This window comes from Gorilla gorilla, chromosome 23 (genome assembly GCF_029281585.2).
Source record: "Gorilla gorilla gorilla isolate KB3781 chromosome 23, NHGRI_mGorGor1-v2.1_pri, whole genome shotgun sequence".
Classification (NCBI taxonomy): Eukaryota; Metazoa; Chordata; class Mammalia; order Primates; family Hominidae; genus Gorilla; species Gorilla gorilla.
In genome coordinates this window covers 45,901,828-45,973,916 of record NC_086018.1, presented here as the reverse complement: position 1 = coordinate 45,973,916, position 72,089 = coordinate 45,901,828, and positions in this window count along the sequence as shown.

Here is a 72,089-nt window from a genome sequence, read left to right as displayed (position 1 = left end):
AAAATATGATATATTTTTAAAATTTCAAATATTATTGCTAAAATAAGTGGGAATAAACTGTTACTACGATAAATGTAAATGTACTAAAATTTCTGTAATAAAACAGACTATCAGAATGCAGTGAATAAACATTATCTAATAATATGTTGTCTACCAGAAATACACTTAAAACCAAATAATACAGACATTTTTGAACTTAGAAACAGCCCGTGTAATAAGAGGTAAAGTACATTTAAGATCAAGGAAAGAAATACTATATATTGGTAATGATAACAATTAAGGTTTCAAAATAAATATGAACATATATGATTTTAATAATATAGTTTAAAAATATATGAAAACAAAAACAATGAAGAAATTCAGAGAAGAAAATTGATCAATAATTGTACTTGAATGTTTTAACACCACTCTTTTAGAAACTGACATAAAGAATCAAAAAATAAAAAATAAAACAGGATATTTTCACAAGTAGATTAATGAAGCTTAATAATATATTTTAGACACACGTATATATAATATATTAGTTAGCCAACTCTAAAAGTATATCAAAATTAACACAACATAATGAATATAGTTTATCCTTGTCAGAGAAAAATGTACTAAGGTGATACGCCACACTAATTAACTAATAGAGGAACAAAAAGCACGTTGTTCTATCAATAAGTACGTGAAAACAATTTGACAAAGTTCAACCCTGATTTATGTTATAAACTCATACCAAAAACATAAATTATTAAATGATATGATTATGTACTGTAAACACCACAGAATAAAAATGAACATGCGTGAGCATGTGTATGACTTCAAATTATGAAGAGAATTCAACAAGTCTACAGATCAATTTACTCATGTGAATAACATTCTTCTACATCAGAAGTAATTACCTAATAATATAATAGAAAAAATTGATTTCTTTCATAGTGCCAATTATTATTATGAAGAACTGAAATTATTCTAAAAGAAATGCACAAAAGTTTTATAAGAAGAAAATTAAATTCAAATAATGTAAAATAAGAGTTCAAAAAATAGAACAAACCTTCTTCACGGACAGAGTAATTTAACTTACCACCATAAAGCTTAATTTTTTTCGATCTTACACTAAAAATTCAAAGCAATCCCAATAACAATTATAATTTTGTTTATAAAGTCAATATACTTATTTTCTCAATTTGTATGAGAGAATGAAAGTCTACAAATAGCTAAGTAGCATTTGAAAGGAAACAAAGGCAGGATTATTTCTTACTAGGTATAATGACAGTTTTCAAAGCCAATGTAAAAACACCAGCAGCAGGGTGATCATGGTGCAGACATGCAAACAGGCAAGGAGGACAATGGAACTCAGAAAGTTACCTGTCAGTGTCTGCAGCAGGGCAAAATATGATACAAACATACATTTTGTGACTTTGTATGCCTGGAAGATCCTTTCACATGGACTATGCAGTCTTCACACATGTATTCATGTATCCATGTGTGCAACCCAATGACGAAGGATGGGTTGTTTTACAGATTGTGTTTTAAAAGACAATGACTCATAAAATGGAGAAAAACACAGTTGTACTTCTACCTTATATTTACAAATGAATTCCAGGTAGATTTTAAAAACACGACATATAAAATATAGAACTAATAAAATGATATAATAGAGCTATATTTGTAATTTTTTGATGTGGACAGATTCTTAACGAAGACTTGAGAAGCATAAGTCTCAAGGGGAAAAGTGATAGATTGAGGTTACATCAAAATTAGATTTTCTTTCAGGGAAAACGCTCTTGACAAATAATGTAGACAAATGAAAAACTGAAGGAAGTTATTCATGATGTCTAAAACTGTAAATGAAATATCATCCTGAACTTACCAGATACTTCTGCAAATCCACAAGAAAAAAAGCCAAGAAAACTAACGGCAATTTTGGCAAAGAATATGGTAGAAAATTCCTGGAAAAGGAAAACTGAATGGCTAAGTGAGAGGTAAAGAGATACTGACATTACCTCCAATTAAGACCTTATAATGGAAAAATATAGAAAGGAAGATAATTTTATCCAAGAGCTAGAATGAAGGGAGGTGGGATTTTCTGCAGGGATGCAGACATGGTGGCGACCATTAGCCAGCAACCTCATTCCTCAAAGTTTATCCAACAGGAATTCTCTCATAAATGAGGACAAGTGTGAAAATATTCACTGGTTATGGATGCAGTGTGGCAGTGGAGGCACAGACAAATAGAATCCAGTGGAGACATTCTATGAAATACTCTGCAGAAGTTAGAAGCAATAAACTGGAGATCTACAGAGTAATGGGCAGACACTGCTCTATGTGCTTTATACCTGTTGATTACATATACTCAAACTACCCTAAGAGATTGATAATCATATCTCTCCTTCACAGACGAAGGAACTGAAGGTCTGGGAATTTAAGTAGGGGCCCACATCACACAGTGGCTGGACCAGAAGGAGACCAGGGCTTTCTCCAGAGTTGTGCTCTTTTTGCTTTTATTCTACTATAGAAAATTTCAAATATAAAATAAAAAGGACAGCATCATGACCCCCTGTGGTCATCCCTCAGCTTTTATAATAATTGACTCACAGTCAACTGTGTTTCCTCTAGGTCTCCACCCGCTCACCATCATCCTGCTTCATTTTACTTTTGAAGCAAATTCCAGAGAGAATATTTTATCCTTAAATATATAATTCACAAATTATTTTCCCATTGTGAAAATAATCACAATCTTATAAGCCCACTCCACAATTTTCAGCATTCGATTTTTACTTTCATCAGATATACTGCTAGTGTTCACATTTCCCTGAATGTTCTTAAATGACTTTCAGCAATGTATGTGTTTGTATATGATATTTGTTTGTATGTATGTGTGTGTGTGTATATATATATACGTGTCTGTGTGTGTGTGGTGGATATAGGCAACGATTATAAGTAGCTGTTGACATAAAATGAGAAACAACCAGGCATCATGTAGCTTAGAGATAAAAATATCATCTCTGAAATACTTTTGCCTAAATGAAATTAAACAAAGTAAAGTATACACATATACACACACACACACGCACACAGCCATACATTGTGTATCTCTATTAGTCTATCTGTATATTAAGTCTCTAAACCTTTCCATGGGTTCTCCCTCTCATCTTTCTTTTTAATCTGTGAATTTCATTTGTTGAAGAAACCAGGATGTTTGTCCCATAGGGTTTCTCGCAGCCACGTCTGCATGAAATAATTTAGGATATTCCTGTCTCCTGAATTTCCTGGAAATTGAAAGGTCTAGAAGCTTGAACAGATTAGGTTCTTTCGCTTTGTTTTATTTTATTTAGGCCAAAGTATTTCAGAGATGATATTTTTATCTCTAAACTACGCGATGTCTGTTTCTCATTTTATATGAACAGCTACCTATGATCATTGTCTATATCCACTAATTCATTAAAGTCTAAAAATTATAATGAAGTAGGAGGCAGACTAGATTCCAGAGGCGAGGCTTGGACACTGGACCAAACTGAGGACTAGCTAAAACAGGTCGGGGCAGAAGCACCTCCCCATAAAACGCCATGCCAGTTTACCATTGCCATGGCAACACCCGGAAGTTACCACCCCCTTTCATCATAAAGCCCCAACAACCCAGAAGTTACCACCTTTTTCCTAGAAATTTCTGCATAAACTGCCTCTTAATTTGCATATAATTAAAAGTGAATATAAATATGAGTGCGGCGCTGCCTCTGAGCTGCTGCTCTGAGCGCACTGCCCATGGGGGAGCCCTGCTCTGCAAGGAGCAGAACCTCTGCTGCTGCCTCAATAAAAGCTGCTGTTTAATACCACTGGCTCACCCTTGAATTCTTTCCTGGGTAAAGCCAAGAACCCTCCCAGCCTATGCCCCAATTTGAGGGGCTTCAAAAAACAGTCAAACTTTATCATTTCTTTTTCATTCATTAGCTGAAATCATTTTGTAGACAGAAACTTTCCCTCATCTATGGTTTGGTTATGTTCAGATAAACTCAAGCAGGTAAAGCAGAACAAAGCTTGGTGTTTTCCTAATGTTTCCACTCTCCAAATTAAATGCGTCTATTCCCTACTATCCTCCAGTGCTGATCAATGAGTTATTTTTTTCCAGGGTTAGTATGTACTTAAGATTTAAATCTATGGGATGTTTTCTGGTGCATGGCAGTTTATATCTTTATTGATCTCGAATTTGTTTTCTGAGGATATTTCGTGTGTCCCTGCTGGCCTCTGATAGCTTTCCTGCTGGGAAGTATGAAGAGATATTCCAAGCTCTTTTTAGACTTTTTTTTTTTTTGCCCTATCGTGGAATCACCAATTTCTCCAGTGGGCTCTGGTCCCCTTTCATGGGAAACGGTATTTCCGCGCTGCACTGTACCTTCTGTCTGGATCCCAAATGGTAGAGTTGAGTGAGAAAGTAAGAAACTCTAGCACAATATCTCTGTGTAGGTGAAAAGAATGCACACAGAAGAATACTCTATATGTCCTAAGTATAATTAGCTAACGTAGTTAACATCACAGTTAACCCGAAACTCCAAAGCAGGTGCCAATGAAGGGGAGAGAGGAAGTGGGGATCAGAGAGGAATTAGGTCATTTAAAAAAAAATAGGCTCATGCTTTATGGTCTGAGATGTATAATTAATTTAACTTTCTACATCAGAGAGTCAATAAGTTAATAAACAACATTTTTTTAAAAGGAAAGAAATATAGACAAATCCACACAGAAAGTAGGGCAGCAGTTGCCCGTGGTTGGTGGAGGGTTGGGAAGTGACTGCTAATGGGAACAGGAATTTTTTTTAATGTGGTAATAAAAATCTTCTGGAATTAGATTGCGGTAATGTGAATATATTTGTGAAAATACTAAAATCCACTGAATTGTAGACTTTATAAAGGTAAATTTTATGGCATGTACATTATATCTTAATTTAATAACAAGCAAGAAATACCGTGTTGTATTACTCTCCTAGAGGCACTCCCTAGAGAAATCCACAAACAGATTTAGCACATGGCAGTACTGCCTGGATGACTATTACTGGGACTAGGCTAAGTAACACTGGAGAAAATTGTCCTAACTGCACTCCTGATATTCTATGCAGGAGCCAGAAGCCGTGATTATGAGCTATAGAGCAACAGAAGAAAATCTTGAATATATGGTGCTTTGGTGTAAAATGTAAGAAACCAAATGAGATTTATAGCACACTATTTTACATAAATTTTAATCTATTTATTTATGTACATGCATACACAACACTGCCTATTTCTCTAAGTTACACATCTATCTAATTGCATATATCAAACACACCAGTACGGATATCAGGGCGAGAGGCAAAGGCGGCTGGGATGCTTGGTTGTGGAAAACAACTGCCGAAAGAGGAGTGGGAGTCCCGTCTTAGCTGCTGACAGTAATGAGCTTGCTAGGAAACAAGGATGTGAGGAGCCCCTTTTGCACCTGAGGTCCAAAAGGGGAAAAAAAAAAGAGCAACTGCTTCTGGCTCCTACCTAGAATGTCAGTAGTGTAGTTAGGATAATTTCCTCCAGGTTATTTAGCCTAGTCCCAGCAATAGACATCCAGGCAGCCTGAAAACCCCTGAAACTGCCGTATGCCCGAATCTTAATGCAGTTCAAATCCCTGCTGTTATTTCTCTCAAAAAGCATCAGAGAGATGGAAGTATATTCTTAATTCCCTGCCAAATGCCTTCCAAATGCTTTCTTCACTTCTGCTGTTCTCAATATTCTTTTCACAAGGGGCTGTAACCCTCTTTCTCTCTCATCCTTGTCTTCCAACTCCTAAATTGCCCTGATTCTCTGAGCTCTTGTCTTTCTGCTCTTTGGAGGATACATTTCACCTCCATGGCAAATCAACCCACTCTGGTTGCTACCAGTTCTAAACACACACCTAACATCTTCATGTTTTTCTGCCTGCTTTATCCTGGCCACACTGGCAGCTGTTTAGATGGTGCCTACCCAGATTAAGAGTGGGTGTGCCTTTCCCAGCCTTTCTCCTCTTCTTGCTAGTGCTCAAACAAGATCTAAGAATACAAACATTCCAGGAGCCAGGTTGGTAAATGCTGCTTTCTAGTCTTGGGTGGGGGAGAAGGGGCAGGCAGAGGGAGCAGAGGTGGTGCCCTCTCAGGGGTAGTAGTAACAGCTGGAACGTACTTCACTCTCAGAACTTTCATCCACAGCTCCATGCAGCTCCTCTTCAGTGTCCATAGGATCTGGTAACCCCATGTGATGGTTAACACTGAGTGTCAATGGGATTGGATTGAAGGATGCAAAGTATTGACCCTGGGTGTGTCTGTGAGGGTGTTGCCAAAGGAGATTAACATTTGATTCAGTGGGCTGGGAAAGGCAGACCCACCCTTAATCTGGGTGGGCACCATCTAATCAGCTGCCACTGTGGCCAGGATAAAGCAGGCAGAAAAACATGAAGAGGTTAGATTGGCCTAGGCTCCCAGCCTGCATCTTTCTCCCGTGCTGGACCCTCCCCGCCGTTGGACATCAGACTCCAGGTTCTTCAGTTTGGGGACTCAGGCTGGCTTCCTTGCTCCTCAGCCTGCAGATGGCTTATTGTGGGACCTTGTGATCATGTGAGTTAATACTTAATAAACTCCCGTTTATATATATATATATATATATATATATATATATATATATATATGTAAAGGGGAGAATAGGATATATATATCCTATTATATATATTACAGGATATATATATCCTATTCTCCCCTATAGGATATATATATATCATATATCATATATATGTGTGTGTGTGTGTATATATATATATATATATCCTATTCTCCCCTATAGGATATATATATATCATATATCATGTGTGTGTGTGTGTGTGTATATATATATATATCCTATTAGTTTTGTCCCTCTAGAGAACCCTGACTAATACACCCTAGCTTCTTGTCTGCTGTTTTCCCAGCTCTAGGGGTGGTATTTTGTTTCCTTCAGTTATTACTTATGGCTTGCTATGATTTTCCTTTCTTGGTCTTCACCCTTCCAATACTTGTGTAAAAAAAAAATACCCTATATTAAATTCCATCTGTTGAATGCCTGTGTAGGTTTTGTTTCCGTGATTGACTCCTGGCCATTATGTCATTCAGTACCAGAGGTAGTTCCAGCCCAGGAAATACACCCTCAAAGATGAGATTCTGCAAGCAGTTTGGTCGTATCCTAGGTCTTAAATGCAAGGCTGAACTCAGAAGCATTAGGCAATCAGACACCATTAAATTCACGGCGTGTCATGGCATCACAATTGAAGCATTCACCTGCTGTTCATCATGATGCAGTGTCTGTGGGATCCCATGCTGGAGGGTGGCTGCTTCACTTGACCGTTATGATACTTTTACCATATGACTACAAGTGTTGTGGGGATTGTGAGGTGAGAGTCATGTGGTACTTTTACCATATAACTACAGGGATTGCGGAGATTGTGGAGTGAGAGTCATATGATACTTTTACCATATGACTACAGGGATTGTGGGGGTATAGTTTTTATTATACTGGAGAGCTTATAGAGAAAATGACAAACCTGGGGCTAGAAAGTCTCAGCTTAAGTCATGGTGAGAGAACCAAAGTGATTTCAGAGCAGTCCTAAAATATTATCTCTGTTTTTGTAGCTGCAGTGAGAAACGTGTTGGAAATCAGAAACACAATGTATGTGCACATGTTGCAGAATTATAACATAAGTTGAATTCACACACCTGCTGACTCTGTTACGTGAAAGTTAGAGAGATGATCGACTGAGAAAAATGGAATTTTGAGACTTCCAATGGATACATCTGGATGGACTTAGATAAAGTTGGGAATCTTGAACACCTGAAACTCTCTGAGGGTCCCTCGCCAGCATGCCTGGTCTCGATCTCTGAGGAGTCTAGATAACTCAGCCTTGTGCAGAGATCTTGTAATATGCTCATCTGAAGAAGGTGACTTGCAAGGTGATGGCTATTCTCCCCAAACCCACCCTCTTCACCCCTTGTACCTATAACTGGAGTTGGAGCTTCCTATACATCACTGGGGGGGCAACTGTAACATCTGCCCTGGGAGGAGGTAGTTTATAGTATAAAAGAATCACGAGATATTGCTAATTTTCACCAGCAGAAATGTGAGGAATATGTGTGGAAATGAATTTAAAGGGTGTCAGACCAAAGAAGATGGAAGATAAATTGAGATCGGACCAAATTTACTGGTAGCAGTGTACTCACCAGAGAGCCTGGATTTAATGTGTTAGCTCAAGAAGCTGAAAGAGTTTCTAACAGTTTTCTTGATTGATTTACTGAAACTTGGACTCACTGATGACCTACATCCATTTGAGATGCCAAATCTTCCCCGGAATAATGCGGAAAATGGAATACCAAGGCTGAGAAACCCAGGAACGTCAGAGTAGACTTCTGGTGTATGTCTTGTGTATCCCTTTCCCCCTGACCCTCCCTGGGAGAGCCCAGAAGACACTACCAAGAAATGCATTTGCCAGAGGAGCAGTAGTGTTCTTGGAAAGCTCTTTGGTAAGCTTGGGATAATAGGGTCCTAAAGAAGGAAAGACCAGAAGGCAACATCTGAGTGAGAGATAGAGCCATGTCAGGCATCTCCAGCACTGACAACTGGTCATGGTATTGATGCGAATGCAATACAGGGAAAGTTCACTAATGCTATTTGTCATAGGAAATACAGGACATCTCTAGGTTCTGGTGGGTAGAAACCCAACTGTCGAGGACATGCTGGTGAGTCATGCACTCTCAGCTTCCACATCGAACCCTCTCTGTAGACCCAGAGCTGGTTGGTTGAAGGGGAATTTGAGTCTCTATGCAGAAGGATTCCGAAATACATTTACAGGGGGATACTGTTGATATTCCTCTCACCTTTTCCCAAAGAGTCCTTCAGCTATTGACTGGAGTGAGATGCGGCTCTGGCAAAGAGAACTGACCTGCGTCTTCTCTCCTCACTCTACCCTGCCTCCGAATTGATGCCAATTTCTTGGATCTCAAATGCCACTGAAATCCCCCAGGAATGGTGGTCAATAATGAATGGGCCCAGGCAATCCAGATAATGGCTTGACAGGTTTTTTTTCCCAGTTTCTCAGTGTGTAATAGAATAGACAGCCTTGACAACTGGCAGAAAGTCACATGGCTCCCTGGACTATAGTGTGCAAGATTTTGTGGTGGGAAAAACTAAATGGTAGGCCCTGGGACTCTGTACTATGAGAGTGAACAAAAGGAATTCCTCAGTCCCAGGGAACTGCAGAGAAGGGTCACTCTCAAAAGTCTGCCAATGTACGTGTGCGGGTGGTACCATGTCCCCATATAACTTGACAGCTTGTCCTGTGCAGAAGATAAATGAATCTTGGAGAAAAATGGCCCAATTTTCTTAAAATTGAACAGAAGGTAAACACAATCACAGCTGCTCTTCCAATTCTGATATTGTCATTGATGCAAATCAACATAGTCTCTACACCTGTGACCATTCCCCTGAATGAATCGTCCTCTGCTTGAAACACCTGGAATGGATTTTGCTTTGGACTGGAGCCTGATTAATGCCTCTTTTTCCCAGGTGCAGTGGCCCAACCATCAGCTGCCTGAGGGGGTGGTAGGGAAGGTGCAGAAGAGTGGAAATGTTGCCTTTGAATAAAGTGCAAATAATAGGTAGACTAGCCATTTTAATTTCTAAAGTGAGAGTGTGCTTTGCAACCTACAGGAGTGTAGGATTGTCTCTATTGAGCAGAAAAGTTCTGGGACCTGCTGAGTTTTACTGGGGAAGGGAGAGATGAAAGCATCTCCCCCCAACACTGGTAAATTTGAAGGCGCAGGGCCGGGTGCGGTGGCTCACGCCTGTAATCCCAGCACTTTGGGAGGCTGAGACGGGCGGATCACGAGGTCAGGAGATCGAGACCATCCTGGCTAACATGGTGAAACCCTGTCTCTACTAAAAATACAAAAAAATTAGCTGGGCATGGTGGCGGGCACCTGCAGTCCCAGCTACTCAGGAGGCTGAGGCAGGAGAATGGCGTGAACCTGGGAGGCGGAGCTGGCAGTGAGCCGAGATCGCGCCACTGCACTCCAGCCTGGGCGACAGGGCAAGACTCTGTCTCAAAAAAAACTAATAAATAATAATAATAATAATAATTGAAGGCACAGCGATACAGAATGTAAGTTGTGTTCTGATCCCTGCCGAGAGTCATTTCTTCAATGAACTGGTTACCCTGGCAGTGGCCACCATTAAAATTAGTTGTGTGAGTTGCTTCAGACTTGTTTTGATGGCTACTTTTGAATCCCACAAAGCCAGCAAAGCCATCTGTAATGTTCTCTTCTGCATTCCCAGGAGCTTGCTAAATCCATGGTGCAGACAGAGTTGGTGCTCTATGATTATCTGTTGAAATGAATGAAGAAGTGAATGCATTCCATAGAAAAGGAAATAAATGTCCAAGCAGTGAAAGGACGACTGAGTTATACAGACGGATCGCACCGAATCAGAACTCAGACCCACATCTACAGATTCATACCCCAACAAGTCAAATTGAATTTCTGTCAATCATGTTTCCAAACTCAAAGATAAGAAGAAGTCTTACTGAGAACCTTCCACATGCTGAGTACTAAATCCCTACAGCACCGTGAAGGGACGTCATAGACAAGCCAGCTTCTGTGTTCATTGCCAGCTAAGACTCACAGGGCCAGAAAAGGAAGGCACGGTTCTGTAGAGACTATCATCTCCCAGAACGGGAAGGACTTTCGTGTATTCACCGATGCAGTGATTCTCAAAGTGCGTCAGAACCAGCGGCCTCAGCACCACCAGAGGACTCACTAGAAATGCACATTCTCAAGCTATATCCTGAGCTACCGAGTCAGAAACTCTGGGGGTGGGAGCACCAAGGCCTGTGTTTTGATAGACCCCCGGGTGACTGTGGTGCACACTCACACTGGAGACCCACTGGACTCAGGAGTGACCCGAGACTGGAAAGGTGGCTGGCACCGACTGTGCTCAATCAATGTGTCATGAGGGGATAGCAGAGGACTCTAGAAGCCATGCCTTCTTTACTATTCCAGACCCTTCCCTGGAATGGGAAATCCTTTTCGACTCCGGATACTGTCAAGTCCCCGCTTCACTGATGTTCCAAACACACAGTCGCAGAACCGGCAACCCCGCTTTCAAAAAAACAAATATTATAAAAAAAAAAAGTGAACATTTTCAAAAGGCTTTATAAGCAAAGTTAACTAACAGCTCTTATTCATAGCACGGTTTGCTTCCATTTATAAAGTAAGGCAAACAAGCTTCCCATAAGCAGCACTTCTCTTTACTGGCTTTACAATACAATTTGATTTATAAAAATTCAATTTGCACAGAACTTTCAAGAGAGACAATTATTTCGGAAAGTGGGGTATTTGACATTTGGTTCTGAGATCAATAAGTCTGGGGACTGTTCTGAGTTAAGGACAAATGCCTCCATTCTCTCAGCTCGGCTGTGGTACAGGTGGGTCCTTTGTTCTGAGCCAGCCAAAGGCCGACGCAGTTTCCCATTATACACGATCAGGTCAGGGGTGAGCGACAAATCCACAGAGGGCCAGCACCCAGCCAGGCAGTTTCAGGAAGTCTATAAAGTGTGTATTTACTGAATTGTGCCAAAGTGTTATGGGGATTTAAAAGAGAAATCAATCCTCCCATCTATCTATCCTTGCAGAGACGCTCTCATATAGGAAATGATCAATGAATGCCGTTCAAAATAATGACAGAGATGATGACAATGATAACAGTGTACACAGCTGTCTTCCCAACTGGAATATGCAAATACAGATGGGATTAATAACAAAGTACTTGGTTCCACCCGTGCTTGGTGGTGGTAATTCTGAGCCTGGTTCTTTAGGTATTCAATTTCAGAGACTAATAACAGAGGGTTTATCTCACTGTTAGCAGACTACACACCATATGGATTCTCTATGGTTCTGGGAAAATGCATGAAGATATACATTTGATTCTTTCCTCCTGTGTCCAACTGTAAAAAGAAAAGTGACCCAGAACATATATAAGTGTGCAAAAACCTGTGTAATCTAAATGGCTGAATATTTGAGGAATTATTTTTTGCAAAATTTTGTAAAAAAATGACCAGCAAATCATGCCTTTAAGCATTAATATGTAGAAGAGAGCCTGTGCCCCAGACACTGTAGGCCTGGAGAGAAGTGAAGCTTTGGAGGGAGGGCCATGGGACTCAGAGGACAGCTTTTCTTGGGGTTAAATCGGGGGTTAGGAAGATGACAGCCTTTGGGGTTCAGACAAGGAGCCTCAGGCAGCAGCACCTTTGCACAGAAAGCAGCAGGCATCTTCCTTCTCATAGCCCAAGGCTTCTGCCCAGGGTTTACATGAGCTCCACAGACAGACGCAGCAGCCACAGCAGCTGCAGAGATGTTTGGGGCCTCGGCAGGGGCCATGTGTAAAGTGGCTGCTGACCAGAGAGAAAGGGCTATCCCTGAGCTGGAAGGAGACTCACCCCAGTGGGGCTGACCCAGGCAAAGCAGGTGCTGTTAACAGAAAGGGATATGTGGGAGCTGGGAATCCCCAATCCCAGGGTCCTGACCATTGCTTTGCGTGACCAGGTCACTGTGTTAGTTTTCTAGGGCTGCACAGCAGTGTTGCAGAGACTTGTCCTCTTCCAACAGCACACGTTGTGTTCCTGTGGGTTGAGAGTCAGGCAAGGCCCAGCAAGGTCCTCTGTGAAGCTAGAATCCAGCGTCAGCCAGGGCTGGGGTCTCATCTGAGGCTCTGCTGGGAGAGTCCAAGCTCATGTGCTTTTTGGCAGCTTTCTGCCCCTTGTAGGCCGTCAGCCCAGGCCTTAGGTCCTTACTATCCTGCCCCACCCTCCCCTGAGGGCCGTTCACCACAACAGGGCAGCTTGCTTCTTCTGAGCAAGTGAAGAGGGACTGTCTCAGCAAGGACAGAGTCTCAATCTTAGGGGACCTGATCATGAGAGTGACATCTCATCACCTTTGCATAATCTATGGCAAAGTCAGAGGCCCACCCACACTCAAGGGGGTATGTCACTCTGGGGGGTGAGGATCACAGGGCCTCTAGAGGGTCTGTCCACTTCAATCACTGAACCTGCAACAAGCTGAGGGTACTTGAAGGCCGGCCTGAATCACAGCAGTAAGCGAAGAGTCAAAGAAGATGCTAATTCTAATTAGTAATTGATAACCATTCATTCATTCATGTAGTCATTCATTCATTATTAGAGGCTGCCTGGAGGGGACACTGTGGCTGCTGGGGGACAGAGCTTGCATGTGGTGGGTATAGAAGTCACAGGGCCTTGGGGCCACATCTTGTAGGACTCAATGAGAGCTACTTGCCGCCCATGCACTCATTCACTTGTCCATTCATGTCTTCATTCACAAACATTCTCCGCGCGCTTGCTGGGCGCATGCTCCATGGGAGCTCTGGCAGTGGACAAAGGCCCTCAGGGAGCTGACGTTTCACAGGTGGTGGGCGGGGCAGCAGGGAAAGGATGCACAATGGGATAAAGCATAATTAACGACAGGTGAGAGTTAGTGCTTTGCTAGCAGGGCACGCAGAAAAGCAGCAAGGATTGTTTAAATCAGAGCAACCTGAAGGCCAGCCAAACACTGATGTACCCCCAAAATAATGTTTCCTGCAAGAGGTGGGAGGAGACCTTATTTTTCAAAGGACTGAGTACAAGAATCAAGCAGAGGCCAGGGAGCTGCTGCTGGCTGGAGGGCTCTTACTCATGAGAACACAGAGAAGGAGCAGGTGGAAAGGCGAGAAGAAAACCCAGGGAGCTGAGAAGAGGAAGTGGTATTTTCAACAAACCCAGCAGCATCAGAGTTATAAGATGGCAGCAATGAGCAGATTCAAACCTTTGGGAGAGCCCAGCAGTAACACGGGTGCTCGTTTCAGAAGAATCTAGAATTGTGCCAGGTACATGGGAGGGTTTGTGAGACCATAGACACCCAGCATGTGGGGAAGTGGTGGTTCTGCTGTGGGGTTGGGTCAGGCAGCCCCACCCAAAGGTATCCTACCCAAGGGTGCCTGCTGCATACCAGTCTGTGTTTGAGGCACTGTGGCGAGAGCAGAGAGCAAGGGGACAGAGCCCCTGCCCCCAGGTGGAGGGTGCTAAAAATATGAGAAAAATAAGATCATCTCAGTGACTGACTAATGCCATAAGAAGAGTGAGACCCCGTGGCCGGGCTTGTGATGGGCAAGTGCCCCTTCAGCTAGGATGTTCTGGAAATGTCTTGGCATTTGAGTGAGAGGCAGCCTTGCAGAGGACTGAGGGGAGAATGTCCATGGCAGAGAGGACGGCAGGGGCCACAGCCTCTCCGGAGCCAGTCTTCAGGAGCAGGGAGGAGGCCGACCTAGTCAGGCAGGGGATATCAGGGCCGTGGAGGCAGGGAGGGCTGGGATGGCATCCTGGCCAGGCCTGCAGAGGGGGAAATGACCGTGCTGGAAAATACTGATTTCACTTTGGTTGCAAATGGGAAGGAACTCTTGGTTTTCATAGGAAATAAGCAATCTTCAAAGACATAAATAGAACACGTTCTGGAGCTCAAAAAATATCCAAATCTGCATATCAAAAGCACTCATTATGAGGCAAATTTGATGAAAGAACAGCACCTAGGTACACATGACACAGTGAGGTGGCTGGAGCAACAACCTTCCAAATCTGAAGACAGAAGAAGCAGCCTGCCAAACACAGACAAAAAGTCAAACTGACTTCCAACTTCTGGATGCTAGAGGAGCTCTACAACTTTGAAGGAAACAGTTCTATTTGAACATTTCAGATCTAGCCCAGCCATGACACTACTCTTTTGTCAAAGCTTCAAGAGAAAGATAGAAGAGGAGAGAATATATTATCTCGGTGGTGTGGTTTGCTTGGCTGTGTCCCCACCCAAATCTCAACTTGAATTGTATCTCCCATAAGTCCCTCATGTTGTGGGAGGGACCCGGGGGGGGTGGTGATTAAATCATGGGGACCAGTCATTCCCATGCTAGTCTCATGATACTGAATACGTTTCATGAGATCTGATGGTTTTACTAGGGGTTTCCACTTTTGTTTCTTCCTCATTTTCTCTTGCTGCTGCCATGTAAGAAGTGCCTTTTGCCTCCTGCCATGATTCTGAGGCCTCCCCAGCCATGTGGAACTGTAAGTCCAGTTAAACCTCCTTTTCTTCCCAGTCTCAGATACGTCTTTCTCAGCAACATGAAAATGGATTAATATGCCTGGTATTATCCTTCTAAAACACCACCAACCAAAAGTGAACCAAAGCAATATATTCATGCTCTGGAAGGCTCCACACAGCACCATGAGCTAGAAACAATACTGATAGGGTTTGGCTGTGTCCCCACCTAAATCTCATCTTGAATTGTAGCTCCCATAATTCCCACATGTTGTGGGAGGGACCCAGTGGGAGATAATTGAATCATGGGATTGGTTTCCCCCATACTGTTCTCGTGGTAGTGAATAAGTCTCACTAAATCTGATGGTTTTATGAGGGGTTTCTCCTTTCACTTGTCTCTCATTCTCTCTTGCCTGCTGCCATGTAAGACATACCTCTCACCTTCTGCCAGGATTGTGAGGCCTCCCTAGGCAGGTGGAACTGTGAGTCAATCAAACCTCTTTCCTTTATAAATTACCCAGTCTCGAGTATGTCTTTATCGGCAGCATGAGAACAGACTAAATCAAATACCCAGCTGGAGGCAGAATTATGCCCAGGTGATGGTAGATGCACACCTACAAAAATAGTATGTTTGTTACAGTCTGTACAAAGCATCACAATGAGTTACAAATAGCAATTTGATGATAGACAAAGACAGTGGTCACGCCAACAGTAATGGGTATTGGACTCACACAAGGCAGAGGTAGTCTCACTCTGACTTGGTTGGAGACCACAGAGGGAAGGAATTTCCTCCCCCAAGTCCCCTTAAACCAGCCATCCTTTCTGGAGAAATGAGAAATGGAGAGAGACAGATTTTCCACCCTGTTCTGCAAGCTCCTAAGCCCAGTGTGACTACTGGGTCTTTTAGTAGCTAAACTACCAGATTCCTTTCTTTCTTTTTTACGCTGGGGTGAGTCTGGGTTGGATTACCACCAACTCAAGATAAGAGTCCCAGGAAACAGGCAGGTGAGCTCATGTCTGGTACAGGTGTGTCCTGAAGAGCCATGTGGTGGTTTGGAGTCTGTGGAAGAGAAGAACCACTCTGGGCACATGGGAACTCGACGCAGACCTGTAAGAAGAGCCTCGTTTCCATCTCAGGGAGTCCTGAGGTCTTACCTCTCACTCCTGAAAGAATCAACAATCAATTCTCCCGGGAAGGGGAGACCTTTCCCAAATTCAGCAGAGACTAGGTCAAATGGTGATAGGTGCGGAAGGCACTGGTAAGGGATGTGCGTGTAGGGCAGGGTTCAGGTGTGACCCAGCACATGGCTGCAAGGGATCCATGCACCCCTGGCCTTGTGTCCCAGCCCCCACCCCAGTGCAAGACAGCTGGATGTGACATTTGTACCCACAAGCTCTGCCTAGTCCTTTATCCTTTACAGTGGAGAAAAAATGACCCTTGGCATTTTAAAATTGGCCTCAAAAGTAATAAACAAACTTGATTTTGCCTTCCCCCTTCCTCATGGATGGGTAGAAGGGCTGGGGGTCCCTCCTCACTTTTCTACCCAGGTGAAGCCCCCTCAGGAGCTGCTCACCAGCAGGAGGGGCGCTGCCATCCCTGCAGTTTCCAGCCGGGCTGGCGGACAAGAAAGGCTCAGAGCAGGAGGCCAGGCCTTCCCATGCACCCAAATGCGACTGTCTCTAAAGAGCCCTGAATACAAATGATATTTTTCATTCCCATTGGGACTACAGTTTCTTTTTCTTTAATTTGACAGAATGAAGGAATAGGGTTGATTGGTTCTTCTAACTTTCACCAATGAGTCACAAAAGATAAATACGAAAGCCTTCAAATTAATTCTAAGGAGCTTAATTATTTTTTTTCCTGGGATGCATTCTTTCTGGAAGCAGTTTTCCCATCTTCCTTGTGTTATAGTACACCACCCCCCACCCCACAACAAAAGTTTATTTTGAGCTTGGAGAATGAATTTGCAGTTTAAAAACCTGCTGTCATCATCATATGCATTTGCATAATGTGGGCTCTTCATTAGAGCATAAAGAATAAAATCAGCCTGATAATCAAATCCATTCTTCTGCTATTGATTTAAAGTGGACCGAAAGCTCAGGAAGGAGCCGTGGGGACGGTGCACTGTACTCTGCTGAGCCAGGGGAGGTGCTCAGAGGCGGCCTCGAGTCTTCTTGACTGTTGGGAGGGAAAGATCCACGTAGCTCTCTGCATGCCCACAGGTAGAAACGCTGCCTCTGACACCTTTCGCGTTTTCATGTGGGGGCATGGGTTCTGGAATATAAAATGCTTTCCTGAAGTTCAAATTTCCCAAGAAAAAATTTCCGAGCAACCTGCACCAGGACTGCCAGGAGCAAAATCATGCCAAGTTGCAACCATCACCACCTCCCTACACACATATGTGCACATACAACATATACGCACACATGCACATCACACCACACACACATGCACGCTGTGCCACACACAACATACATAAACATACACACATGTGCATGAGCACACAACACACATACATGTGAACACCACACATTCACATGTATACGTGCACATACATGCATATAAAAACACAGGTACACACACAACATATACACATTCACACACCTATCCCACAAGCCCCTCACTCACACACATTTACTTCCTTAGGTTGCCTTGCTCTTGACTTGTTCCAACGGATGCCAAGATTCAGGCCCAATGTAGGCAAAATTTGGAGCAAAGTGCAAAACACAAAAACAATAAATTGATTTCCAAATAGGAGCCTGCAATTAGAAACAATGAGAAATAGAAGTAGGTGCTCCAAATCCAACTTCTTATAAGAAATAAGTTTGTAATCTACTAAGGTAGAAAGTCTTTCTAGAGGGAAACTACTGTCCATCTGCACCAGTGCTGGGAATTCGGACAGAGCATAATCTTTTGCAGAGCAAAAGTTTTTAATTGTGATGAAAACCGATGTATCATTTTTCTTTGAATCATGTGTGTTTGGTGTCATTTATAAGAACACTTAGCCATGCCCTATGTCCCAAAGATTTCCTCCCATGTAATATTCTAAAAGTTTCATGACTCTACATTTAACATTTAAATCTATAATCCATTTTGAGTTAATTTTTATGTAAGCTGTGAGGTTCAGGTTGAGGTTATTTTTTTTCTTTTGTGTATGGATTTCCAATTGTTCCAGCACAATTTCACCTTTATAAAATATTAATTGGCCATATTTGTATGAAGCTACTTCTAGGCACTCTATTCTGTTCCATTAATCTGTTTTTATCCTTCTGCCAATACCACAGTCTTAATTACAGTAGCTATATCATGAGTATTGAAACCAGGTAAAGTGATTCATATACTTTATTCTTCTTTTCCAGAAGTGTTTTATTTATTTTTATTTATTTATTTATTTTTGAGACGGAGTCTTGCTCTGTTGCCCAGGCTGGAGTGGAGTGCAGTGTGCGATCTCGGCTCAGTGCAAGCTCTGCCTCCCAGGTTCAAGAAGCGATTCTCCTGCCTCAGCCTCCTGAGTAGCTGGGACTACAGGTGCCCGCCACCACGCCTGGCTAATTTTCGTATTTTTAGTACAGAGAGGGTTTCACAGTGTTAGCCAGGATGGTCTTGATCTCCTGACCTCGTGATCCGCCCCCCTCGGCCTCCCAAACTGCTGGGATTGCAGGCATGAGCCACCGCGCCCAGCCAAATGTTCTATTTTCTAGTTCCTTTCCCTTTCTATATAAATTTCAGAGTAATCTTGTATATATCTACAAAAATATCTTGCTGGGATTTTGATAGGAATTGGATTGAACTAGTAGATCAATTAGAGATGGAATTAATGTCTTTACAATGTTGAATCTTCACTCAACAAAAATGGTACGTCTTTCTATTAATTTGGATCTTCTTTGATTTTCATTAGTATTTTGTAGATTTCAGTGTACAAGTCATGTACATGTTTTATTACATCTATACCTAAATATTTTACTTTTTGAATAATCATAATTTTTTTTTGAGGCAAAGTCTCACTCTGTCACCCAGACGAGTGCAGTAGCAAGATCTCAGCTCACTGCAACCTCCACCTCCTGGGTTCAAGCGATTCTCATGCCTCAGGCTCCCAAGTGGCTGGAATTACAGGCATGTGCCACCATGCTTGGCTAAATTTTTTGTATTTTTAGTAGAGATGAGGTTTCATCATGTTGGTCAGGCTGGTCTCAAACTCCTGGCCTCAAGTGATCTGCCCGCCTCAACCTCCCAAAGTGCTGGGATTACAGGCATGAGCCACCACGCCTGACCAACATTGTACTTTCTAAAATTTCACTTTCCACATTGGCATTGCTAGTATATAGAAATACAATTGCTTTTTTTCATGTTGACCTTGTATTCTGTGATACTGAGAAACACAATTATTAGATGAAGGACATGTTTTAGGGTTTTGTGTTTTTTTTTTTTGCAGATTTCCTATGGTATTTCTAGGTAAACAATGGTGACATCTGCAGATGGCAACCATTTTTATCTTTCTTCCCACCTGTGTAGCCTTTTTTTTTTTCCTATTGTCTTATTCTGCACTGGCTAGCAGTTTCAGCACTCTGTTGAATAGGACTGGTGAGAGCAAATATCTTGGCCTTGTTCCCACCCTTAGGAGAAAAGCATTTTGACTTTCACCATTAAGTATATCATCATTTGTAGAATTTTTGTTTGTTCGTTTTTTTATAGATGCTTTTTATCAAGTTGAGGAAGCTCCCTTCCATTCCTAGTTTCCTGAGAGTTTTTATCATAAGTGGGTGTTGGATTTTGTCAGATGCTTTTTTCCCTGCATCAATTGACATGATTGTGGTTTTTTCCCTTAGTTTCTTAATATGGTGTATTGCATTCATTGATGTTAAAATATTGAATCAATCCTGATCCCTGGAATAAATTCCACTTGGTCATGGTGTATATTTTGTTTTACATATCATTAAATTTTGTTAAGAACTCTAAAGAGTTTTTAGTTAAAATATTGTATTTTGTTAAAAATTTCGGCATCTATATTCATATTAGAATATTTGCCTTTAGTTTTTTTTCTACTTTCTTTCGCTTTGATGTCAATATCACTGGCTTCAGAAAATGAGTTGATTTACGTCTTATCCTCTACAATTTTCTGGAAGAGATTGTCTAAAATTAGTATTAATTATTTTTTAAATGCTTGGTGAAATTCTCCAGTGAAATTGTTGAGGCCTAGAAATACCTCTTTTGGAGCTTTTAAAAATTACAAATTCAGTTTTTTGTTTTGTTTTGTTTTGGGTTTTTTTTTGGAGACGGAGTTTCACTCCTGTTGCCCAGGCGGCAGTGCAGTGGTGTCATCTCAGCTCACTGCAACCTCTGCCTTCCGGTTTCAAGTGATTCTCCTGCCTCAGCCTCCTAAGTAGCTGAGATTACAGGCGCCTGCCACCACGCTCGGCTAATTTTTGTATATTTAGTAGAGACGGGGTTTCACCATGTTGGCCAGGATGGTCTCGAACTCCTGACCTTGTGACCCACCCACCTCAGCCTCCCAAAGTGCTGGGATTATAGGCGTGAGCCACTGCGCCCAGCCAAATTCAGTTTTCTTAATAGTTATGGGCTATTCAATGAACTATTTCATATTGGGCCAGTTAAAACAGTTTGTACTTTTTGAGGAATTGGTCCATGTCATCCATTTTGTCAAGTTTTAATGTACAGAGTTGTTCGTGGTATCCCTTTGTTATCACCCTGATGTCTGCAAGGCCTGTGGTGATACCACCTGTTTCCTTCCTGATATTCCTAAGTTTCGTGTTTTCTGTTCATGTTTGTCAGACTTGCTAAAGGCTTGTCTATTTTATTAGTATTATCAAAAATGAGCTTTCTGTTTCATTGATATTCGGTATTGTTTCTGTTGTCAATTTCATTGATAGCTGCTTTTATTTTTATTATTTTCTGCTTTGTGCCTTTGGATTTGTTTTGCTCCACTGTGCTGGTTCATATTGGGTGTCAACTGGATTGGACTGAAGGATGCAAATTATTGATCCTGGGTGTGTCTGTGAGGGTGTTGCCAAAGGAGATTCATATTTGAGTCAGCGGACTGGAAAAGGCAGACCTACCCTCAACGTGAGTGGGCACCATCTAATCAGCTGCTAGCATGGCCAGGACAAAAAGCAGGCAGCCGGGTGCAGTGGCTCACACCTGTAATCCCAGCACTTTGGGACGCCGAGGCAGGTGGATCAAACTGAACAAACTTTAAAATTCCATCTTCATTTACCCATAATGTTTTTGAATATATCTTTCATATATTCAAAACACTCATATATTCTCACTCTATTGCCCGGACTGGAAAGCAATGCTATGATCACGGCTCACTGCAGCCTGAATCTTCCGGGTTCAGGTGGTTCTCCCATCTCAGCCTCCCAGGCAACTGGGACTAGAGATGCATACTATCAAGCCCGGCTAATTTTTTTTTTTTTTTTTTTTTTTTTTTTTTTGTAGAGAGGGCTTTCGTCATATTGCTCAGGTTGGTCTCAAACCCCTGGGCTCAAATGATCCCTTGCCTCAGCCTCCCAAAGTTCTGGGATTACAGGCATAAGCCACTGCATCCGGCCATAACTGTCCTTAAATAGTTGCCCTTAAGTATTCATGATATATACATAACTTATCATAGCGTATAGGAGTTAACATTTAACCAAAGTGTTGTGTAGAAAACTTAACTCCTTTTATGTTCCTTTACCCTTTCCCATTTTTAATATAATTGTCTTAAATATTTCCCGTGCATACATTGAGAACGGCATTATACAGCGTTATAATTTTTGCTTCCACCATCATGCATAATTTAGAAAACTCACACAGGTAAGGAAAGCCTGTGGTATTTTTCTCATATGTTTACTCTCTCTTTTGTTCTTCCTTTCTTCCTGCTGTTACATGATTCCTTCCTTTATCATCCTCTTTCTGTTTAGAGATATCCCCATAGCCATTCTCTCAGGATAGGTCTACTAGTGACAAATACTCTTTTTTTTTTTGAGATGGACTCTCACTCTTTCGCCCAGGCTGGAGTGCAGTGGCTCAATCTCGGTTCACTGCAACCTCCGCCTCCCAGGTTCAAGCAATTATCCTGCCTCGGCTTCCCGAGTAGCTGGGATTACAGGTGCACACCACCACGCCCAGCTAATTTTTTGTATCTTTAGTAGAGATAGGGTTTCACCTTGTTGGTCAGGCTGGTCTTGAACTCCTGACCTCGTGATCTGCCCACCTCAGCCTCCCAAAGTGCCGGGATTACAGGTGTGAGCCACCACGCCCAGCCAACAAATACTCTTAAGCTTCCTTGATCCGAGAGTATCTTGATTCTGCCTTTAGTCCCGAGGGCTATTTTTGCTGAATATACAATTCTATGTTGACAGTCATTCCCTTTCTGCACTGTCATGCCAATGCCTTCTGGGTTGGTTTTGGATGAGAAATTCACTGTCATTAAAATTACCCTTACAGGCAATTTTTTTCTTTGTCTGATTTCAAGGGTTTTTCTTTGTCTTTAGTTTTCAGAAGTTTGATTCTGATGTGTATTGGTGTAGATTTCTTTAGATCTACCTTGCTGTGATTTCCTCAGCTTACTAAATTTGGATATTTGTTTATGTGTTTTACCAAATCTGGGGAATTTCCAGCCATTATTTCTTTAAATACTTTTAAGTTTCAATTTCTTTCCTCTTTTTTTTTTTTAAGACAGGGTCTTAAAAAAAAAAGACCCAGACTGGACTGCAGCAGCATAATCACAGCTCACTTCAGCTGACCTCCTGGACTCAAGTGATCCTTACACCTCAGCCTCTCGAGCAGCTGGGACTATAGGTACACACCACCATGCTCAGCTAATTTTTGTATGTGTGTGTGTGTGTGTGTGTGTGTGTGTGTGTGTGTGTGTGTGGAGATGGGGTCTCAGTATGTTGCCTAGGCTGATCTTGAATTTCTGGGCTCAAGCAATCCTCCTGTTTTGGCCTTCCAATGTCCTGGGACTACAGGCATGAGCCACTGCACCTGGCCTCAGCTCCAGTTTCTTTCTTCTCTCCTTCTAGAACACTGATGACACAAATGTTAAATCCTTTGTTACAGTCCCCAGTGCCCCTAAGACTCTGTTCTTTTCTTGTAAGTCTATTTCCTCTGCTTTCCATGAGGTAATTTCTGTTGTTCTATGTCAAAAATAATCAATTCCTCTGTCCTCTTAATTTGCTGTTGAAACTATTGAGGATTTGTTTTTCAGTGCTTTTTTTTTGTTTTAAAATTTCCATTTTCTCTTCTAAAATTTTCAATTCTAAACTTTTCTATTTCTTTGCAGAGACTTTTTTGATTCATGTCTTAGATGTTCCAAATTGCTCTTTGAAGCATTTTTATGATGACTTCTTTAAAATCCTTTTCAGTCGAGTCTAACATCTGTGATATCTTAAAGTTGGCAGCTGTCAATGGTTTTGTCTTATTCAAGTTGAGATCTTAATGGTTCTTGGTATAATGAGTGATTTTCTATTGAAAACTGGACCTTTTGGATATTATGTTATGCAATTCTGAATCTTATTTAAATCTTATGTTTCAGTAAGCCTCCTCTGAAGCTCCTCTGGTGGGGGAAGGTGGGCACCACCCCATTACTGCTGGAAGTCCAGGATCTCTACTTGCCTCCATTGAAACCCAGTTGGAGGGACATCTCATTATTGGTGGATGGGGTGGGAGTTTGAGCTCTCCCTTAGGCCTACGCTGATACCAGCCTGGCTGGTACGGGGAGGAATGCCTCCTCTGCTCACTGCTCACCACACAGTCTCCACTGACAGGGTCCGGATGGGAGGAGGCCTCAGTTCCACTGAGTGGTGGTGAAAGTCCTGGTTGAACCAATCCTTCTCTGACACTACCCCATTCAGGGGTGGGGTTCTCATTACCACTGGGTGGGTGTGGGTTCTCCCTTGACACTAGGACACTAGGAAGTGGGAAGACAGGGGTTTTCCTACTCAGCCTTCTCCGACATCCTCTGGCATTGGGGTGGAGGGAAGTACTGGGACACCATGTTATAATCTGGAGTATTAGTCAGCATTCTCCAGAGAGACAAAACCAATAGGATGGATGGATGGATAGTTAGATAGATAGATAAATAGATAGATAGATAGATAGATAGATAGATAGATAGATAGATAGATAGATAGATAGATAGATGAAGCTATATGAGAGGGGATTTATTAGGGGAAGTGGTTTATGTGATTATGGAGGCTGGGAAGGCATGTAAGAGGAGAGCTGCTGAGATGCTGGGATGCCAATAGTGTGCCACATTCCAAGTCTGAAAGCCTCACATCCAGGAAAACCAATGGTGTAACTCTCAGTCAGAGGCTGAAGGTCTGAGAACCTGGGGGGCCACTGGGACTAGTCCCAGAGCCCAAATGACAGAGCGCCTGGACTTCTGATTCCCCAGAACAGGAGAACCTAGGTTTCCAGAAGAGAAAGGAAGCAAGCGAATTCACCCTTCCTCTGCCGTTTTGTTCTGTTCAGGCCCTCAGCCAACTGCATGGCCCTTGGCACACTGGGTGAGAGTGGATCTTCCTTACTCAGTCCACAGATTCACAGGCCAGTCTCTTCCTGAAACACCTTCACTGACACACCCAGAGCTGATGCTTCACCATGATCTGGGCACCCCTTAATCCAGTCAAGTTGATGCCTAACAACACCCATCACTTCTGGCCAGAGTGGAGTCTAGGATCTCCACTCTCCTCCCTTTGATGCATGAGTGTGGTGGGGCCACGGCTTTTCCTCTGGTGTCTGCTGAAGCAGTGCAGTTATTGTCTAAAAGTTTGCTGTCTTGTTAGGTCCCCCTCTGCTGTTTATTTGATTAAAGAGAGCTGGGCTTCATTCAGAATTTTTCAACCATGCCTTTTGGTTATCCAGATAACTGGCTTCTCTGGTGCCAAGTCTGGGAAACATGAGGCAAAAAGAAAACCCAGGGACCTGACCGCTCTGTTATTTTGTTGGCCTTGAGGTCCCTGCAAAAAGAAAACACAGGGACCTGACCGCTCTGTTGTTTCGTTGGCCTTGAGGTCCCTAGCCATTTTTTTTTTTTTTCTTGAGATGGAGACTTGCACTGTTGCCCGGGTAAGAGTGTAACAGTGCGATCTTGGCTCACTGCAACCTCCACCTCCCAGGTTCAAGCGATTCTCCTGCCTCAGCATCCTGAGTAGCTGGGATTACAGGCACTTGCCACCATGCCTGGCTAATTTTTTGTATTTTTAGTAGAGATGGGGTTTCACTATATTGGCCAGGCTGGTATCGAACTCCTGACCTCGTGATGCACCCACCTCGGCCTCCTAAAGTGCTGGGATTACAGGTGTGAGCCACCGCGCCTAGACCCTAGCCAGTCTTTCTTCTCTCCACCTATTAGAACTGTTTCATGCTTGCTCTACATATAATGGCCAGGATTTCTAGGTGAACTTAGCAGAAGTAGGGAAAATTATGTCTATTCCATGTTTCCTGAGCAAAGTCTCTTTTTATGTCTACTCTTAAGATTTATCTTAATCTCTGCTTTGTAGCAATTTGACTTTGATACTGCTTGATCTAATTGTCTTCATGTTTCTTATACTTAAGGGCTTTTGAGCTTCTTGGACCTGTGGGTTTATGGTTTTCATCAAATTTAATTTTTTTTCTACTGTTATTTCTTCAAATATTTTTTCTATCCTTCCTCTTTCTTCTCTCTACTGGGGACTCAAATTCCACATACATCAAGCTTCTGGAAATTATCTTATAACTTGCTGATGATGTTCTGCTTTATTTTAGCTTGTTTCTATAGGTATGTTTCTAAATTTACTGATTACTGATTATTTCTTCTTCTACATTGTCTATTCTGCTGTTAATCTTCTATGAGATTTTTTTTTTTTTTTTTTTTGAGATGGAGTCTCGCTCTGTTGCCAGGCTGGAATGCAGTGGCACAATCTCGGCTCACTGCAACTTCCGCCTCCCAGGTTCAAGCGATTCTCCTGCCTCAGCCTCCCGAGTAGCTGGGACTACAAGCACCCATCACCATGCCCAGCTAATTTTTGTATTTTTAGTAGAGATGGGGTTTCACCCTGTTGACCAGGATGGTCCCAATCTCTTGACCTCATGATCAGCCCGCCTCAGCCTCCCAATATGGGATATTTTTATGCCAGACATTACCGTATTTGTCTCTAAAACTTTGATTTTGCATATTTCAATATCTTCCGTGTCTTCAGGTAGCATGCTCGATTTTTCCTCTAGCTCCTTGGACTATAGTTATAATTACTGCCTCAATATAATTGCTCATGAATTCTACCATCTTTGTCAACTCCAGGTGTGTTTATACTGACTGATATTTCTTCTCACTAAGAAGTTACATTCTTCTGTGTTCTGTACTGAGTGTTCCATAGGTTATGTAGTTTCCTACTCTGACTGGTGAGGACAGGAACTACGCCCAGGCTGTGCGAATTTCTGCAATTCCTTTCACTGATTATTTGATTCCCCCTGGCTTTGGGTAGTTTCCTCCTAGCACGAGCTGGTCAGTACCCAGTCCTAGTCTATGAGAGGAGCTTCTTTGCTTCTCCCGAGCTTTCTGTCTTTGCAATTTTTGTCTCTCTAATACTGTGCTCTGCAAACTCTAGCCTTGACCTTCTGAAAGATCCATCCTATCTCTTCTACTCAGGGAGCTGGCTGAGCTATGCTCTCTGTGACGCAGCCTGAAAACTCCAGTTAATCAGCTTCAGCGTTCATAGGCTCACCCTGTTTGCTTCCTATCTGCCAGGAACCACTGTCCTGTATCTTATATGGGAAGGCTAGTCTGGGTTCCTGCTCCTCCAGCATTTCCATAACTAGAAGTTCCTTACCATTGTTGCATTTATAATGATGCTCTGAGCCCTCCCCTGACCACCCCAAGCCCAAGTAACCTAAGGAAGCAACCCTGGGGTCTTTGGGGCCTTGTGATTTAATAATTATTCACTCAGAAGCCCAGAGAAGTCCACCTTTGCAACTCATTTTTTGAAAGATGCAGAAATGGGGGTAGGTATGTGGTGGTGACAAAATGTCATCAAAACCAGACCCGAAAGGCAGAGCAAGGGTTTGGCTTTTGCCTAATCCAGCTTTCAGTTTCCTCCCTAATGACAGTGGCAATAAGGACATCTTGGAATCTCCCAGAAAGCTTCAGGATAGACATTTCCGGGGTAAATCCTGTTACCATGGGGGTTTATTAAGCCCTGATGTTCCTTTGTCTTTTGCAGCCTTGATCCCTCCGAGCCCTCTTCTGTATTGCTGTTAAAGGAGGATCTCTCTGATCATTCTCTGCTGTAAAATATTTGGTGGCTCCCATTGCCCCTAAACATGATTCTGATCTTAGTATTGGTCTTTCATGTCCTTCTCAATCTATCTTTCCTTCGTCATCTTCAAATGCTTTCTCCAAATGCCTTGGGACATTTTTATTCTTGGCCTTGGGGAAAGCATGGGTAATTTTCTCACTCGTCTTCCTGTGAAGTCCTCTGAACCCCCTAGTTAGGATGGCCTCTCTCCCTGCTGCCCCCATAGAATGCTGTGCTGTTATGAAGCACAGATTTTCAGTACCCACCTCCAGCTTTGCATGTACGCGAGAACTCACAGCAAACACAGATAGCGGGGAAGGATGCACAGACTCACATCTAGTCATGAGTAATGAACATATTGGTTTGGGCAGTGAGCTGGGTGCAGGTGTCTTCTTCTAGGAGCTCAGGGGCTGTCCCATCATGCCTCACTCACTGCCCACTGCTGGCCAGCAGCCTTCCAGGTGAAAGACAGCTTTCCTCTGAGAGGAAACCTCAGGCCACACTAGGGGTCCCTGATCAACCCTGGCTCATGCTAGCAGGAGAGAAGGAGAAAGCAGACTATTCTCTGAGGGGTACATTAATGGGGCTGGGGCTCCCCCAAGGTAGGAAAGCCTGGATGAGTGCTGGGGATGCTCAGATAGGACTGCTCCCCTGACTTCTGGCCCCGAGGGCTGGCTTAGCTAGGAGTCCCAGTCTGCTTGGAATCTGAGCAGGGAAACTTCAGTGAGAAGGTTTTCTTTTGAACAGACGCCAGCATAGCCTGCACTCCGCTGAAGCTGAGCTTTTAATAACAGTAATGGTTATTTGGACAACTGTGATAATAATTTCAGTTAGAATGTCACTTTGCCATTTAGGAAGCAGTTTCTTAGACATTATTTCATTTTGTTTCATCCACTAACAGTTGCCCAGCCCTCATTTTCATTTTATTTCAAATTTGACTTATTCTATACACACTTATACTCATATATATACTTTACAAAATGCATAAAAGCATGTTGTTTATTTTTCCAAATATGTAATTTTTATTTCTTGTCACTGTACCCTCTTCCCTTTCCCCACAACCTCTCCACCTCCTGCCAACTTCATCGTGAGGAAATCTGTACTATTATTCTCATTTGTTTTGTTTCGTTTGTTTTTAGACAGGGCCTCACTCTGTTGCCTGGCTGGAGTGCAGTGGCGTGATCTCGGCTCACTACAACCTCCATCCCCTAGGCTCAAGTGATCCTCCCACCTCAGTCACCCAAGCAGCTGGGACCACAGTTGCATGGCCCCACGCCAGGCTAATTTTTTGCATATCTTTGTTAGAGACAGGGTTTTGCCACATTGGTCTCAAACTCCTGAGCTCAAGCTATCCACCTGCCTCAGCCTCCCAAAGTTATGGGATTACAGGCATGAGCCACCACGCCCAGCCTCTTCCCAGTTCTTACTTCTACACATGTGTTTCTATCCCCACAGTTACACAGGCATGAACACACTCCACACGTCTGTCTGGATGCACTTACTCATGCAGAGATGCACAGGACATGGATCTATAAATACACATACGCATATAGAAACCTACACACAAAAATGCAGGCTTTATCCTGTGTAATTGTTCTGCAAAAATAAATTTCATCAAACACACCTTTTAGCAAGTTGCTTTTTGAGCTCAATACTGCATTGTTAACACCCCTGCCATCACCGGGCAGAGCTGGAGTTTATTCTTCTGAATGACTGCACAGTGCTCCTCAATGTGAATCTCCACAAAGCTATTTACTTTCAAGTTCATGTTTCAACCCTTCAGTGGTTGTGGAATGTGAACTATGTCACAGCTACACACGCTTTTCTATCAAAAAAAAAGAAAGTGTCACTTTGGTTTTGTTTTTGCTCTTTAAAGGTACAACTTCAAAGGGCCCTGGTGTAAAAATACAAAATTTATAGAATTCATGATGAGCTCAGGAATCAAGTGGAGTTTGCAAAGTAGCAACACAATGAATTGGGAAGGAGTTCCAAGTCCCTTTGAAAGGCAAGTTTTTAAAATTCAGCCCATAGAGAGCCTGGTAAAATCAGTGCCGCCGCTACTGCTTCTATTTTTTCCCTATTCTCACTCTTTCCGAACTTCAAACTATTGTAAGAAGCTGTAAATTATATTTTTCCCTTAAAATATCTCTGTAGCCCCTACTAGGTCTGTAGCACCGTGCTTCAGGCTGGGGTGCGTGTGGACATTGGTGAGCCCGCCCACAGCTGCATCTCTGTGCATCTGAGTCAAGGCTAAAGGTGGGGCTGGGGATGGGACCCAGTGGGGACACAGGGCATGCGTCTTTCCTGAGAAAGTGCTGAAGCATTTTCATGGGTGGGGGTCAAGCCACGGACGGAGAGCATCACAGGCCCCACAGACAAGGCAAACACAGAAGAGGAGCCGGGGGCTCAGCGGATCCCTTGGTTAAGGAGAGGTCGCAGCTCTGGGTGCTGGGAGCGCCCTGCGAGAGAGCAGACAGAGCAGCTCTGAAGGAGCACACGCTCCTGAGAAGCCATGCTGTCTCCTGGGGAAACAGGTGTGGGGCAAGAAGTGCTAGTGGCTTGTTACTGTTTGTCAGGATGGATGAAGCCATTGCAGGGATGTTCGGCTGGGGTGGAGATGACATTCACAGGCCCTGCATCGGTGGAGGCCACCGTGGTGAGGAGAATGACGACGATGCAAATGTGGCAGTACAAGCCGGCCGGAGTCTCACCCCTGCGCTTCACACTCCAGCAGTTTCACAGTATACTGAGGAGAGAGCCCAGAATAACCCTGACTGTGGCTCAGGAAGCCCCCAGTGCCGTGTCCACCTCCCACCCATTCCTTGTGATCTTTGCTCCACCGGCTCCCGGGTCTCCCTGTTGCTCGAAACCGTCAACTCCTTCCCATCTCACTGCTTCTCGTGTTTTCCTCTCCTTTTGCCTGTTGTGTCCATATGACAGAAACACAAGGATAAGACGCCCCCTTCCCCTAGACCCCCCCAAATCCTATGTACAATTTTAGTGTCATGGTGTCTTGAAAAGCAAAATAAAATTTCAAACTGCCTTTGCGAAGGTTATAACGGTGAGAAAATGATGATAGCGACAGAGCTGGCCTAACCAACCCCATCTCACCTCTAACCTCCAAGCTGCCCTTGCTCATTCCTGCATGTGGGCTGAACTAACTTTGGAAGCAATTGAGTTTAGAGTTTAACTTTGAAACACAGATGATAACATAACAGACCCTCCCCAAAATGAACTCCCTCCTTGCTTGGGGACCAGAATGCCTTTTTGTATAACCAACAAATTAGCCACAGATTGGAAATTATGACTTAGGAGTTATGAAGCCAGAGGCCACAAGATCCCAAATCTCCTCCATTGTTCCTATGGATGACATGGCTATTGTAAAACCTAAGATCGGTGTTTAAGGTATTTTTCAGACCATGCATTCAGGTAGATCAGCTGGTACCACCCAGACCGGTAAGCCGGCTCCCCTCGTCTTGTGGCCCCCACCCAGGAACTGACTCAGCATAGGAGGACAGCTTCAACACCCTCTAATTTTATCTCCAACCAAACCAATCAATATTCCCCCTTTCTTAGTCTTCTGCCCACCAAACTATCTTAAAAAAAAAAAAACCCTATCTTCCAAATTTTCAGGGAGGCTGATTTGAGTAATAATACAACCCTGGTGTCCCGGTTAGCTGGCTCTATGTGTATCACACTCTTTCTTTACCAGGCATGGTGGCTCACTCCTGTTATCCCAGCACTTTGGGAGGCTGAGGTGGGAGGATTGCTTGAGCTCAGGAAATTGAGACCAGCCTGGGCAACATAGTGAGGCCCCATCAGTACAAAAAGTTTTAAAAATTAGCCAGGCATGATGGCAGGCACCCATGGTCTCAGCTACTTGGGAGGCTGAGGTAGAAGGATCACTTGAGCCCAGGAGGTTGCAGCTGCAGTGAGCTGTGATTGAATCACTGTGCTCCAGCCTGGATGACAAAAATAGACCCTGTCTCAAAATAATAATAATAAATAAACTCTTTTTCGATTGTGATATGGTTTGGCCGTATCCACCCAAATCTCATCTTGAACTGTAGCTCCTATAATTACCATGTGTCATGGGAGGGACCCCGTGGGAGGTAATTCAATCATGGGGGCAGGTCTTTCCCATGCTGTTCTCATGACAGTGAATAAGTCTCACGAGATCTGATACTCTTATAAAGAGGAGTTCCCCTGCACAAGTTTTCTTGCCTGCCTCCATTTAAGACCTGCCTTTGTTCCTCCTTTGCCTTCTGCCATAGTTATGAGGCCTCCCCAGCCATAGGGAACTGTAAGTCAATTAAACCTCTTTCCTTTATAAATTACCCAGTCTCGGAAATGTGGGTATGTCTTTATTAGCAGTGAGGACAGACTAATACAGATTGCAATTCCCTTCTCCTGATAAATCAGCTCTACCTGGGCAGTGGGTGAGATGAATGCATTTGGGTGGCTACTAACAGACCCTTTGACTTCAAATCACGTGGTCAGGAACATCAGGAACAGACTTGGCGGCACAGCCTCTGACAGATGCTGTCCTGCTCTTCACAGACACTCATCTGAGTGCTGCCCAGCTAAGTGGCCACCAGATCCTGTCCATCCTAACCTCCTTCATGTCCTGTCAGTCATTACCAAATCCCCATCCCCCCTGAGGCCTCATCCTCTCGTTTGGTCTCCTGTTTCTAACTAGACCAGTGAAGGTGCTTCCTATGCACCATCCTCTCCAAGGCTGGTCTTCCCAGGCCTTGCAGCAGGACTTGGTTGTGTCATCCCCAGGAAAAATCATAGAGCACTTAGGACTCTGGGCCTGGATCAAACCTGGACTCTATCACTTCTTGGCCCTGTGACTTTGAATGCATCATCAAACCCCTTTGTGCTCTAGTTTCCTCACTTATGGAGTGAGGATAATAATTGCATTTACCTCCTAGGGCTGTGGTGGGAATCAAATTGATTAAAAATGCCAAATGCTGAACAGAGCCTGGCCTGTGGTGAGCACCGAGGAACTGTTCACTCCTGTTGCTGACACACACATATCAGCTTGGCCCTGGCTGCAGGCTAGAGAGGATCAGCTGCCAAAGTTCCATATACTCCCAGGATGAATGGAGAGCTCCTTCAGTGCCCCAGATGACCTGGGTCAGGTCTTCATGCTCCAGCCACACAGAACTACTTGCTCTTCCCAGAAGGACCAGTCTCCTCCCCCATCCTGGATGGCAGCATGCTGACCTTAGGTGTGATCTCTTCTCAGCCTGCGTCCAGGCCAGCAAGTGTCCTCTGAATACCGCCCTGTGCAGGCACTGTGGGAGTTGTTGGCCCCTGGGGGTATATGACCAGCCTCCTCTGTAAGGACCTCAGTTGGTAGCAGGAGGAAGATGATCCATGGGACACAGTGAGGTGGTGTGGAAGGTCATGTGGTCCTGGGAAGAGCCAGGAGTTGTAGAATCAAGATTCTCCTATCTGAACAGGGACCAGTGAAGGCCACCAGAGCTGGGGACCTGGGCTGAGCTGGGGGCCAGTGAAGTCTGGCCAGGTTACAGGAAAAGGCACACAGTCCAGCATGCATGCAGGTGAGAGGACAGAGCAGCCTTGCATCTCCGAGGTGTGGATGCCGAGGGCCAGAGAGCACATGCTCAGGTCAGATGATGACTCAGTGGCCAAACTGGCAAACCACAGACATTTTGCCCCTACTTTAAAAAATGAGTTTGTTTCAAGGACCTTAAACTGGCAGGTGAATAATAGTCAAATGTTAATTGGTCTTAGTAATTAAGAAAAGTTAGTTGCCATTTATTGGGTTCTTACAGTGTGTCCAGAAGCCATGTGTATATGTGCGGCTCTGTGTATGTGTGTGTCTCTTGAAATACATGCAGTTGGCATGAGTAGGTGGCTCTCAGATTACTCCAGGGATAACCCACTCCTGGAACTCAGCCCTTGTGTAAGCTCCTCCCCTGAGTACAGACTGCACCTGTTGACTTCTTTCTAATAAACAGAATGTGGCCAAAAGTACTGGAATGTCACTTCTGAAATGAAGCTACCAAAGGACAGTGACTTCTGTCTCACTCTCTCCCTCCCTTGTTCACTCAGAGGGGAGCGAGCTGCCAGGCTGTGAGCCTGTGAAGGGACTCATGGGGCCAGGAACAGGCAGAGACATCTGGCTGCAGCGACAGAGGAGTGACACCCTCAGACTGCCAGCCCATAGAGGACTGAATCCTGCTCACAGCCATGTCAATCCTTCCACAGCCCAACCTTCAGATGAGACCCAGCCCAGCCCAACATCTTGAAAGTGAATGAACTTAAGGCAGCAGTACACAGCAAAGCCACACTCAGATTCCTGAACCACAGACCCTGTGAGGTGACAAATGCTTGTTTTTGCAGCCAATGCGTCTAGTGATAATTTACTATACAGAAATCCTTAATATATAGCTCTTCTGAGGATGGATGTATCTGGAACTTGCCCAAGGTCTTTTGATAGAAAGCTGTGGCAAACAAAACCCATATTAGTCTGATGCCACCCTTTGGTGAGAAGGCACAAAAGAAGTCACTTCCTATATATTTGGGCAAAGAGCTGTGGATGGCTGTTTTTGTAGGATCCCCCCGTGAAGATGCTGATGGGAACCCCATAGACTCAGGCCCTATTCCTGGCCCAGCCTGATAATCTAGGTGCTGAGTATGTTGTGCAGTGTGTGTGCTTGGGGGTGGGGGGCAAGAGCATCAGGCTGTGGCAGGAGTGAGATTTTGTGTAGTCCAGGACGGCCGAGCAGAGGAGAGAGGAGCTCATGTGGAACAGAGAGACAGCGGTATCAGCAGCAGGAAAGGAATCAAAGCTTCAGGGGCAGGACAGTTTCCAAGGAGAATTTTCCTTCGGGGCCCTCCTATAGCTTTGCAGAGGTATCACTTTCAAGGGTCTTCACAGTGGGTGGGAGTCCCAGTCTGAATCCGCCAATGCCCCATCCTGTAAACAGCTGACAATTGACTATTTCTGCCCACAATCGCACAACTATCTTTTTTTCCTTTTTCTAAGAATGAGGTATAAATTTCCTTTGTGTTCCAGCAAAAGGAAACAGACAAGAATATCAAACAGGACAGCGATGACAAGGCATTGAAAAAGAGTGACAGGGGACTTAGGCCCCCAGTGGAGGTGCCGATCCCAGCGTTTTCAGTTCCAAGTCTGAAGCAAGAGGGTAATCCCTGGCCTAGGCAGAGGCAGCCCCACCCTTGACGTCCGCTGCTGTGGAAGAGTCACTTCATGAAGATGTTACTCAGTGACACCAGTGCTCCCCTGACCCGCGACCCTTGACTCCAGACCTTGTCTCAGGACTTGTACCTCCGGCACTTGGCCCTCGGCCCTCTCATCCCTGCTGTGTGCTTTCCCTTGAGAGGGCAAGAGCCCCTGCATGTGGCCAAATAAACCACGGGAGCTTCTCAGGAGCAGCCCTCCCCACCAGGGCATCATTTCCCGGAGCACACTCCCAAAAGTTTGTAGGACAGCAAAGGACATGTGACCAGAGCCCAGAGAGCTGTGCCAGTCCCGGCTCTTGTTAACCACCCCTGAAAATAGGGGAAGGTGACTGATCAGAGTCCATAGGATGGAGATGATGGCCCTGGCCCCAGTCGATCTGCGTGGAGCACCCCAGGGGTTGGGGACAGTACCTGTAATCAAACACAACTGATATAGCAGTTCTACATGAAACATATGAATATTCTTGGGAATCTGATCCATCAAAGACTAAAGAACTGCAGGTAGCTCAGGTCAGATTTGGTTACCAAAGAGGCTAGGTCAGGTCAGGTGGGGTCTTATCATTGAATGAGTTCGAAAAATACTTCTAGTTTTCACAGCTTTTTGGAGGTGGTTATTGCAATGAGGAACTTGAACCTGGACCACTTGCCCACTGCCTATGGGCAAACGGAGGCTGGGAGAGTTCAAGTGACTCGCCCCAGTCCTGCAGCTTATAGATGGCGGAGTTGGCATTATGGCCAGGGTCTGCTTTACCCCCAAGTCTTGTCCCAGCTCTGCCACTCAGCCACATTGACCCTGGAAGTCTCCCGTAAATAGTAGCATCTTGCACAGTGACCTGGCATGACACTGAAGCCATAATGGGCAAGTCACTGCCTTCTCTGCTTTCCTAAAAAAGGTGGGCCATATCACATTTCCTGAATCCTAAGACGTGTGCTTCTGAAGTCAGATGTCTCAGAATGCATGTGTCCATTTACCAAGAGAGACTTGTATTTCTATGCCCTACTTCCCCACCCCCAGGAAGCTCTTATTAAAATGCTGGCATCTTATTTCATGGCACAGTAGAGCAGCAGCTGGTGTCTTAGAATGTGGAAATCACCTCCTCAGCCAGGTGCTGGGAGATTGGATGGGTAGACTCCCTATAAAGCACCTGAGACCACTGGGGTGAGGCAGGTGGAGGCCTGCGGCACTGACCGTCCTGGGGAACCAGGCTCCAGGAGGAGGAAAGTCATGGGTATAAACAGCTCTACAGGGAGGCAGAGGGCCTGAGCCAGGATGGTGGGATGGTTAAGGTGATGGGGGGATTGTGGGGTGGAAGGGAGGTGGGGTTGATTAGGAAAGGCTAGCATTTCCAGGTCCCCTGGGTCTGAGTGCCTCTGTGAGTGGATGCCAGACCCCTGGTTGGAGTGAGATGGGGCACGCTTGTCAGTCCTGGATCCCACACTTTCTGAGATGCTGCGTGGGCATTCTGTGCACACTCGGTGCTGAGCTGAGCCCATCATGGGACTGTGCTGGAAACCAGTCTGAGCCACGATGGACCAGCTGGGAGCTCAAGGCTTTACACCCACTGGAAGCCTGGTTTTTCTTAGGAAACTGCAGTTTTCTACACGTGACCTCGAGACTGGATGTGCACAGAGAACTACGCTACAAGGTTTGCTGCCTTGCCCAGGAGAACAGGCCCTGGGCTGGAGGGCAGAGGCCCCAGGTGCAACCTGTCTCAGCTCTGGGCTCACCTCTGTGCAGCGTTCTACAGCCCAGCACCCTTCTTTCAGGTGCAACCATGTCTCCTTTACCCAGGGATGCTCCCTGCTCTCAGAACCTCTCAGGGTCCCAGTGAGAAACCCACGAGTGAAGGAGCCTCCGTGTGCCCTGCTTCGGGAAACCCCCTCGTCTGGTCCTTCAGGGACTCCTGCACAGTTACTTGTCCTGCCCCTGGCTGGGTACCAGGTTACCTCTGGGAAACTCCCGCACAGGGCCCACCAGGCCTGGGTTTGTCCCTGGATGGACAGGCTCGATTTCCTCTAGGCCCGAAATTCGCTTCTGCTGCGGTAGGAAGAGTGCCCAGGTGGGGCCGGGCAGCTTGGCGTCAGGTTCCTGGCGTGCCCTCAGCTACATGCACTGTGGGGGTGACTGTTCCACACTTCAGATCATCACATCCTAAATGTACACAGTGGCATCTGAAAGAAAGGCCCCTTGGCTGTGGGTGATGGTCCCTACCTGACTTAGTGACTCCAATTCCAGCCTCTGCCTGGAGACATCACCCCTTCTGATTTATGGGCATTTGGCCATATCTGCTCACAATCATTGTCTTCCTTTTATAGCAGATTTTTAGTTTTATTGGCAGGTTTAAATTCAGGTGGACATTTATAGACCCACACAATATAACACTTAATTAAATGATGTCACATGAAAGGACTCATGCTAAGGACGGCCTCTGAGCTGGGCATGCTGAGGCTCAGCTGTTGCAAATCCCCACAAAGTCCAGCCAGAGAACAGCAATCCAGGCTCAGGCAGACATGGTCAAGGCTGGCCCTACATCAGGATCTGGAGCTCGGAGCCTCCGGCAGAGGCTGGGAAAGGAAGGGGTGAGCAGGAGCCATGCAGGAAGGGGTGAGAAGGAGTCCAGGTCACCACGGGAAAGGCAGAAGTGATGAGGATGATGGCCATAACCGCAATGAAGGCAGTGACTTCACCACACAGTAGGCACGCTTAGAGTGGGGGGCCCTGGAGTGTCGATGGGTGGTTAGTGTGCACTGCATGCTGGGCCCTGAGTCCTGCTTTCCAGGACTGACGTGTAATCCTCTTGCCAACCCTACACAGCACAGACGATGATGAGTATTTTGAATTTATAGATGAGGAAACTGAGGTTCAAACAGATTAAGTAATCAGAGTCCAGGTCTGTCTGATCCGCAGGCCTGTGCCTTCCACACGGTGCTATCCTGCCTCACGGTGGGAGGGCGTATTCGGTAGGGGCTCAGTATATTCAGGATAAGGGACTCACAGACAAGGATATCAAAGAATGACTGACAGGTGAAATCCGGGCTGGGTCAATTCAGAGAAGGCTCTGGAGGAAGGCTAAGGGGGTGCGACTTAATTCACACTGGTGATGGGGAGCCACTAAAGGATTCTCAGCCAAATGGAGCAGGTTGGAAACTTCTTAGGGTGATTGGCAGAGGGATTGGAGCCCTTTAGGTGCATGGTCACGTAGGAGAGCCCCACGTTCGGGCAGGTTTGCAACCTCAGCAAGCTTTATTGTGTGGGCACATTGTGTGCCCAGGTGGGAATAAGCACACTTCGAACAGAATTCTTGAGCGGGGGTGGGTGATGCTTATCTGGTTGTGCCATTTGGAGCTCCATCTTCTTGTTCCAGGGGTCACAGAACAACCATTCAGGTGGATGATGCACGGAAGAATATTTAACTTAGAACATGATGGTGAGTTCAAAACCACTGTTGACAACAGCCTGAATCTGCTCCACCTCTGAGCATGCCACATCCATCAGTGCAGGTCTAGGTACAGACGGCCAAATGTGGACAATGAGCCACAGGTTGATGTCCGGTGCTTTGAGCAAAAGGCAAGGTGAAGACTCTGTGATTGCAGAAACAGGAAGATAGGGCCTTGGGGCTGCTGGGACCTCGATTTCCTCTCTGTTCATTTTCCTGGGAGGTCTGTGCTGCTCTGGGCACATGCTGCCAGTTCATACACCACATTCTCAATCCTTACACATGTGCTGGTTCAAGGTTCTTTCAATAAGCAGTCTCTATCGATCCATTTTTGCAAGGTTTGCTCCCTCCTATCTGCTGTAAAATGCTGCTGCCTGTGGTGCTGAGTAACGTGGGGATGGCCACACTGGCTTGCCAGGCTCCTCAGCCCCCACCCCAGGGAACTGGGAGCTGCATCATGAAAGGGTCAAATGCAGAGAGACTGCCCAGCGCCCACGGTGGCCCAGCAGGCTGGGCATGCGTGATCTCCGGGCATACAACTCGGGCCCCTTGTTGAATAAACTCTACCTGTAGGAGCCAACAGCCAGCCGTTAGTGCTGCCGTGGAGCCTAATCTAGAATTACCAGGTGGCTGAGGCCCAGACAGGGCTTTGTGCTGGGGTACTCAAGCAGAAATGTTGCTCAGCCCATGGTGATCCTATTAGGAAGCGGAGAAGTTAATGAATAGTGTGTTCTTTCTTGCTTTCCCTGTCTGCCTTCAGCACGTTGTGTTTATCTACTTATGTATGGAAATCCAGGCCTTCTTAGTAGGCAGAGCAGAGAAGCAGCTTCTTGTCTCACCGAGGAACTGCACAAATCATTCCATTCAGGCAGAAGGCTCGATTGGGCTCTTTGAGTCTAAATAAGATGTCCTTAACCCTTCCTCCACCCAGACGCTTGTTGTTTGAGATGGGCTCTTTTAGGCTGCAAGAAACAAAGAAATGCTCAAAGAACAAAGAAATTCCCAGAGAGAGATTTTTATTATAAGCTACAAGAGACACAAGAGGAGGAAGAACAGCTGCAGAGCCGGCTCCGGAAGCAGGAGCTCGCGAAGGGCACCCAAGGTCGCCAAGGCTCTGGCTGAGCTACTGTGCCGTGTCCTGCGGAGGTGCAGAGGCTACGGTTTCCCGTGTGAGTTTCACGTGTGTGACTTTCTCTCATGGCCTCCTCTCTAGCACTCAAGTGCAATCAGTCAGACAGGGGGTCTGATGGCTCCCGCCAGTCACCATCTGTGGGGCCAGGCTTCCTCAGGGGGCACTGTGGGTGTGGAGGGAGCCTGGAGTCATGCGACTTCCTGGAATAATCTAGGACATCTGTCAGAACATGGAACTGCCGTTATTTGACAGAAGCAGCAGCCACCACTGTCTGAGCATTGATGGTGCACCAACCACTGGGCTCAGTGTCTGTTGCAGTTATCGAATGTTGCATGATGGATCACCCCAGCACTTAGGGGCCTTTATCATGTACACAGATTCTATGAGCCATACATTTGGGAAGAGTTTGCTGGGTAGTCCTCGCTTGGGGTCTCTCCTGTCTGCAGTCAGATGTTGGCCAGGCTGTAGTCATCAAAGTTTGATTGAGATGAAGGGTCTACTTCCAAGGCCTCATCCACATGAGTGGCATTTGTTGCCAGCTGTTGGCTGGGGGCCTGGATCCCTCTCTGCACAGAACTCTCCATGGGGCTGCCTGAGGGTCTTCCTGGTGCGCTGGTTCCTTTCTCTCAGAACTAGCAATCCAAGACATACTGGGTGCAAGCTAAAATGACTTGCATGAATTAGGCATTTTCTTTGTATCCCCTGTCCTGATACCAGTGCCTGGCATGTAATGGCACTTCCTTCCTAACTGAAGGAAGAAGAGAAGGAAGGGAGAAAGGAGAGGGAGGGAGGAAAGAGAGGGAGGAGGGAGAGGGAGGTAGGGAGGAAGGAGAAGGAGGAAGAAGAGGGAGGAGAGACAGGGAGGAAGGAGAGGGAGGAGGGAGAGGCAGTAAAGAGAGGGAGGAGGGGAGGAAGGAGAGGGAGGAAGGACAGGGAGGAAGGAGAGAGAAGAGGGAGAGGGACTTAGGGAGGAAGGAGAGGGAGGGAGGCAGCAGAGGGAGGAAGGAGAGGGAGGGAAGAAGGAAAAATTTTCAAAGTTTGATTAATTTTTCTAAATTAAAGAGTCTCAATACTAAACTTTTAACCATGCATCAGGACAGATTGACAGAGGGCCCTGGGATTGGACCCATTGCTTTTGGGAAGAAGTGCCTGTTCATGGTTCTGTGCAGGGTGAGTGCCACTGAGTTACACTAATAATCTAAGCCTACCCAGTGGGTTTCTGCTAATGATAAACATCTGAGAACTCACTCATTTTTTTCTCCTTCCTTGTTTGCTGACCCTTACGTCAAGGTGTGTGTGAGTGGCCCTGCACCTGAGGATTTCTTTCTTCTGTTATTTTCAATACCAGCTAATTGCATCCTCTCTAAGGCTGCCCCTTCGGCCCAATCCTGCCCCCAGACTGTGACCTCAGCAGGAGCCTTTATACCCTCCCTCCTAACTGCTGAACACTTGGGATTTCCAAGGGCTTGACATAGAATTGGAAGATGTCTAATTAAACTGATTCTTCAGTGTTTGTGAATAAAACAAATGTCCAAGAAGCCACAGAGCATCAGACGCCAAGGACATAGGGAAGGGTCCCAAACTCTGGGACACCAGCTGCTCCCCATTTATGCTGTGGGTGCTCAGGCTGTGGGGGGAGGAGAGAGGACCAGGAGGAGGAGGGGACTTTGGAAGTTGTTTTTACTAGTGAATCTATAAAATCTGTATGTAAGGAAGCTTCTTTGTTTATGAGCTCATTTTTGTCCCAGGCAATAACTTGTCTTGTGTCATAGTGTGATGGTTAATTCTGAGTGTCGACTTCATTGGATGGAAGGATACAAAGTATTGATCCTGGGTGTGTCTGTGAGGGTGTTGCCAAAGGAGATTAACATTTGAGTCACTGGGCTGGGAAAGGCAGATCCACCCTTAATCTGGGTAGGCATCATCTAATCAGCTGCCAACATGGCTAGAATATAAGCAGGCAGAAATATGTGAAAAGAGAGACTGGCCTAGCCTCCCAGCCTACATCTTTCTCCTGTGCTGGATGCTTCCTGCCCTTGAACATCGGACTCCAAGTTCTTCAGTTTTGGGACTGGGACTGGCTCTCCTTGCTCCTCAGCCTGCAGACAGCCTATTATAGGACCTTGTGATCATGTGAGTTAATACTTAATAAACTCCCCTTTATACATATATATATATATTTCTGTATATATACAGAATATATGGAATATGTATATTTCCTTATTTCAGTGAATATATATATATAGAATATATGGAATATATATATCCCATCATATATATATGTATATATACATATATATATGTGTATATATATATGTATATATACATATATGTGTATATATATATGTATATATACATATATGTGTGTATATATATATAGTTCTGTCCCTCTAGAGAATCCTGACTAATACACGTGGTTTACCCCATGTGTTCTGAACATTCCAGAGATCCTGTTCGCTGAATTACCTTTTTCTCATATATCCCTTGTCCTTATACAAATGCCTGTCATATAATGCCACTCAGAAAGTACCTATGCAAAGGAAGAAAGAGAAGAAGGAAGGAAGGAAGGAAAGAAGGAGGGAAGAAAGGAAGGAAGGAAGGAAGATATATACGTATACACACACACATACATATATTCCTGTGATACGGTTATATCGGAATATATGTATCATTCCTATACTATATACATGCACATATCATAGAACCCTCAGAACCCCAAGCATACCACCTACAGGAGGTGGGGAAGGAATTATAACAATTTCAAAATGGGAAATTATGAGAGAAAGCAACATTTACACGACTGTTGTGGCTGGCACATGGGGGCACTGTTGAGAAAACAGCCCAGTTACCAGCATTCTGTTTATAAAGGCCTCAGGAAGGGTTTCTCCTGAGCCACAGCATGGGAAAACTCACACTTGTTCCTGGAGATTTTAAAAAGTTATTATTCTGATGGACACTGAATCACACACTTTTCTTTCTGCTTTGGCTGCCAGGCAGCTCCCAGCCACAGCTGCACCCTGCATGAGCCACCATCTGAGAGTTTGGATGCATGTATCTGCGACGCAGTTCTAGTATGACCCTGTCCTTACTTCCTCCATCCCTCAATAGCACCGGGTCTTCACAATATTCTCTGGTATTTTGTGCAAAGGGGGCAGAGTTCAGGGGACAGGCTTCAGTTGCTATATCCAAAGCCCAAGTGACTTTGGAGCCTTGGTTAACCTCTCCGAGCCTGTGTTTTCTAATCTGAGAATTAGGGAAGATGAGATCACCCACCTCACCTGGTTGTTAGAGGATGAGATCAGTTACTACATGTAAAGTGCTTAGTGCAGGGTCGTCACGTATGGTCTGCTTGATCAACATGGGCCATTGGCATTGTGCATAAGCTCATCGCACGTCAGCTGAGAGACCACTTTCCCTCATCGCCCTGACACCCGTTCACCTACGCTGGGCCCTCACCCTGGCCTTGACTCTGAGCATCTCTCTCTCTCTCACATGGTGTCCCCACCCCAGAAGCATGATGGCTTTGCCCTACGTGAGCATAGCCTGCCCCGCGTGCTGCTGCTCAGTCTCTCTCCTGTACCCATCGGAACACAGCCTGACCTACGAGGCTCTGCTCAAGTACAGTCTCCTGCATGCAGTTTTTCCCCTTCCTTTCTCCTCTCTCTCTGCACTGTGACCCCTCATTCTTGGGGATCCCCTAGTTATGCACGTTTGTCCATGACTCTCCTTCTAATAAAAATGCTGATAGATGTGGAAAGTTAACTTTCCACACCTAAATAACAAAAGAACCAGAGGCTACTCCCTTTGTAACTCCCCCACCCCCCTCCCCCAACACACACACACTTTTTCTGTCTGGCTGATGGAAAATTGAAAGTATCTCTGACTGGTTGTTTTCTGCAACCAATCAGACGTTTGCATAGGGGTGTAACTTTGTAAGTTCACTTTAGTCTCTGATTGGTTGCTTTCCACAACCAATCAGACTGATTGTGGGGCCACTATTTCTTTTTCATAGGGTGTACACCAAGTAACCAATGGGAAACCTCTAGAGGGTATTTCAACCCCAGAAAATTCTGTAAAGGGACCCTTGAGCTTTTTTACTCTGGTCGCTCCCGCCCTGTGAAGTGTACTTTCGTTTTCAATAGAGTGTAGCCTCATTTTCAATAAATCTCTGCCTTTATTGCTTAAAAAAATACCGATAGAAACTGATATGGATATTCCATGTTATGATTACGGTTCTCATATTATCTCACTAACTCATTCATTCATTCATTCATCCAGTGAAATGCCTGCCTTGCACCAAGCACAAGTCCCTGCTGAAAACGGGACAGCTTGTTCCTTTACTAAGGCGCTTATGTTCTAGAGAGGGAAGACAGGAGTAAACAAAAGCCAGAGAGGAACTACGGCAAGTCAAATGGAACTACCAGCTAATGCTGACTGCCGCGTGGAGAATTAAACTAGAACACTGCCTAGGGTGACGAGGGTGCTGAGGTCAGGGAGCCTCCCTGAGATGGTGAGGTTTGAGTTGAGACTTGGAAGAAGGGAGGCCTGCTTGTTTGAACATCTGGGGGTAAATAATCTGAAGTGGCAGGAACAGCCAAGGCAGGGGCCCCAGGGCAAGAGGAACAGGGACGGGCAGGGAGGCTTTGCCTAGCCAGGTGGGCAAGCAGGACAGTGTTAGGTGGCACAAAAAAGGGCAGAAGACACCAAAAAAAAAAAAAAAAAAAAAAGAGGGAATTAGGCTGTCCATTCCTCAGCCAAAACAATAAAACCTCCCACGTGCAGGTGAACATTCCATGAACCTGTTCCTATTCCTTCACCACCGCCTCTTTCGAGATACCACCATCCTGAATTTGATGCTCATTTGATTCCATGTGCTTCCTCTTGCCTTTATCATGTCTGCATGCATTCCTGTGCACTGTGCTTTATTTCTCTATTTATAAAGCTGTCTATGTGAAATTAAAATGTGTGACTCTTCCTGCAACCAGCTTACTTTCCCAGCATTCGGTTAGTGAGAATTATATATGTTGTTACCAAAAATCCTAGGTCATTTGTTTTCTCTGTACAGCATTTTATTGCATGAATATACTACAATTTATTTATCCATTTTCCTCTTGATGGTTTTCTGCTGTTTCTGATGCTCTCTTATATCAACCTAATTTGAACTGCAATGGCCAATCCTGTATAGGTTCCTTATCACTTGTCTAAAGGTTAAATAGATAGCTATGAGTGAAATTGCTGGGTTGTGGGACATATTTATGTTGAATTGACCAGTTATTGATAAATGTAGCTCCAAAGTAGTTGTACAAATTTATACTCCTACCATACACACCTGTTCCTCTTCACATCTTTCCCAGCCCTTCAGAGTGTGTACCCTTAAATTTTCCTGACAGGTGTACAGTGTCATGCACTGAGATAATAACATCTATTTCTCTAGTAATGAGTTTGGATATTTTTCACATGTTTATTCAAAGTTATGGTTTATTTTTCTCCGAACTCCTTTTCCATATCCTCTGACCATTTTTTCTTCTACTGTATTTTCTTTCTCGTTGATCTGTAGTCTGGATTCTAAACCTTTGTCAGTTATGCTCATTGCAAATGTCTTCTCCAGGGTATAGTCTGTGTTTCTACTTTGGTTATAGTGTCTTTTTTTTAATTATTTTTTGAGATGGAGTCTTGTTCTGTTGCTCAGGCTGGAGTGCAGTGGTGTGATCTCGGCTCACTGCAACCAGGTTCAAGTCATTCTCCTGCCTCAGCCTCCTGAGTAGCTGGGATAACAGGCGCGGGCCACCATGCCCAGCTAATTGTTTTGTATTTTTAGTAGAGTCAGGGTTTCACCGTGTTGGCCAGGATGGCCTCGATCTCTTGACCTCATGATCCACCCGCCTCAGTCTCCCAAAGTGCTGAAATTACAGGCGTGAGCCACCGCGCCCGGTCCTATAGTGTCTTTTTAAATACAAATATTTTTATTTTAATGTCACTGAGTTTGTTTATATTGTCCTTCATAATTTGTGCAGTTTAAGACTAAGGTGGCTGGGCGCAATGGCTCACGCCTGTAATCCCAGCACTTTGGGAGGCCGAGGCGGGCGGATCACAAGGTCAGGAGATCGAGACCATCCTGGCTAACACAGTGAAACCCTGTCTCTACTAAAAATACAAAAAATTAGCTGGGCTTGGTGGCGGGCGCCTGTAGTCCCAGCACTCAGGAGGCTGAGGCAGGAGAATGGTGTGAACCCAGGAGGCGGAGCTTGCAGTGAGCTGAGATCGCGCCACTGCACTCCAGCCTGGGCGACAGAGCGAGACTCCGTCTCAAAAAACAAAACAAAAAAAAGACTAAGGTAAAAATGCGTTATTCACCATAATGTCATACATATTTTCTTTAAATGTGTGAAGCTCTGTCTCTGTCACTTACCAAGTTTCTAATTAAGTGAGATGTACTTCTGGGGGTTGGAGAGAGGGAGGCTGCCTCTTTCTCTGTCCCAATAGTCGATGAGTTAATCCATGTGGCCAGGACCACGTGGTCTTGCTCAGGTCACCTTTATAATAAATCATTATATCTGATGCAGCAAAACTTTCTTGGATGTTCTCAACCCTTTGCTCTTCTATATAAAGTTAAAATTGATTAAGTAATTTCTTGATTTTTAACTTTATGTCGAACAGCAAAGAGTTCAGAACATTCAGAAATTACTTAATGGGTACAATGTACATTATTTGAGTGATAAGGAATACACTAAAAGCTCATACTCTAATGCTAGGCAATAGATCCATGTAACAAAATTGCACTTGCACTTCTTACATTTACACAAATAAATTAAATTAAAACTAAAGTTAAAATCAACTTGACATATTCTATGCAGAGCCTTGACATAATTTTGGTCAAGCTTCCTTTGACTTTGTAGGTTAGTCTGGGAAAAGAGACATATTTATAATATTGCAACTGTCTATCTACACACAGGTTTATCACTTCACTTTCTTAGCTCTTTTTAATGGCCTCAATAAATTTTAATGTATTTTTCAGTAAAGTCTTACATTTCTTTTGCCAAATTTACTCCTACAAACTCCTAGGTTTTGTTGTTTTGGTGTATTTGTTGCTGTTTTCAGTATACAGAAATGCAGTTGATATTTTGTCTTTGCTTTTACATCTTACAATTTCTTATTAATTTCAATATTTTATCTTTAAATTACTTTGGTTATGTATGTAACTCATAATATTTTCTGTGATTGAGAGTTTTGTTCCTTTTTTAATTCTCATAATATTTATTTCCTCGACCTTACTATTTTTCCCACTGGCGTTTCTTTTATGACATGCCTCATGGAGTCTTCATTTCCATTTTACCTGAAAACTGATATTTAGCCCATGTCTCACAGGAACTTCTGTGCAGATTTCTGGAGCTTTTTCTCCGACTAACTTCCTCCTATCCTGTACTCTGCCCTGAAAATTCCAGACACCTTGGCCCCAGCTGACTGTATCCTGTCTATTCAACTCAAGATTTCTGGGTTTGCCTCCAAGCAGAAGTCCAAGGTGATCATTGGGTTCACCTAATTTGTTTCTCTTTGATCATTGTTTGCAGTTCTGTGCTACCTATTGTCTATCTTAAAACAGTTGTTTTGTAAATTATTTCAGTTTTCTTGTTTGTTTTTATGGTGAATGGCAAGTACTATTAGCAATTACTCCTTTGGAAGGTGGAAGGAGAAATTCTAAACCATTTATATTTAATGTAATTATCAGTATGGTTGGGATTAAGTCCACCGTGTTGCAATTTGGTTTATATTTATCCTATGTTTTTTACTCCTGCTTTCTTTTTTATTTATAAAGTGGTTTTCTATTCCATCTTATCTCTTTTAATTGGTTTTTAGGTATATCTCTTTCTTTTTAGTGATTTCTGTAGGTATTACAACAGGTATTCTTAATTTATACAAATCTACCATGAAGTAACATTTTAGCATCACTATGATGTAAAACCATAATAGTGTGTCTCCTGTTTATCCCTGATCATTCTTTGTGTTTCATTTTCATATATTTTACTGTATGTTATAAATCCCACCATATGCATTACCTATTACTTTTCCTCCAATGACTCAATTGTCTTTTATATATTTAAGACAAGTGAACAAAACATACAGTCTTTCAAATTCAATCCTATATTTATCATTTTTGGCATATTTTATGCCTTCTTGTTGAACTGAGATTCCATCTGGCAAAATGTCTCTTCAGCATGATATTTGTTTTTACATTTTTTTGTAGTGTGGACTATGACGTCTGTCAGTTTGCATTTATCTGATTTTTCTAACTTTGGAAGATAATTTCACTGGATATGACATTCTAGGTTGAAAGTATTTTTCTTTCTTTCAGAATTTTAAAGATGTTATTGTTACTCCTTCCCCTGGCTTATATTGTTTTGGAAGCCAGCTATCATTCTTATAATTGTTCTGCTTTATGTGATGTGGCAACCTCCCACTGTACTGATGACTTTTAAGATTTTCTCTTTTTCTTAGGTTTTCAGTATTTTGACTCTGATGACCCTTGGTGCGTTGAATTCACTCTCTTGAACTCCACTGAACTTCCTAGATTTGTGGATTGATTTTCCATTTTATCAAATTGAGAAAAAAAAGCTTAGTAAATATTCATTCAAATACTTTATTGCCTCATTCTTATTTCCTCTCCTTCCATACTCTAATTTTATGCATATTAGACAGATTTCTTTAAACTACACATTACTGATGCTTTGTTCCATTTTTAATTCAATATTTTTTCTCTCTGCTTCATTTTGGAAAATTAGTACTGACTTGTCTTCAATTTCACTCTTATTGTCTCCTTCCATTTCTAATGTACTTTCAGCCTATTTAATTTTTTTGTTTTAATATCAGATATTGTGCTTTTTACTCTAAAATTTCATTCATTTCTCTTTTAGAATTTCCCTTTTGCTCTGAAATATTCCATCTCTTCAGCCATTATATACATATTTCAGTTTACAGCATTAAACATTGACAAGAGCTGTTTTAAAGTCCTTGCCTGCTTATTACAATGAATCAGACATCTTTCACCCTGCCTCTAGGTGCTGCTGTCTGGTGGCTGTTTGAAAATATCATACTATTTTATTTCAGGCATTGTATATTAAAGAGCACTAGAGAATGACATATTTTTTTCTGTGTTGATGTTTTGGGTCTTTCTGGTTTGCATCCCAGAGAGACCCTTCTCTCTGTCTGTGGTTAGGGTGAGGCCAACCCCTAAGGAGTCTCACAGGTCAGTTGGAGTTGATCTGGGCTGCAACTCCAGTCAGACTGATGTAACTTGTGATTCACCCAGCCCCTAACCTCCAAAGCTGGAGCATTTCTTTATCTTATCAACATTGCATCTGGAGGAGTTTGGGTGCATGCCCACTGTTTGGGCACGGTAAGGCAGTGGGGTAGTAACACAGTCTCCTGCTCACCAGCCTGTTCTCCTCCATCGTTTTCCTATCAAAACTCTGTGAAGGGGCCTATTATCCCAGCACTTTGGGAGGCTGAGGTGTGTGGATCACCTGAGGTCAGGAGTTTGAGACCAGCCTGACTAACATGGTGAAATGCCATCTCTACTAAAAATACAAGGCCGGGCGCGGTGGCTCACGCCTGTAATCCCACCACTTTGGGAGGCTGAGGCGGGTGGATCACGAGGTCAGGCGATCGAGACCATCCTGGCTAACACGGTGAAACCCCGTCTCTACTAAAACTACAAAAAATTAGCCGGGTGTGGTGGCGGACGCCTGTAATCCCAGCACTTTGGGAGGCTGAGGGGGGTGGATCACGAGATCAGGAGATCCAGACCATCCTGGCTAACACAGTGAAACCCCATCTCTACTAAAAATACAAAAAATTAGCCTGGTGTGGTGGTGGGCACCTGTAATCCCAGCTACTCGGGAGGCTGAGGCAGGAGAATCGCTTGAACCTGGGAGGTGGAGGTTGTGGTGAGCTGAGATTGCACCACTGCAGTCCAGCCTGGGCGACAGAGCAAGACTCCTTCCCCATGTCCCCCCACCCCCAAAAAAAAAGAGTAAAAAGAAAACCCTCTGAAGGAAGAGGCATGGGGGACACATGAAGGTAACTGGTGGGTCAGAAGACCTCTACTTGAACTCAGGGTTCTTCCAAACTCCACTCCATCTTGCCAGCCCACACTGACGTCCAGAACGGAGCTAATATTTCCTTATTCTTTCAGGGTCTCTCAGTTTATGGGACCCCATCCTTGCTCAGGCCAGGCACGTGCCTCTGGTACATGAAAGCCCATATCTGTCCATCTATACTTCTATGAAGGACTTATCTCTCTCTGGAAATCACTTAATAAAGATTTCATCCACCGCTTTTCACTCTTCTCATAAAGAAGCACCAAATTTGTTTGTTCAGGCTCTTCATGGTGTTATCCTGGGAGTTAAGGTTTTCACAGCTTCCTATATCATAACCACAAGTGGAGACCCCTGGCACACTGGGTTTTTAATGACTGATTTGGTTCTTTTCATGGTGATCAGCATATTCACTGTTTTCTTTTTTCATTCTGAATTGGTCTGATGTGTATGTTTTTGGGAACATTATTCGTGTTTGTCTACACTTAGACATTTATTGACAGAAAGTTGATCTTTAAAAGGAGTCCATTATTACTGCTTTTTCTTCTACTAAATTTTTACTTTAGTCACTTTTAAAATTTTTCTTTTCTTCTTTTCTAAAATATGTACTCAAGTCTTAAATTTCCCTCCAAGCACTACTTTAGCTCCATTCCACCAAGTTTGATGTGCTATATCCTAATAACCAAAGTATTGGTTTAATTTCTTTTTGGTATTTTTCACTCAAAGATTATTTGGAAATGTATGATTCAAGTTCTAAGGAGTTGGGGTTTTCTAGTTCTCTTTTAATTGATTCCTAGATGAATTACACTGCATTCAGATAAGTTACACTTATTTCAGTCTTTGGAAATTAGAGTGTTGGGAGGGTTTGCCATGGCCCAGCTTTAGGAAAAAATGTGGACCATGTTGTTGATGAATGCAGTATTATACTTGCTTTCCATTTTGGTCTGATATACCTTATTTTATTTTATTTTATTTTTTTACTTTTTGAGCTTTCAGTATTTATGTGTGTTTAAATGTGTCTCTGACAAATATTCCACTAGACATTTTTTCTAGAATTTCAGCTTCTCTATCTTGAACTTGTGAGTTTCATCTATTTGCATTTATTCTGATTATTCATACAGTTGGGTTTATTTTTTCTATATTTTGGACTTTCTTTTTGTCTTGCCTCTGCTACTTCAATATTTTTGTTTAATACAAGTTTTTGAAATCTACTACACTCCTACTGTTTTTGAAATTAGAGGCTTTACTTAACCTACACGTTACCAAGTTTAAAATTTTTCAGTATTTTTATCCTCATGCTTAACAGTACAAAGACTTTACAATGGCTTAATCCTATTTCCCTTTACAAATATTTTGTTAATTTCCCTGTGTTTCAGTCCCTCACATTTTTTTACCTCAGAAATTAGTTATTAAAAATATTTTACACAGCCAATAATTGTTTAGAGTTATTCACACTAACATTAATTTATGTCATTAATTATCTTTGCACCAATTTCTTAAAGGTTATTACTCCAAGGTTAAAAATTTTCCCCCATTCTTCTATTTTCTATTTTTGGATATAGTATGCTATACATTTCAAATGCTATCATTTCAACTTCACTTTTGTATATTCCTCAACTTTCTCTTTAGGTGCTCCATATAAAATTTCCTCAGGTTTAGTCTCCATTTCCATAATTCTTTCTTTACCTACACCAAACCCATTTCTTTTTTCTTTTTGACACAGAGTCTCGCTCTGTGAACTTGGCTCACTGCAACCTCCGCTTCCTGGATTCAAGCGATTCCCCTGCCTCAGCCTCCCAAGTAGCTGGGATTACAGGCACGCACCACCATGCCCAGCTAATTTTTGCATTTTTAGTAGAGATGGGGTTTCACCATATTGGCCAGGCTGGTCTCGAACTCCTGACCTTGTGATCCGCCCACCTCAGCCTCCTAGAGTGCTGAGATTACAGGCATGAGCCACCGTGCCCGGCTCACCCAACCCAATACTTAGTACATCATCCTTCAAGTTTTAATTTTATTAACTATACGTATTATTCATAAAATGCTTCCTTGTTTTGTTTCTGTTTCTCTAAATCTCTCTGGTGTTTTTTAAATCATATCTTGGGGTGTTTTTGTGTGTGTGTTTTTAGTGCTTTCCTTTTATGTATCTTAAGTGTACACGTTTTACACTTTGTTTCCAAAAATTCTGTTATTTTAACTTCTCAGTGGTCAGATCTGCCTTTTGTTGTTTGGGATGACTCCTGTTCCTGTTGTGAGTTGCTAGCTGAAGTGTGTTGTGGTTTTAGAGAGTGGCCTTATGTTTGTGGACACTTACCTGGTAGAAACCATGCAGCATCCATGAGGGAAAGGGTGATTCTACAGCGCTTATTCAGACCATTGGTCCCCAGTCCCCAGGCTGAAGACCAGTACCCATCCACGCCATGTTAGTTACTGGATGGCACAGCAGGCATTGAGCAGCCCATGAGCTCACATCACCACCTGAGCTCTCCCTCCTGTCAGACCAAAGGTGGCCTTAGAGTCTCACAAGAGGGCAAACCCTCTGTGAACTGCACATGTGAAGGATCTGGGTTGTGGGCCCCTTATGAGAATCTAATGCCTGATGATCTGAGGTGGAACAGTTCCATCCCGAAACCATCCCCCAGCTCCATACCCCCGTGCCAGAAAGATTGGGGAGCACCGATTTAGTCTGTGTCTAACAAGCTTCCTCAGGTTCTAACAGTCAAGGCTTACCTCATGTTAATTGCTTCACTTGGAGTTTCTTAAACCAGATAATAAATGTAATGTCAAGCCCCAGTCTAGGTGATTTAATGATTCATACCATCAATGATCACAAGACTCATGTTTTCTGCATTTTCCTGGGGTCTTACTTGAGACTGTCCTGTGTTCCACTATGTTGGAAGATGGATTTTTTTTTCTGGTAGCATTTTACTGAATGTGCATTTTCTCAAGTTCCCAGTAATTATATGTGAGCCACTTTTACATCTCCCATCCTTGCATGGACTCAAAGATTTATCTTTTCATTTTTTTAAAAAGTATTTTAGGCTAGGTGTGGTGGCTCATGCCTGTAATCCCAGCACTTTGGGAGGCCAAGGCGGGTGGATCTCTTGAGGTTGGGAGTTTGAGACCAGCCTGGCCAACATGGTGAAACTCCGCTTCTACTAAAAATATATAAATTAGCAGGACATGGTGGTGGACACCTGTAATCCCAACTACTCAGGAGGCTTGAGGCAGGAGGATGGCTTTAACCCAGAAGGCAGAGTTTGCAGTGAGCCGAGATTGCACCAGGCACTTCAGCCTGGGTGACAGAGCGAGACTCTGTCTGAAAAAAAAAAAAAAATCACGTTTATAAGGTGGGTAAAAATGCCCCCTAAGGAAACATTGGCTTGTGTTATAGAACTATGCTTGTTTTGGGTTTTCTTTAAATTTGTTGCCTTTATTTCACAAAAACTCAGCTGTGCATATGAAGAATTTCTGTTATATTTTATCCTCTATATCTGTGATTGTTATTTAAGAAGATATATTTTCTTTTCTTTTTTTTTTCTTTTTGAGATAGAGTCTCACTCTGTTGTGCAGGCTGGAGGGCAGTGGCACGATCTCAGGCTTGAGTGATCATTCCACCTCTGCCTCCCGAGTAGCTGGACTACAGGTGCACGCCACCACGCCCGACTACTTTATGTATTTTTTGTAGGGACAGGGTTTCAGCATGTTGCGAAGGCTGGTCTCAAACTCTTGGGCTCAAGCAATCCACCCACCTCGACCTCCGAAAGTTCTAGGATTACAAGCATGAGCCATGGTGTCTGGTCAGAACATATATTTTCAAATCACCTAGTTTATGCATTTGAGAATCACTGAAATGACTAAGTGGATGAAGTAATGTATCCCTTTTCTGACAAAGCTGATATGGTTAAAATACTTGTGCTTATTTTCACCATCAGGATTTCAATGACCCTGATGCCATCTCCTGATGGCAAGTCAATTGCTGTTTTCATGATAGTGCTGTGACTTTTAAAACAAACCTCAGTGTCCTTGCTACTTACCACTGTGTCCATTGTGGCAGTGGTACTTGATACCTGTTCACAGGATTGTATTCGTGTAATGTATGTATATTTAATTTGCTTGCTGATAGGCTATGGATAATTGGTGACATAGGGCTATGTCTGGGCCACTTCTGTCTGATCCACGTTGCCTAGCACAGTCCAAGGCACATAATATTTGGCCAATAACAAGTTGGTCAAATTCCAAAGACTTCGTGAAAGTTATCAGAATCAAATTGAGTCACTAATGCTATGAAAACGGTGAAAAATAGAGCAAAGGAGTCCAGGGATGCTTGTATGCCTAACAATGAAAGATGCTCTACAAAACCCACAACCTTGCACAAAAGTTACTTTCTTACTTTTTTTTTTTTGAGATGGAGTCGCCCAGGCTGAAGCACAATGGTGCAATCTCGGCTTACTGCAACCTCCATCTCCCAGGTTCAAGCAGTTCTCCTGCCTCAGCCTTTTGAGTAGCTGGAACTACAGGCATGTGCCACCACCCCCTGCTAATTTTGTATTTTTAGTAGAGAGAGGTTTTCTCCATGTTGGTCAGGCTGGTCTTGAACTCCCAACCTCAGGTGTTCTGCCCACCTTGGCCTCCCAAAGTGCGGGGGTTACAGGCATGAGCCAACAAAATTTACTTTCACAAAGACATCTGCCCAGCAACTGCCTGTCCAACCTTGGACTGCTGTCACCCTTGCTATTGATCCTTATAATCAAGGACAATGATCTCAAAACAATTATGTAATCCTCCTCATTGTTTACCTGTAAAAATCCTTTGTTCTCTTTTACCTCCCTCAATATGCACCGTGTTTACTGCGGCACTTTTCCATTGCAATGCTCCGTTCTCAAAAAAACATCTTTTCTTTCAGAGGGCCTCTCTGTTATTTTGGTTGACAACCTTTTGCCTCAACTCTAAACTGAATCTAAATGATTTTAAGCAATTTTCCCGAGGCCATACTTTTAGTGAAAATTGAGAATAGGATTTGATCATATTTTTCTCATATCTAAAGTCAGTGTAATATCCACCTACCCAAGGTTATTGTGAGAATTACAGATTCTACATGGGATGCAGCCCGTATAGCAGAGGACACACAGTGGATGCTCCAGAAATGCTGGTTTCCATTCCATTCACACGTATGGTCTCCATTTCACCTTGTCATATTGGTGTGTGTGTAATACATGTGGAGGATACGGCTATGTCATATTGATGTGTGTATAATACATGTGGAGGATATACCTATGGGCAGAAGTTGTGAGGCACAGGAAACCCAAGCGAGCTTGCTACAGTGGAAATGTCAGTACATAAGCCTCCTGTGGCTGAATTTCCCAGAACGCTGGAAGTGGAGACCACAGTGGGAGAGGGTCTTGTGGGAGCAGCAGTGTGGGGATCCCTAGACCCCCAAGGCAGCTGCCGCTCTAGACCTTGAGCTGACTGGTGCCTGATCTCTCCGGGGTTGCCCTCAGCCCCACAGGGGTGTGCGGGGTACCCAGGGAAGCAGGCTGCAGGGCTCTGGCCAGCATGCCCAAGAGCAGTGCTCTGAGGTCCACTGGTGGAGATTCCCCACTGCGCCTGTGCACTTAGAGTGAGGTCAGGACTGGAGACAGAGTTGGAAATTACATTCTCGGTGTCACAGAGGAAGCTCTGGACAATTGATGACAATGATTAAGAAGTAAGGACCAGGCCGGGCGCAGTGGCTCACGTCTGCAATCCCAGCACTTTGGGAGGCCAAGGCGGGTGGATCACAAGGTCAGGAGATCGAGACCATCCTAGCTAACACGGTGAAACCCTGTCTCTACTAAAAACACAAAAAATTAGCCGGGCGTGGTGGCAGGCGCCTGTAATCCCAGCTACTCAGGAGGCTGAGGCAGAAGAATGGCGTGAACCCGGGAGGCAGAGCTTGCAGTGAGCTCAGATAGTGCCACTGCACTACAGCCTGGGGGACAGAGCGAGACTCTGTCTCCAAAAAAAAAAAAAAAAAAAAAAAGGAAGTAAGGGCCAACAGCGTCGAAGCATGTGAAATATTAACATTTGGAAAGAGAAATCAAAGAAGGAGAAAAAACGGCTGATAGAGAGAATGGAGACCAACCACACTAGTGCAATTCCACAGGCAACAACAAGGAGCAGTTCGGAAGCAAGAGTCACCGGGGTGGCACCAGCAGGGCAAGGGGAGATCTTCCAAAGTCTCCCGAAATCTCCTAGAGGGACACCAAGGGAAAGCTTCAGTGTTGCTGACGCATAGGGTTGGTCTTGCCAGAGCAGACGCCTGCTTTGCTCTCTGGGCAGCCTCCTTACTCCACCTTCCCTGAGTTCTCCGGCAGCCTCTGGAGGGGATGCATGGACAGAACCAGAGCTGAGGGTGGGTCCTTCAATGGCTCCAGCAGCAACTGATAGGAAGTGATAGGGATGGGGGCTGCAGTCCTCAGCACACTGCCAAGAACCTTAGAGTTGGGGAAGGGGCATGGAGGCAGCGGGGGAGGTTTGTCATGGGAGATGCTAATACAGGCAAGGAATTGTTCTTAGGAGAGAGAAAGGAGAAAGGAAGAAGTAAGGGAGGTAGTTACATGCTTAATTTCTTTGTCTTTTGTTACTTACTATGTATGTAACTTGCTGATACATTTTCCTTTAAAAGGATTCTGGAAGCATACCCTGCCAAATTAGGACGTGCTCTTCAGATCATCACATTCTTATTGGTACTCATTGACCAAATGCCTTCAAAGCAATGCATTGAGTAGGCAATCTGACGTGCTCTCCCTTTCTCTCTCTCTACCATTCTCTTCGACTCTGTCTGTCTCTCTCTCTCTTTCATACGTATCTATGTGTGTGCCAACATGAGTGGAATTATATCATACCCTGTCAACAACTTGCTTCTTTCACTTAGCTATACATCTTATTAATTTTACAAATCAGCCTTTAGATCTTTCTCCATTTCTAACTCTTTTGTAGCATTTCATTGATTGGATTTGTGATTATTAATGTAACCATTCTGTCTTAATGATGATTTGTTTTCATGTTTTTGCAATTACAAATAGTGCTGTGAAGAAAACAAATTGTACATGCATGCATACATGTCTCATGAACATGGGTTGGCTCTTCTTTGATCCAGATTCCTAAAATACAAGTACTGGATCAGAGTCCATGGATTTTGTAATCAGTTGATTAACAAGCTACCCTTTTAAAGGCCTTTCCAATGCATGCTCCCACCAAAATGCAGACAGTACCTCCTCCCCAGCATTTCACATGACGGTTTTTTATGCTTTTTCCCTAATACGAGAGGCAAAAAATCTTGTTTTAGTTTATATTTGATATTCTTTTAATGTGTTTAGTGGCCATTTTAATAATGTTCAGTCAATCGGCCATCCATATTCTTTGACTACATTCTACTGGGTTGTCTTTTTGTTGCTGATGTGTGTGAATGCTTTCTAAATTCTGAATATTAAACTTCTGCCTGTTTCTGTTGAAATATTTTTGTCATTCTGCCAGATGTCAATTAACTGTGTGTACTGTGCTACTTATCATGGGGAATTTCTCAGTCTCTCTCCATATGGTTTCTAATTCATTCATATCACTATGCTTTCTCCTGCCTCAGATTAGATTGATATTTGTTAGGTTTAAGTCTTTAACAAAACTGAAATTTATTAACATATAAGTTATGATCCATTGACATTTCTTTTAGCAAATGGGTAGTCAAATATTCCAAAATCACTTATTAGATAGATCTTTAGTCCTCATTAACTTGAAAAGTCACTTTTACTGTCTATGAATTTAATCTGATTATGTGCAAATCCCCTGATCTGTCCATTTGTTTCCAGATCGCCTTTTCTCTTCCGTTATGTATTGATATTGCACTAATGTCACGTTGTATTTATTGTTCCACCTACGGCACAACAAATAAGGCAAACCCACATCCACAGTCATGCCCATGGTGCATTTTTTCAAAATTGTACTGGCTATTTCCATACATTTATTGGCCATACAAACTTGAGAATCAGATCATCAGTTTCCCTATTAAAACCAATTGGAATTTGTTGAAGATACCGACGGGATGCATGAGTTGTTGGAGAGAAATGACACCCTTTCAGCATTAAGTCTTTCCCGGGATGCCAAACATTTGGAAGCCTCTCCCAAACCACTTTCCTTTTCTTCCAGGACACAGAGGGAGTGATATTTTTCATCTTCCTTCACTCTGGGTGTGACGACATGACAAAGTTCCAGATGATGAAACGTGGGCAGAAATGATGCTCCTGGCCTCCAGGTCCGGCCCATGGGAATTGTCTGCACTGTCTCTCAATCTCCTTTGGTTGCCTTCCACATGCAAGCAGAGACCTCGCAGGGAAACCTGAGGCCACCGAGGGTTCAGGAAACACAAGCTGGAAGGAGTCCGGGTCCCTGAATAGCCACATGGAAGGTCACATCCCAGAAGTCCATGCTGAACATCAGCTTATTCGTGTGAGCTGAAATGGACGTCCATTTTGCTAAGCCACTGGGAGTTTTTGAGTGTTGGCTAGAGTGTTGATCTACTCTGATCAACAATGAATGTCTCTTCAGCTACTCAGGCCAACTTTTACTCTTCCAGTAGGTAAGAATTGTCCGGAGTTCTTTTGTATTATTATTTTGGCCTGGAATAGAACGCTTTTTTTTCTATTACATTTTCTATTTGATTGTTGCTGGTTATAGAAAAGCTATTGATTTTCATAGGTTGATATATTCAGCTCCAGGTTGGTGAACTCTCACGGCCGGTTCCAGCAATTTATCAGTTTGTGCTTTTGCATTTTTATGGGACAGAATATCCTCATATATGTACTGTCATATCGCTACAGTTACTTTTTTCATTTTTACATTGGTAGAACCTTCAGCACAACGTTAAACGGTGATATATGGTGGACATTCTGGCTGAGCTAATATGAGAAAACATCACTAATGTTTCACTATTAAGTATGATGCTTGCTTCTGTTTTCTGGTAAATACTTTTTATCGAGATAAGAGCGTTTGATTACTGTCTTCGTTTTCTAAGTGGTTTTTTTATCAGGAATGAGCATTGACTTTTATCAAATGCTTCTTCAGCAGCTAGTGAGATAATTAAAGTTGTTCCTTTATTCTCCTAGTGTAATGCCCCATTGATAGGTTTCCTGAATCATTCTCACATTCCTCTGATTAACCCTGTATGGTGGTGATGTCTTATTCTTTTAAGATCTTGTTGATCTTAATACTAAATGTTATTTAGGATTTGTTTATCTGTTTAAAGTAGATTTGAATATACATTTTTTTCTGTGCTTGCTTGTTCAGCTGTGACATCATAATTGTATCAATTATTGAAATGAGATGGGTATCTCTCTTTCCCGTTCTCTGAGAGTTTATGGAACTTATGAGTTATTAAATTTATGTGGACATTTACTGATATAAATGGCACCTTTAGCTATTACTGTTATAGATTTTATTTATATTATAGAAAAATGTATAAAGTTATAGATTTCATTTATTAAATATTTACTGATTTATTTATTAAGACAGAGTCTTGCTCTGTCGCCCAGGCTGGAGTGCAGTGGTGCAATCTTGGCTCACTGCAACCTCAACCTCCTGCGTTCAAGTGGTTTTCCTGCCTCAGCCTCCCAAGTAGCTGGGACTACAGGCATGCACCATCATCCCCAGCTGATTTTTGTATTTTTAGTAGAGGCCGGATTTCATCATGTTGGCTAGGCTGGTCTCGAACTCCTGACCACAAATGATCCACCCACTTTGGCCTCCCTAAGTGCTGGGATTACATAATAAGTAGTTTTAAAAACTACAAGTTCTACAGGGTGGTTTTTTTTTTTTAAGAATCTCTTTGCATCAATATTTTCTTCATTTGCTTCCTAGAAACAATAACTTAATCTATTTTAGCAATTTCTTTTGAGATGTCATATATCTAAGAAACGCTCTTTTACTGCAATTTTTAATTTGTCACCATTAGATATTAATAGCCATCCTACCAGAGAAGTTGGGGATTTCATTTTCTTACAATCATTCTAAAACCCACATGCACACTTTCCCTCCAACCAAACTCTTTACTGCATGCATAGAATAATCCCAGGATTGGTTTAGAGTCGATATTGACATAACATTCATATAATTTTCATGATGTAAACATATATGAGCCATGCACAAAAAGTCATTTACTGTGTTATAATATTTATAAAAACGTTTTCTGAAGTTATTAACTATTTCATGCTTCATGCCTAAAATAATGTGTGCCCAGTTCACCACCAGCTCTGGTACCTGCCCCCCACTCCACCACCACCTCCATCCATTTCCGTTATGTGAGGCTCTGGCTATGGAATTATATGTATGAGTATATATATGGCTCAGAAGGTGGCCACTTGATAAATTATCACAAAGTAAACATCCCTATATCCATGTGGTATGACCAACCACACCCCCAGCCAAGAAACAGAGCATTCCCAGTGTTCAAAAAAATCTCTCATTCTCTCAGCCCATGAATACCCTTCCTCACCTAACCTAACCAATATCTTGACTTCTAACACAATAAATTGCTTTTGCCTGTTTATAAAACACACATGCTCAAAATAATGTGCGTGAAAGCAAGTCATATTATTCCATGTAACTGCAGCTTATTATTATATATTGCTCTAATGTACCATTGTATAAGTTTCCCATAATGCACTAATCCATTTTACTGCTGATTGGCACTTGGGACATTTCCAGTTGTTGACTCACAAAAATAATGCTGTTATGAATCCATTAGGCATGCTTTTTGTGATTATATGAGTACGCGTTTCTTTGGGGTCATATACCTATGAGTGTAATCACTAAATTCTCACCATTACTGTAACAGAGCTCCAATTTCTCTGTATCCTCACCAACATTTGGTACTTCCTAGCTTTTTAAATTGTAGCTATTCTGCTAGGTGTAGACAAGTTTGCCTTGTGGTCTTGGTTTCTATTGTCCTGATAAGTCATGAATTGGTCATCGGTTCTTGTGTTTATGGGTTCTTTGGAAATTTGCTCTCTGATTTGTATCTGAGGAGTGTATTTTCTTGTCTTATTGATATAATTTTTATAAACTTAAGTTCTTAATTTCGATTGTGTCTAATTTTCTGTTTTACAAATTTTTTATTAATGATCTTTGCATCTTATTTAAGAAACCTCTGCCTCTTCCAGGGTCTGGATATTAGATAGCAAATATTTTCCTTCCACTCATGGAATGGCCTTTTTAGTCTACTGAAAAAGAGAAGTTCTAATAGTGCCAAGTCATCTAATAAATCAGTCCTTTCCATTACAGTTAGTGCTGCTGAGTCTAGATTAAGAAATCTTTCTGGTACTGAAGTTCACTTAAAATTTGCCTCTGATAAATTTTACATTCTAATAATCTATTGTGTATCTGGACTTATTTTTTAATATGATGTGATAAAAGGGATTAATTTTTTTTCACTATAGGAATCCAATGACCAAATAGCATTCATTTAAAAGATGTCATACTGTAATACAATTGCCTTTTTTTTTTTTTTTTTTTTTTAGAAATCAGACCATTGTTAGGTCTGGGTTAAAGTGCAGGTGAGGGCTTTCGAAGCATAGATATAAATATTTACATATTGTAAATCAACGGAACAAATTATTACCTAAAATATATTCTATCATCCTATATTGACAAATGCACACTTTGCTTTTCTCAGATTTCCATTTCATAAATAATTTTGCACTTAAGCATTAGTTTAGCTTTATCTCATAGCTTCTGCTGTGTATTATTTTTGTTACATTCAGTTCAAAATATTTTCTAAGTTTTTTTTTTTTTTTTTTGAGACGGAGTCTCGCTTTGTCACCCAGGCTGGAGTGCAGTGGCGTGATCTCAGCTCAGCTCACTGCAAGCTCCGCCTCCCAAGTTCACGCCATTCTCCTGCCTCAGCCTCCCGAGTAGCTGGGACTACAGGTGCCCGCCACCCCGCCCGGCTAATTTTTTGTATTTTTAGTAGAGACGGGGTTTCACCATATTAGCCAGGATGATCTCGATCTCCTGACCTCGTGATCCGCCCACCTTGGCCTCCCAAAGTTCTGGGATTACAGGTGTGAGCCACCACGCCCGGCCTCCAAGTTTTATATCGATGTTTTTGACCAAAGAGTTGTTTGGGCTGGGCACGGTTGCTCATGCCTGTAATCCCAGCACTTTGGGAGGCCGAGGTGGGTGGATCATGAGGTCAGGAGTTCGAAACCATCCTGGCCAACATGGGGAAACCCTGTTTCTAATAAAAATACAAAAATTAGCCAGGAGTGGTGGTGTGTGCCTGTAATCCCAGCTACTCGGGAGGCTAAGACAGGCTAATTGCTTGAACCCAGGAGGCAGAGGTTGCAGTGAGCCAAGATCGTGCCACTGTACTCCAGCCTGGGCAACAGAGTGAGACTCCATCTCAAAAAAAAAAAGTTGTTTAAAGTTGCGCTGTTTAATTTTAAAATATGTGAGGATTTTCTAGTTATTTTGTTGCTATTAATTTCTCATTTCAACTCTTTCATCATTCACCCATTATCTCCAGGCTTTCGTTTTTCCCTTAAGAAATGAGCTGTCAGTTTATTCTTACTCCTTTGAAGGAAATCTGGGTAGTTATTGTTTTTAAATTTTTATCAACCTTAAGCTTTTCTGTCTTTGGTTTTCAGAGGTTTTCTTTTTTTCTTTTTTTTTTTTTAACTTAACTTTTAAGTTCAGGGGAACATGTGCAGGTTTGTTATGTAGGTAAACTTTTGTCATGGGGGGTTGTCACCCAGGTATTATGTTAAGCCCGGTGGCCATTAGCCATTTTTTCTGATCCTCTCCCTCCTCCCACCCTCCACTGAGCTAATTTGAGAAAATATCACTAATGTGACAAGCCCCAGTATGTGTTGTTCCCCTCTATGTGTCCGTGTATTCTCATTATTTAGCTCCCACTTAAAAGTGAGAAGATGTAGTTTTTTGGTTTTCTGTTCCTGTGTTACTTTGCTAAGAATAATGGCCTCCAGTTCCATCCATGTTCCTGCAAAGGATATAATCTTATTTTTTCATGGCTGCATAGTATTCCATGGTGAATATGTACTTCGTTTTGTTTATGCAGTCTGCCACTGATGAGCATTTAGGTTGCTTCCATGTCTTTGCTATTTTGAACAGTGCTGCAATGAACATATGTATACATTTTTCTTTATAATAGAACAATTTATATTCCTTTGGATACATATCCAGTAATGGGATTGCTGGGTCAAATAGTAATTCTGTTTTTAGGTGTTTGAGGAATCACCACACTGTCTTTCACAATGGTTGAATGAATTTACACTCCCACCAATAGTGTATAAGCATTCTTTTTTTCTCTGCAACCATCCCAGCATCTGTTATTTTTTTTGACTTCTTAATAATTGCCATTCTTACTGGTGCAGAGGTTTTCTATATTGTGATTGTGCTTTTCTTTTCATTTGTTCTGCCTAGGTTTCATGTTTGGTATGACTTGGTATTTATAGTCACTTTTGGAAAATTCTCATCCTATTGCTTTCAAATATTGGTCTTATACCACATTCTTTTCCCTCTACTTATAGGGCTTTAATTACACATATATTAAATTTTTACACCATAGTCCCTATGCTTCTAATTATTTTTTATATATCTTTAAAGTCTTTTTATCACTAAGTGCATGCCTGAATATTTTCTTCTGGCCTGTCTTCCAGTTTTCTGATTTTCTCTTCAGCTGTGTCTAATGTTGATGTAAATCCTTCCATTAGATGATTTGTTTCCTTTGCTTTATAATTCTAAATTTTTTTATTAGTTGCCAATTTTCTACATAACTTTTTAATCTTGTCTTTTATTTCCTTGGGAATATAAAATATATTTATTTGAAGGAGTATTTCCTAATGTATCACCTTAATCTCCTAGGAATTTGCTCTTAATACCTATTGTTTCTTCTGGATTTGCAGCTGTATTGTTGTCTCACATGCCTGGATACTTTTAGTAAATGCTGGACACTATATTTGAAAAGTTTAGAGCTTAATGTTTCAGATAATGTGTCTTTTTCTAGAGAGGAATTATATTGGCTTCCGGCCAGTGGCTACACTAGAAACACTAGTAATCTCAGGGTCTTTAGTCAAGGCAAGCTCAGTTTGAACCTGGGCATTATCCCCCTTTAAGATCCTCTCTTTCTGTTTTACTCTTACTCCTAGAATATATTCCTTTGAGTCACCAATCAAAGGTTTTGAGGAGAATTTCTGAACTCCTTTCTTAGGCAGAGCTCTCAGGAAACTGACTCTGAGACAAAGATTTGTTTGCTGAAGATTTTGGGGGAGTGTTCCTGGGGAACAAGGCTTTGAGAGAGGAGAGGAGGCAGGATAGGGCAAAGAACCGGGATGCAGTTCTATCAGAAGCCTTGGCTGATCCCGTGGGAGCTCTGGAGCTGCAGTGGCCCTTAATTGCTGTCCTCAATTTAGGTGAGGGGACCAACTCTTTACCGTGCATCACCAGGCAATGGGTCTGTACAGCCCCAGGCAGAATGTGTAGCCCTGGGGAAAGTACTTCCCTTCAGCTAAGAGCAAGTCATCTATGACCTGTCACCTGCCAACACTCCTGGAAGCCTGGGGAGTCAGCATCTAGACCAGCTTCTTCTGTAAAGGGCCAGATAGTAAATATTTAAGGCTTTGCAGCCCCTACGGGCTGTCACAATTCTTCATCTTTGCGGGTGCAGTGTGAGAGCAGCCATCCACTCTAAAGAACAGATGAAGGTGGATGCATTCCTCTAAAACGTCATCTACAAAAATAGGCAGTGAGCCGTATTTGGCTCATGAGCTGTCATTTGCTGACCCCTAGCCTCAAATAGACAACACAAAGAGTATTGTGTCTTGAAGGGAGGCTGAGCGTCTCATAACATCATCCATTTCATCCCCATTCTGAGCAGATCTGGGCTTTAATATTGCGATTTTGTCCCCCCTGTTCCAATTGTCAGATGAAAGCTCCTATTAGCCTCCCAGCCTCTCAGCTGCTTTGTCCAAATTTGGCAAATGCTTTTAGAGCCGTGCTATCCTATATAGCAACCACTAGTTACATTGAGTTAATTAAAATTAAATAAAATCTAAAATTCAGATTCTCAGCCACAGTGGTCACATATTAGGTGCTCAGTGGCCGTGTGTGGCTAGTGGCTGCCTCAGTGGACAGAGAAGACATATAGCGTCTTCATCAACACAGAACAAGTCACCAGATGGTGCTGGAATGGAGCAAATGCTGACTCCACATGCCAGGGCCGCCTCTATGAGTTTTCTTCTTCCGCCACATCTTGGCCCCATAATGCTTCTCTGCCTCGAGAGCTCTCTGATACCATCAACACAGTTCCAAAAGTTTCGCCTCTTTTTCTAGTTGTTTTGCAATAGGAATGTCGGTCCACATTATTTGTTGCATTATAACCAAAAGTAAAACTCTACACCAATCTTAATGTTATTTTCACTTTTGATGTAATTTACTCTTTGTGTTGTCTGTTTAAGAATGTTAAATACCTTCTTCAAATTGCATGAGATGACCTTGTTTATTCAGTTTCTTGGGTGGATTTCTGAAGCTAATCTGTATTTTTTATTCTGTATTTTTTATTCTCAGTGAAAGTTATGTGTTACTCAGAGTTTAAGCTTTGCTTATATTGGCGCCCTATTGGTTCCACTGATCTAGGATAAATGTGTGTGTGTGTGTGTGAGTGTGCACATGAGCACACTCAGGGTTTCTGCACCACGTTCAACACGAAATTCATGTCTCTCACATACTAACAATACAGGCTCAGATTTTGTTTTGTTGGAGATGCTTCGCTTTTACCCGTGGCCTTGGGAAGATGGTTTGCTTCTGAGTGGACAGACAGGAAACACCAGCCGTAAACTCCACGGTGCCCTTTTCACAAAGGACGCAGCACTTTATGCAGCAAGCCCCTCTCGACATGGCTCCTTTAACTCGCTCCACCTCAGACCCTGATGAGCATGACAGCACCAAGTGGAGGGCCATGCCTCTGCGACTCTGTCTGACTGTTTGGCTAGAAAGCACATCTATATTTCAAGCATGCGGTGATTCTCCTTATTTTCAACCTGACCTATATTTCTTACATTCAACATGTTTAATCCAACATTTCTGTGTTGGAAGCAGAGTTAGTGGACTCTCAACCTCTGTTTAGTCTTCTTTCTTTGGCAGAAACCCTGTGTTTTCAAGTTACAAATGTTAACACATTCACTTCTTACGTTGACCCTAACGTAGGTATCATAAGCATTGTTTTTGGAGGAAGGAAAAAGACGTCAAATAGTGACGATCTGGGTGACAATGAAAAAGCAATCTAGGAGGGGATTCTATCTCTGAAGCCTCCGCTTTGCCCAACTTGTGGTTCTAGAACCTAGCAATGGCTCCTGCTTCTAAGCAGGGGGACACCAGGACAGCCAGCAATCACTACAAGTGACTATAACCCCAGAAAGAGCTAGCGAGGAAAAAGCTGCACGTTTAGAAACAATATCTTGGAACAAGAGCTTTCATTTGGCATGGCACGCAAATGAAGTCAGTAAATATTTGGGGAACAAATGCTTAGTTTTCATTAAGAATAGGCTGGGCAGTGCAGGAGAGGCAATGAAGAGCTGTCAAAGCAGGTCCGACCTTTCATCTCTGCTTCCTCTGAGGAAGGCCTGTGAAGGCTGCTGTTTGCTCTCCTGTGCGTGGTGTTGGGTAATGCACCGAGAGAGGGGCGCCAGGCTCCTTGAGCAGTGGAAAGACATGACGGTTGGCAGCAAGACGCATTTGTTTTTGGAAAACAACTAGTGAGCAGTGTCTGGAATGCGGTGAGCATCTGATAAACAGTCATTGAATGGATGGGTGGATGAATGGATTAGAACAAAAATCAATGCACAAGGTTAAAACAAGAGGCACCTGCAATGGCAGCATTTTATGTGGTAACAATTAAATATACCACTTATCGGGCACTGCATGTTATAGTCAGTTCTTTTACATTTACATTGTATCAAGTTCGGTTTTTTTTTTTTTTTTTTTTTTTTTTTTTTTTTTTTTTTTTTGAGATTGAGTCTTGCTCTGTCACCCAGGCTAGAGTGCATTGGTGCGATCTCGGCTCACTGAAACACTGAAACCTCTGCCTCCAGAGTTCCAGCGATTCTCCTGCCTCAGCCCCCCAGGTAGCTGGGACTACAGGTGCCTGCCACCATGCCCAGCTATTTTTTTTTTTTTTTTGTATTTTTAGTAGAGACGGGGTTTCACCATGTTAGTCAGGATGGCTTTGATCTCCTGACCTCGTGATCTGCCCGCCTTGGCCTCCCAAAATGCTGGGATTACAGGCGTGAGACACCATGCCCAGCCTTCAAGTTCTAATAAGAAATGTGTAAGCAATACCTCAATTTTCATTTTTCATATGAGGAAACTGAGGTGAATAACACCACACAGAACCAGCCCTGAATCCTGCATTTTTCTGATTCTAGTCCCTGCACAGAGCAGGAGATTTCAGCCTGATCTTAAGCCCTAGACGTGGTACTTTTTGGAACTGTGAGTGGGAGGCGAATGGAAGGACGGTCTACCGTCCCTGAGATGCACAGGAGCGAGGGAGTGAGAGGGAAGAGGCCACAGGGGACCATTTCTTTTCTGCTCCGGGCTGGGTGGACCCCAGTGACAGCACCATGTGTGTTCCAGGCTTCACCTGCGACAAGATCAAGTAAAAGTCACTGGATGACAACTGAGGGTCTGGATCACTCCGTCTGAAAACCAGGCATATGACACAGCCAGGCCACGAGGGAGCTGGCGGCCTGGAAAAGAGGCATTTTCTTCACATGCCTGCAGGGTTATTACCAGGAAACCTTTTGCAGAAACTTATTTTTCAGACCTTTTCATCCACTTTCCTTCTCCTCCCATGGGAACCAACAATGTTGACCATCCTGCTGTGTTTGTGATTTCTAGTAACTCTCACCTGGGAAAAGGGAAGGTGGAGAGACAGCTTCTAAGGACCCTCAAAGAGCCATTACCTGGGATCAGAAACAAGAGCCGGTTTATTTTATTCTGTTGTATTTGTTTCTGGAAGATTAACAGTTAGAACTCATCTGCCTGGCTCCCTCCTAGGCCGGCCAGTGGGCTTGGCAGCGATTGGCAATGATTGCTTTGCGTGAGCTGATAAGAATGACATGCAAATTACTCATTGCAGCCCAGAAGAAGAGATGACATGGAAACGTTTTTAGAGCATCATTTCCCAGGAAGGTTGGCACAATCGTTCCACTTCTTCAATCATCAGAGTGGGCTCCCCGCGTCAAGGCAAGTCTTGGTCTGAGACGCTGATCCTTCCAGTTTATTCATGGAGCACATTAGACCTTAGCTCAAAGAGGGTGGGCTCTGCCAAAACAAGGCACATCTCCCTCCAGGCTGGATCTTCATGGAAGTCTGAATGTTTGTGTATCCCAAAAATTCGTCTGTTTTAATCCTAACCCCCCACCCCCCACCCCGCCCAGGTCATGGTATTTGGAGATGAGGCCTTTTGGAGGTGATTAAATCATGACGGTTCCACCTTCGTGAATAGGATTAGTGCCTGTATTCCTCCGTTCTCACACTGCTGTAAAGAAATACCTGAGGCTGGGTAATTTATAAAGAAAAGTGGCTTAATTGGCTCATGGTTCTGCAGGCTGTAGAGGAAGCATAGCAGCTTCTGCTTCTGGAGAGGCCTCAGGAAACACAATTATGGTGGAAGCTGAAAGGGGAGCCAGCACTTCACATGGCTGGAGCAGGAGAAAGAGAGAGGGGGAGGAGGGGCCACATACTTTTAAACAACCAGATCTTATGAGAACTCACTATCTCAATGACAGCACCAAGGAGGATAGTGTTAAAGCACAAGAAACCGCACCCACCATCCAATCGCCTTCCGCCAGACTTCACCTCCAACATTGCAATTACAGTTGAACATGAGATTTGGGTGGGGACACAGATCCAAACCATACCTGTGCCCTTATAACAGAGGCCTGAGAGAGACCCTCCCCCTTCCACCACATGAGGACACAGTGAGAGGGTGTCATCTATGAAGCAGGAAGCAGGCCCTCACCAGCCACAAAATTTGCCAGCACTTTGATCATGGCTCCCCAGCTTCCAGAGCTGTGAGAAATTAATCTGCTGTTTAAAAGCCACCCAGGCTGTGATATTTTGTTACAGCTACCCAAACAATCTAAGACACACAGCCACATCCCAAAAGGGGGCAGTGAGCCATGTGGTTCTGGCTACTGAAAGCTGAAAAGGGAACCTGGTGCAGATCCCCTATCCTGAACCCTGACCAGGCCAGACACTGGCTGGTAAGCGACAGCTGAGTCTGAATCAGACACAGAAAAGTTCACAAAAGAAATCCGAGTTATCGACGTGGGAAAGACCTGGAGTCTTAAAGTGGGGCAGCCTTCAGAGCCACGCAACCAAGACCTGCCAGAGCTCTCAAGCCAGAGGTGCCTCCCCGGAATGCAGTAATAAATGTGACTCATAGGCATATTATCAGGAAGAAATGTGATAAGGGGATGATGTAAGTGATGAACTTAGCATCCAAGCCCTTAAGCATGTCATGAGTATTTTGTTCTTTGCAGTGACTGCCTGGACCATCCAGAGGCAGCAGCATTCAGGGTGCCCAGACGCACTCATCCCAGACATCCCACACAACCCATACTTCATCATGATGACCAGTCCCTCTTGATTCTGAAAGCACATTTCTGGGACCACGCACTGCAGCAGCTGAGCCGACTGACGTGGCACACACACACAGATAAAGGCAATGACCTCTGTCTGAAGGAGAAATCGTCTCCTTGATTTTCTTCCCTCCAGGACTCCTGTCCATTCTTCCGTGTTGCTGTAGACAGAGCTTCTCCCTTTGCTGCTGGCTTTTCCGCTCCCCCATTTTGACTTGCAGAGTGCCTCAGGATGCCGGGCCCCCGGGGCTGCCCGCCCTACCATCAAGAGCTTAGCACTAAGACTCTTTTTCAACTTAGAGATCTGAGATTGGGTCACTTCCAGACACATAAGCAGAAACTCAGTAAATATTCGCTAAATGTAATTCAATTGAATGAAAACCCAAGAGGAAAGTGTTTTTGATGTTTGCTTGTTTGCTGGTGACCCAGCTCTCTCCAAGTAGCATATTGGACCAGACATTAGAAAACGCTCTCTGAAATTGAAAAAGCACTGACTAATGACAGGACTCCATTAAGAAGGCAGAATGTCACCACGTTATGTTTCATGCATGCTGGGAACCCACACCAAATGGAAAACAGGTGGAGAGCTGGCTCTGCAGCCCAGCCACACAGACCTGGTTCCCTCCGCTCTGCTTGGGCTCCTGAATATTGAATTTGAAATGTTAAGTACTATGAATATTTTGAACAAAGAGAGGCCCCCGGAGGATTCACACACAGTGTTCACAGCCAGCTGCAGGCCTCAGTATATCTGGCCCTCATTCAAGGATAAGTGAACAGAGGAGAAAACTAAAAACATGAAAATATGATGCAGCTTAAGTGAATTCCATACGACAGATAAATGAAAAATACTCTTCTTTATGCTCATTTTTATTCTACTAGTGCGTACCTCTCCAGTAAGCCACTCAGTTGACCCTCTTCTTGTAGATCAATCTCAAGAATAAAATCATATTTACTGGCCCCTTCCTATGCAAAGCACAAGGAGAACTGTCCTGTTTTTGCCTCCTACCTCTTTCCCCCTTCCACCTCCCAGTGTTGTTGCTCAGGTAGGAAATTTTGTGCTCAACTGATTAAATGAATATTAGTTTTGTTTGGCATCATCCCTACTTGTATTTCTCAGACTTTCACACTGGCTATGCTTTTTCCCACAAGCCTGGGAGCTTACCCATCCATCCCTTTGCCCAGAATCCTCCTCCTCAGCTGGTTTTCAGGGTGGATCTTTTGTGTGGTTCATGTTCTGCACCCCTGACACTTCCAGAAAGTCTGCCCTGACCAGCACAGAAGCCAGCAAGGCCCCTGTCACACGGTCCACCTCCCCTGGTTGCATTTATTTCCAACTTAAATCTTAAATCACATCTCCCTTGTGCATGCACGCCTGTCTCTTCCTGAGAAGGGGGCTCCAGGAGAGCAGGGCCAGCCTCTCTTTTCTCTGCTGTGTCCCCCAAACCCACGGGAGGCCCTGAGTCCGTTGCTGCTGACTGACAGCACACACGCATGTAACTGTGAGCAGCCTCTGCAGTTGACCTCCTAGGATATGAAAGAAAATACAGTGTCTATCAAATAAGACAAATGTTATCATGGTCAAAGGATATTCTGAGATGAATTAATGATTAAGACATTTTTTAAAAAGGTAATTCACAGACATAATATCCATTCAAGTTTAATAAGATGAGAACTGATCCTGAAGAAAATAAAAATAATGCTATCAAAGGCAGATTCAAGAACATTTCACAGAATGAAGAGGAAAGGGCACAATGAAGAAAGACCTCAGGAAGAACACGAAAACAAAGAAGGGACAGTGTGATTCTCAGGGGCAGGAAACTGATGGGTTTGAAGAGGCAACATATCAATGGCAGCAGGAACCCTGTAAAGAAGCTCAATAAGAGGAAATCTGCTTGACCTTGGCAAGTGGGAAGGAATCTCACATACCAGACAAAGTAAATATGTCGATAGAGCTCCGAGAAATGACTCCATTTCAGGAATAAATAAAAAATAAAGATTCAACTCAACAAATTAATAAAAGAGAAACAAAGAAGTGTAGCATAAACCAAACCAAATTAACACAGGTCAGAGCAAAACTAAATAGAAAATAGCAAAACAATAACACTGAAATGAAGCAAATATATAGACTGATTTTTTTAAATCAACAACTCTCCAGCCTAACTCAGAAAAAGAGAAAAAGTCACAGAAGAGGGTTATGACAATAGATGAAGGGAAAGTAAAAAGGATGTAAGAGACATGTTTAATAGACTCTGTGTGATTCAACAGTTTAGTAAGAAAATATAAATTAACACATTGAATCAAAAGAGGTAAAATATCCGGGCAGTCACTCAGGCATGCCTCTGTTAGAGCAACCCATGGCCAGGCCAGCAACATGGTGCCTCATGGACTGCTCTCCATGCAGCCGGCAGCCAGGGGAACCCCTGCAAAGTGTGTCCCACCCTGCCTCACTGGCTTGGCCCCTCATGGCTGCCCCTCACCTAGAATAGAGTCCCCATTCTTGCTATGGCCACAGCCCCTCTCCCATCCATTCCATTGCTGTCGCCCCTTTAGCCACTTGCAGCCACTCAGGCCCCCTCTCTCTGCTCCCATCTCTCTGCTACACTCCCACCCCAGGGCCTTTGCATGGTCACTCCCCTGACCTGGACTCTTCATCTCCAAGATACCTTCGTGTCACACTCCTGTCCTCAACTGAACCCTTGATAAAATATCACCTTCCCAGTAAATTCAAAACCGCACTCCTGTCACTATTCCTGAGTCTGCTTTACTTTTGTCATATTCTTGTGACCTAATATGTAGGATATTTAATTTTTCATTTTAAACCCACCCCTCCCTCTCTCTGTCTCACACATGCAGAGTTGGGGCAAACATTCCCAAGGCACACATCTAAGGAAGAGATTCCATCCTGCCCTCAATGGGCTCACAGGCATCCATTATGAGGAGGTTGCCATCCACTTCCCATTGTCCCGGAATAAAGCAGAAAGCAGGTGCATGCTACCACATCCACGCTCATCCCTTCATCCTTGTTCCTGGGGAGATAAAGACTGACTGCCTGGAATCACCAGGGACTCTTCCAGGGCCCGGGCACAGTGGCGAGACAGG